Here is a 72089-nt window from a genome sequence, read left to right on the forward strand (position 1 = left end):
TATGCACTCATATTTAGCACAGTTAGCAGCTTCCTTTTAATTACCACCATTTTTCAAAATCTTGGCTTAGATCTTTTCCATCATTAACTTTTATGACTCTACCTATATCAAACACCAATAAATATCTCTCTAAATATTAAGAATATCTCTCTTTTAATTAAGTTCATAACGTCATGAGTTTTTCACTGTTGAAATTATGCCTGTGCTAGTGAAACACTATGTACACATTGTCCCCCCACATCACTTGGAAATCATTCCTTGGCTGACAAGTAGAATCATAGAATCATAGAATGGTTTGGGTTGGAAGGGACATTAAAGATCATCTGGTTCCAACCCCCCTGCCATGGGCAGGGACACCTTCCACTAGCCCAGGTTTCTCAAAGCCCCGTCCAACCTGGCTTTGAACACTTCCAGGGAGGGGACAGTAACAACCTCTCTGGGAAACCTGTTCCAGTGTCTCACCACCCACACAGTGAATAATTTCTTCCTCACATCTAATCTAAATCTACCCTCTTTCAGTTTAAAGCCATTACCCCCTGTCCTATCGCTACATGCCCTTGAAAAAATTCCTTCTCCGGCTATCTTGTAGGCCCCCTTTAGGTTATGGAAGGCTGCTATAAGCTCTCCTCAGAGCCTTCTCTTCTCCAGGCTGAACAACCCCAACTCTCTCAGCCTGTATTCATAGGAGAAGCGCTTCAGCACTCTGATCATCTTCATGGCCCTCCTCTGGACTCACTTCAACAGGTCCATGTCCTTCTTATGTTGGGGGCCCCAGAGCTGGACACAGCACTGCAGGTGGGGTCTTACAAGAGCGGAGTAGAGGGGGAGAATCATCTCCCTTGACCTGCTGGTCACGCTTCTTTTGATGCAGCCTGGGATACAGTTGGCTTTCTGGGCTGCAAGCGCACATTGTCAGCTCATGTCCATCTTTTCACCCACCAGTAAGCCCAAGTCCTCCTCCACAGGTCTGCTCTCAATCCACTCATCACCCAGCCTGTATTTGTGCTTGAGATTGCCTCGACCCATGTGCAGGACCTTGCACTTGGCCTTGTTGAACTTCATGAGGTTTGCATGGACCCACCTCTCCAGCCTGTCCAGGTCCCTCTGGATGACATCCCTTCCCTCCAGCGTGTTGGCCACAAGTGAACTTGCTGAGGGTGCACTCAATCCCACTGTCCATGTCACCAACAAAGATGTTAAACAGCACCGGTCCCAATACTGACCACTGAGGAACATCACTCATCACTGCTCTCCACATGGACATCAAGCTGTTGATCGCAATTCTTTGACCATCCAGCCAATTCCTTTTCCACTGAGTGGTCCATCCATCATATCCATGTCTCTCCAATTTAGAGTCAAGGATGTCATGTGGGACAGTGTCAAATGGTTTGCACAAATCCAGTAGATGATGTCAGTTGCTCTACCCTTACCCACCAAAGATATAACCCCATCTTAGAAGGTCATCAAATTTGTCAGGTACAATTTGCCCTTAGTGAAGCCATCTTGGCTGTCAACAGTCACCTCCTTATTTTCCATGTGCCCTAGCATAGTTCCCAGGAGGATCTGCTCCATAATCTTGCCGGGCACAGAGGTGAGACTGACTGGCCTGTAGTTCTCTGGATCTTGCTTTCTTCCCTTTTGGAAAATGGGGGTTATGTTTCCCCTTTTCCAGTCAGTGGGAACTTCATCGAACTGTCACAACTTCTCAAATATGATGCATAGTGGCTTAGCCACTTCATCTGCCAGTTCCCTCAAGACTCACAGTCGCATCTCATGAGGTCCCATGGACCTGTGCACCTTCATGTTCCTTAGATGGTCTTGAACCTGATCTTCTCCTACAGTGGGCAGATCTTCATTCTCCCAGTCCCTACCTTTGCCTTCTGCAACTTGGATGGTGTGGCTGGAGCACTTGCTGGTGAAGACTGAGGCAACTGTAGCCAGTAAATAACTGTAATCCAATGGAAAGAAATCTTTGAACTAGTCATAAGAATTATCATGGCTAATGACAGCATAATAGATTCATAGACTCACCCTGCAAATATGAGAATAGTTGCTACTTTCTACCAGTAAAGTGTCAACATTCATTTACAACATTATGTGTTTTATGAAGCTCTTTGCATGGCCATCACATTGCATGAATTATAACAGAAAGATAAATTAAAGTTCAAAGACATCTGATGAGTTCTGCCATTCAGCAGTTCATTGAAATGCATTCTATTTCTATTAATTCTTGCCACAGAATGGCACAGATTATCAAGCATATTCCCATAAATGGTGATTTTAAAGGTTGGTTTTCTTAATAAAAAGCCTCACTGTAGGAAAAAAGTTTTACAAGTGTTTTGGGAGAAAAGCCGGTGAAGGGCAAAATAGAACCTGGCAAGGTATGACTGTCAATAAAGATGTCTAACCCTCCTGCTAAAGAAAGTTGGGATGATCCATGGGTGACTTCTTAGTGTTGAAGTCTATATCCATGGGAATGACTCTCCTTAAATCCCGTCCACCACTTACTCCAGACTTTATTACATAGTTTAGAAGATATTATTTTAAATGTCATTCCTCTACCTTAATTAATACTATGGAGTGTTTAATAAAAACAATGTTTTATATAGGCAGACTTCTTGGGAGCAGGCTGACTAACTTGAGTTTATCGGATAGTTTAGAAGAATAACATTGTGACACTAAACTAGATGCCTGCTCAAAAATCTGATGTTTTCTACCAGTTCCAGTCATTGTGGAAAAACAGGTCTGTTTTAATATTCTTTTGCGTTATAAAAGCATGGATTTTTGTCTGAGGTGCAATGAGGCGAATTTCTTTAGTCAAGGCAAAATTTGACTAAAGATTTGGGGGAAAGAATCTCTCAGAGAAAGAACGTATCCAACTGTAGAGCAGTTCCTCTGGTAAAACTCACAGATTTATTACTATGATTGCATGTATTTTTGCATATAATGGTAGCACTGTGTACATCATTAATTGCAGAGATTATGGAATCTATATTCAGAGGGATAATACCCCTTAGGCACCTCATTTCCATTGATAAACTATTCTTGTTACCTTTGAAAATCTTGCTTTTTGTCTTCCTCTCTGTTTAGGCATTCCCTGACATAATCATTCATCTAATAAGAAAACATAAAAAGTGCAATACTGGGCCTGAGTATTTCAATGCCATAACAGTTAAATAATCTGTGTTTTGCTGCATAGTTGTCAGCCGTTGTCACTAGACACAGTTATTTTAGAAACAACATTCCTGAAATCTTTGATGTAGGTTTTTAGTGAGATTTTTTGTCTTTTTTTTTAAAAAAAAAAAAAAACATTAGTGTTTGAGGAAAAATACCATCTGATGTTGCAATGAGGGGCTTCACCTTTCAGGGTAATGTTTAACCTTAGGTGTAAATGTATGCAAACAGAAAAGTTTTTCTGTAAGAACTCTGTAGATTTAGTCTACTGATCTTGTCAAAGAAGTAACCACTGTGTAATTTCATTGTTCTTTTAATTCATCTCTGCTTAGAAAAGTTCTGCAGCATTTCTGAAGCATAAAACTGGAAAGGACTGTTGAAGGACCAGAGTCCTGCCTGCTGTCACAATTAACTGTGTTTTCTTATGCTAGTCATAAATGTATTAAAATTGGCTCTAAAAATGTTTAGGTTTGGCCCCTTAGATACTACCACTCCTCTGTAAAGGCTCGTAGATTGATGCATAATTTCTAGTCTTCAGCCTTGATAAACCTTTGTCCTTTATTTTAGGCCTGTAACGACATCATCCTTAAGCTTGTATGGCTCTTCTCTCTTCCTAAGGATTTATAGGGGTCAGTCATAGCCCTCTCAGACTTTTCTAAGACAGAAGTGTCAGGGTGCTTTGTCCACTTGAAAAAACACTTTTTCTTTCTGTATTGATTCAAATAGTCCTTCCATCTAATTTGAATTCATGTTTGCTGAATATGAGTAACAAGAAGGGCTTAGAACATTCTACATGAACCCCCACCAGTGCCAGGGAAAATAATCAGTAATTACTGTTATAGTCTAATGAATACATCCCTGTCACTAGTACAGATACTTTCACTGATAGAGCCTAAGATGGCAACTGCTCTCCGCTTATGTCACAGCTCATTATTCACAGTTATCCTGCCCATAAACAATATATATAAATCCTTTCCTTCCTCTCTTTTTTTTCCCAATATACAAGATTCTAGCTTAAAGCAAAAGTTCCTCCTATTTATTCTTAAATGAATAGGAGTGCTACTGAAATTCATGCTATTCCTAATGTTCTCATTCTTAAGATCATTTAGTTCCTTCCTGGGCGACCTTCTAATCTCTTCTGTGTTGACTGTAGGCTAGATACAATACACGGAAAGATATGGTAGGATTCAATCAAATTTTTAGGTTCACTCTTTTTGCCAAGTAGCCCACTATCTCTGATGACATTGTCATTGCTAAGTACCTCTCTGTATCACTAGAAAGTAATAGCAATTCTGTTCCTGCATGTGCCCCAAGCTTTGATAGTGAGAATTGAGGTTGATACCAATTTAATTTTCAGGCCAAGCTTTCCAGTATCTTTCTATCCTTCCTTTGCTTTCCTTTTTTTACAGCAGTTATACTTTCCCGCTGGAGTTTTGGCAGTTCTCCCTTAACCCTTCCAAGATTTACCTTTTTTTCTGATCTCTCCTTTTTCTTATTCATTGTTAATATTCTGCTTATTTTAATAGTATTTTCTGACATAGTTATTTATTCAGTTAGGCTTGGAGTTCTTCCTTTCAAGATTTTCCCTCTTGTTTAATATGGAAATTCCGAAGTGGTATTGCAGTAAAGAAGTTGCATTCTTTTTCCACATACTTAAGATCATGCTCTTCATTTGAATTTTTTCCCTGAGAGCAGTTCTCTTTTCATAAATGCTTGTTGGTGGCTGAACATTTCTCAGTTTCCTAGGAACACTAATCAATAATCTACATATTTTCCTTCCCTTGTCAAATCTTTATCCTCCTTCTTTGGAAGAAAAAATCTCTGAAATTCCACTAGAAGAATCACTGGAAATAACACCACTTTCTTGAATGTTTTCCTTAAACTGACAGAATCTAGACCTGTTCCAGTATGAAACCAGCAGGATCATTGCTTTCCAGTGTACTTAAAAATGAATAGAGAGTTTTTCAGGCTTCCTTAGCTTCATATCTCATATCCTTACTTTTGTCAAACATTGCATACTTTTGTTCACTGGATACACTTTGATGACAAAATATAATGGCTTTGATGGTTTATTAAATATTTCTTGGTAAGATGCTTCCCAGGTGTTTAGACCTGACCCCTCCTGGAGTTGAGAGGAATCCCAGCGTTTTAACTCCCTGATTTTCTTCGGTCCTCAGGTCATGGCATTCCATTTAAGCTTGGAGTTCCTTATATATTATCTCCGTGTCTCCTTGGACTCTACCCTCCCAGGCTACACCTACACTAGTAAACTAAATAGAACTATGACAATTGGGACTTACCTTTTCTCACAGCTAAATAGCACAGTCAACAACACATTTTTAGCCCAGCCCAACAAGCACTTTCCCAAATAATGCCCAGACACTGTTTCAGACATATCTAAAGTCAGGAACCATTCCCAATAAACATAGTGCATGTGAGCACCTTGTTTGGTGACATGAGAGAATTTAACTTGGTGGACATGGGCTGTACCATGACCCTTGGCCTCAGAGCCAGAAAGTGATCCTTGACCCATTTCATTTTTAGTACAAACAAAACTGATTGTCCTCAGCACCCTTTTCCCCTGGAACTAGTTTCATTTCTGTTCTTCTTTGCCAGACATCTTCTGTTTGTGTCTCATTCTTCACTACAGCAAATCTATCAAATCGGTCTTTCTGTGGTAAAGGGTGTCTTAAGTTTTCTTCATGAAAGATACAATGCAGTATCATCATTTCTGGGCATCGTTAAGTGTGTGAATGTTTGAGTGGCCCATTCACTCTCCTAACTTCTCTGTTCCATCCCTATTTGAATACCACCTTTCCATTCCTCAGACTTTTTTCCCCTTATATTCCATTTTTTAAAATACATGCTTCATTCAGGTCCCCATGCAAAGATAATATACATTCTAGCTTTCTGGACCTACTTTCTCCTAACCATGATCATCTTCTCCTGTGGACCCTAACTTTAAAGAAATAGGGAAAAAATCCCATTCAAAATAGCCTGTTTGTGGTCTATTTGACTGCTGACCATTTGGTGTTTCAGTCTGATCCTACTTCTCTGCTGTCACTGAGTTAGATGTCATCAGCAGTGATTAAAGGCAGAAAACTTCCAGCACAGACTCAGCTAAGAGCTGACATGGAAATGTTAAGCCCATGTGTAATTTCATTTGAGAATAATTTTTTACCAAAGTGTAAAGACATGGGAAAATTTCTAACACTTCCCAGCATAAATCTCAGATAACTGAAATTCAACATTAGGCTTGATATTAATGCAATGAAACTGAATAATAAAAATGCTAACATCTGAATTTCTAAGCACAACTGCCATTTCAAAGAATTGGAGAAATTTTACATTCTCAGCTTTACCCATTTCAAACTCTGCCAGCTATCACCAAGGAACCTGATTCCACACTCCACATTCTTCTTTAATCTATGTTCTACACTCTTACTTGGGTGCATCATGAATTATTTCACTTAAGATACAGGAAAACAAATGTCTATCAATGTAAGTCTGTTGAGAGCAAATTTTATGTGAGAACATAATTGAATCTTTAAAATTTGTTTTCTAGCCCCACTAGAATCATGCCTTCTTAAGTAGTCTTCAGACTAAAAGATTAATATTTATAGAATATGAAATAGACATACAGAAACAGCTACACTCTTTCCCCAGTAATGTCACGTGATTCATAGAGCAATGCTAGAAGCTATCAGGAGGAGTTCTAGAATTACCTTCCTCTGAAGGAAAATTCTTAGCTCACACGCTTAAGCATGAAAATGTAGATCATTTCAAAACTATGTTGTCTGTGATGTAGGTGTCTGCAGGTAATCTAAATGTCTAAGTTTCCATTACAGTCAGTGGAGATCTATATGTTCAACCAGATGCCTAATCATGAGTGTCTGATGCTATTTGAGTTTCCTTATGTTCCTGAATGGCAGTTATGATACAGCATCTACAGTGGGTTCTTACCCTTTTGAAGAGGCAGCTGAAACCCAGGCAAGATACACTAGTATATGAAATGACTTAAGATGTCAAAGTTTTGTTAAATACATAAATTACATCCTTCTGTATTCTTGTATTATTGCATCTGCCTGTTTCAGTTTCTTTTGTTTGTATTCAGATCACCAGCTTAGTCAAGGAAAGAAGTATTCTTCTTTGTCTTTGTAAAGTGATAAGGTCCCAGTCCAGCTGGAACAGCACATCCAGGAAATAATCTAAACCAAGAGGTACATAAATGAATAGACTTAAAACAGAGGTCTCCAAAGCTACCTGTGGATCATGTTTAATACTTGGTTTTGGTTAGTTTAGGTTTTACATTCAGATTTATTGCCAACTTTCAAATTCACTGAAAGCAAGATTAAATAGACATGGGCATCTAGTATCATTTTTTACTCAGTAGATTATATTCTCTGACCTTCAGTTGCCAACAGGGAAGGGTACAAATCTCCTGTAAGATCTGTGTCTTATCTCCAACCACCGTACAGATGTCCTTGATACCCAAATTGTTGAAAATAAAATTGGATGGCTATGTTTCAGAAAGTGATTCCACACACAAGCACCCCCCAAATGTCTTCTAGTACTGCAAGAAAAGGAGATTCTCAGTGCTTTTCATCTTTCTCTATATTTGTAATTGGTTTGTGTGCCTTTATCTTATCTCTTCTTATCTTCTCTTCAAAGCAAACAATTACAGTCTCTTCAGTCTCTCTCAGATAGGAATATTTTCCATGGCTCTGACCTGCCTATCTCTGATCCTTCTCAGTTTCCACTATATGTTCTTTGGACTGGAACCACAGGAACTAAATAATAGCTCTGTTTGCTTCTATTATTATTATTGTTACTGTTGAGAACATACCATTGTTTGCATTACTATAATACTGTTATAATATTTTAACACTGTTCCCCATTCTCTTCCTTGGTTATGTTACTACTTTGCTTTTTTTTCCCACCTCTACACATTGACCACAATTCTGAATTGCTCACAACTTTGTGTACATTCTCTTCCTGCCAAATTCTTAACATTACTTTGGAATACATCTTATCTAAATTTACCATATGAACATTGTAGTCTACACTAGACTAGGAAACAGTGCAGAAGCATCATGAGTTTAGGAAATGGACAGAGGATTATTTCAGGAATCTACATAGTAAAGGACTCTGAGGTTATGTGTGGTTTAATGCAACAGAAGTCACCATTTTAAGGAGCTGAATTTGTGTGTGATGAGAATCTCCTAGGTTGTCCTTGCAGAGGAATTCTGGATAGGAGAGTGGGTGACAAAGGCTTAGTGAACAGGAAGATGAGGAGAAGATTTCAGCAGCCTAACACCAAAGCAAGACAGCAAAATACTAACTATGAGGAAGAAGTAAAGGTAACCTTGGGATAGTGTGGAGTATAGGTGATGTGCTGAAACAGAGAAAATAGGAAGAAGTAATGAAGGAATAACAATAGAAAATAAAATTAAGTGCAATTGTGATGATGAAAAATCAAACAGATATCAGATACAAAGGGAAAAATGGTGAAGGGTCAAGGAATAGAAAGGCAAATGGTAGAGCAGTCAGCAGAGAAGTAGCTGCTGAGGGCATCAAATAGGAACAAAGAAGCAGCTTCAGAATTGAGACAAATCCTCATATCAGATAGAGTAACATAAGTCCAACATTTCAGACAATTCATTGCTGCAGATAAAGTGACTCTGAGTGTTACATTTCTCTGAGAAACCTGTCCGTTTGCATTAAACTATGTCATAATTGGCATGTTGATATGTTCGGGTTTTATACCAAAAAGTATAATTCAGAAATCTTCATTCTTGCCAACTAAATAAATATTTATATGTTTTATTTAACTTGATTAAGCATGTTTTCAAAGAACTTTTTTAAAAAAAATTAACTTCTGGAAGTTTTCTTCTGTTACTAAATAACATCTGAACTAAATAATATTTGAGCAACAAGATATTACATTTTCTTTTCTGAGCCCCAGCTGCTATTGAAAGGTGAACTTTAACCTATTTTTGCAGTTCATACCTTATCTTAGTGTTAAATGAGGTTTGGTTTCATTTGAATGATCAGCGTAATGAATCACTACATTGTTGATAGCAGAGACAATTGGACAGTCATACACAAACATAAACCAAAATGCTCCATCTTCACTGAACACTTTATGTAAAGGAGTCTTAGCTGACGTAGCAACTGTTTGCAACCCATTATTACCCAGAAAGACCCATTTTTCAAAGATGTCATGGGCTGATTTTCAAACCCTCAGACCACAAAACAGAAGCTGTATACAGAAAGAATTCAGTGCCCAGTGTGAGAATCAGACCACATAATTTGATACTTTAATTTGGAATCATGTTACGATGTCACTCTAGCCCCTGGGACATCATCAAATGCCAGTAAGGGGTAGCATGCTTATTTTCAACACCATTCTTTCTGACTGTGTGGTGGAGTTAACAAAAATAACATGATTTTATGAATAAAAATTGTACTAATGTTGGAAATAAGTTTTAACCAAAAGATTTGGAAACCCCTTGATTTTTGCAGAAGTCCATATTCACCAATGCATGGAAGTGTATATCTATAGACAAGTGAGGAAATAACCATTCCACGTGCAAGATGTTCACAGTAGAACTCCTATTTACTATGTGAAATAATAGTAATGGGTTAGTATTCTGAATAAATACACTTCTCTCATGCTGATTTATATTCCATCAAAACTGAATTTCAGTTGCAAAAATATAACTCTTACTAATGTGGATTTTAGGAGACACATTTCCTTCTTTAGCAACACAATAACAAAAAAAAAAAAAAAAAAAAAAAAAAGATTCATTCTAGTTAGAAGACTGCTGCTTTTTTCTTTTTTAATCCAAACTGATAACTTCCATATACCCAGTGCAAGCTGTTGAACTCATTCTGCTGAGAACAATGAATTAATTTTTGATTATGGCCACATGTAGGGGTGGATTAGGTATACATACTTCACCAACCACAGACCCACACCAGAAAGTATAGATGACAAAGATAGCCTTCCCCCTTTCCCCCCTTCCTGCCTCCTTCCTCTCCTCCTTCTCCTTCCTTCCTTTCTTCCTTGCTTTCTTACTTACTTCCTCCTTCCCTACCTTCTTTTTACTCTCCTTCCCTCCCTTTTGCTTATCAATACTGTATTTTTGCCATTATCTGTTATTGATTTATCAAGTACAGAGGTATCTAGTATTGAAAAGTTGCATTCTTACCTGAATGAAAGGAGTAAAAGAGCACTCAGAAAGAAATAAGAGCTCATATATAAGCTTGAATTATGTTACAGGGATATAAAAAGTCCTTAAAAAGATAATACAGTAGAACTGACAATAAAGTGTTTTCAAACAGGGGTTTCTGGAGTAAAAGCAATATATGAAGAAGATAATATTTGTCACTGTGATTTTGCTGGACAGAAAAGCAGTAATAAGAAATTAATGAAGAGCAGGAGAGAGAATACTTACCAGTAAACTGAAAAATTCATGAAGTACAGACAAATGCTTTACTTAAAAAAATACATTTATAATGTTTAAGATTTGACAGCACATTTTAGATGAGTTGTACCTGCAAAGAGGAAGTATGTAGTATTTTCCTGCAACACAACATTGCCTCAGATAAGTAAGGATTTGTGTATTTAATGTAATAATTTAAAATATGCCAGATATCTGTCTTTAAAATATGAATTTGATTCCTGTCAGTTGTATGTTAATCCAGGCTGCTATGTTGAGTTTAGAAAGGAACCCAGACAGAGGGTGAAAAGACCTTTCTTCTCAGAGGACTTTTCTTAAAATCAAGAATTTTGGTTATCATCAGTAGAATTGTGCTGTTTAATCAGCAAAATACTCAGGTATATGGGTAAACTGAAGATATTTCAATTATAAAATGCAAAGCCTCTTTAGGAGTAAAAGGCAGATTTTTTTTCTCAAATCTCTGTGACTCTTGGCCTGTTTTAGAATTTAAAATCACAACCACTATAATAAAGTTTCTAATTTTGAAAACATTTTTATCCTGAGAAGGAAACCGAACCCACTGCTCATTAAGGCTGTATTTACAAAGGTGACCAGAAAGTGAAAAGCCTTTGATGTCAGTACCAATAAGATGAATGACATTTCCCCTTCCTTTCTAACTTTTCAGAGCCTCAAGCCTAACAGGTGCAGTTCATCATCCAGTAATGAAATTTATAACCTGGTCCATATATAGATTAAAGTTCAATCCCTACCTGACAGCCATATCTACTATCACTATTGTGGCTTCAAACATTTTGTTATCATTTCTGGTAATGTCATGGAAAAAGTACTGACTCTTTTTTTTTTTTCTTCCTTGTATAGCATCAGCACCTTAGTAAAATGGAAAAAAAAAATAATCTCATTCTCCTCCTCAGATGAGACATTAGGTAAACCTAACTATTTCCTTAACTACCATGTGCGAGCTTAGTCCACAGAGCCTTCCTTGTGGCCTTCAAGTATCTAGTATGTCACAGGCAGCAACTTGTGCAGTATTAATTATCTAACATTAGGAGAAAGCTAGTAGTGAGGGCTTCCTGTGCTCTGTAAGGCAAGTTAGTCCATTTGTGGTCCTATTCTGTATTGCTAATGTGAAGACAGAATTTTTTTCCCTGAGGAGAACAGTGCCTTGAAAAGGCTCAGGAATGATCTCCTAAAATTCCAGGTAATATTGTGTAGAAATCTGTGTTGCACAATACCAGTCAGTTAAAACTATCAAACTGATGGATCAGCTCAGACACTGAGTGAAGGCAACCTGTCAGACTCTTTGACTTTGAGTGATTGTTGAACAGCTCTCAGAAGCAGAAAGAAAAATGAACTGCTCAGAGTGGTGGAAAAATGAGCTCCCAAAACAACTGGAAAAGATTTAAACGTTACTCCTCAGTGTATTTGTGATCAGCAGAAGCCAGCAAAAAGAAAAACAGCAAGGCAGTAGTTCTATAAATGATAATTCTTACATTGAAAGCTTCCATTTAATTGAAGTGCAGAAGGCTAAGTATTTAACTGTAGTGTGCCTATTTGAGGAAAATTATATTCTGCAGAAAATTAACATGTGACAAATATTTCAGAAGAATGAAAAAATGAAAGAAACTAATTCTGTGTTGATGAACAAAACTTGTAAGTCTGGAAAATAAATTGAGTCTCTGAGAAGTGTCCAGATGCAGAGATGAGGAAAAGCATCATAGAAGGCACAGTGGTGGTGTGAATTAATTTTGGGAAAGCAGTTGGAATTTTTCAGGCAGAGATGGCATCCTGTGTACATGAAAGCCTGTGGAGACAGCATGAGCTCTGGCAGTATGAAGATGATGGAGCATTGAAACCATGGGAGTGATGAAGCAAAAAGGTGCACAGATTTCGAAGTTGGAGTTCTCAAAAAACATGGTTCACTGAACCACTTATGTCATGACCACTGGAATATGATATTTTGGCAGGGATGGCAATACTGGAACATTAAAACCTGAACAAAAAGGATGAAAAAAACACCACTGGTTCAATGGAAGTCACTAGAACAGCAGCATGTAATTTTGCTACAGGAAATCCCTGGACTGTCATTGTGAAAGTAAATGGGTTATTTCTTAGTCTTACCTTTTTCACAGATGCACTGAACATCCATACCAGAAACAGTGTTACTAGTACTAAAAGAGACAGTAGAAGATCAGTCTTCCAGTGGTGAGCTTAGAAGGGAGCATTTGAATGGAAAGTATGGATAAATAAGAAATCAGAAGAAACAAATAAAACATGAAAAAATGCTGATTTAGAAATACATCGAGCACTTCACCATGTCACCTTGTTGGTGAGAGAGAATTAAGCAGAGGTTTGTAACATCTTTGTAAGAATCTCTCAGCATAATTCAAAACTGAATGTAGAGATCCCAACCTACCATGGTTCAAAAGTACATTTCTTTGCCTAGGAACAAAACAAAATAAAGGAACTAGGGAGGTTTAATATTTGAAAGGAGAATGTGAATAAAAGGTTCAACAGAATCAGTACATTTTCTTGTTAGCGCAAAAAGAAGACAGACCCTTTGCCCAGGAATATACTCAAAAGAACTAAATAAATATGTAAAAAGGAAACACTTTCCACTACCTACAAGGAGAGAAATTCTGGAGGAGATGGCTTATGCCAAATATTTTTCTACTCTTGATGCCTCAGCAGGCTTCTGGCAGTGGTTCTTAGACAAACAGAGTGTATGTTTATGCACCTCCAACACCTCCTTTGGGAGACAGAGTTTCCTTCGGTTGCCACTGGGCTATAGTTAGCACCATAGGTGTTTCGCCAGAAAATACAACCATTTTCCTCTGATGAGGGACACGCTAAGACCTAAACAGATGACACTGTGATCTGGGAAACACAGTAGAAGACTAAGACCAATGTTTCCAAGGAGGTCCCAAAGAACCAGAAGTGCTGGACCTTGACCTGAATGAGTAATAACAAAAAAAAAAAAAGGTGAACACCATGTAGCGGGTATATTTCTTAGAAAGGAAAAGAAGAAAGAAGGAAGAAAAAGGGGAGAAAGGAAGGCGAAGGAAGGGAAGAAGAAAGAAAAAGAGAAGTGAGAGTGGGATGGAAGAGAAGGTACACAAGGATTTTTTACAATATAAGCAACTTAGTACCAAGTGTAATTGCTTCCATAAACTAACTGTATTTTTGTCTTGCAAGTCAAAAAAGAGTGAAAATGAGATGCAAAACTTTAATAAAGAATCTGAGTGAGTTAGTTGAAGAGGGCCTTATCCTAAAACAATGCAACAACAAGCACAAGATAAAATTTCTGGTGGATGTGTCCAGTGAATGTGTTACCACATTCCTCTCTTAACAGTACTGTCAAAACATTTGACCAGTCTCCAGTGATAGAAAAAGGAAATTTCAGTTTCATCAAGCAGAATAAAATAACCATGGTCTACAATATATAATGTGACATGTAATATATAACATAACACAGTATATACATAATATAATATATGCATAATAATATAGATATTAACTATAGAATAGTTAATAATAGTTAATGTTTAATAGTTAATAATAGTTAATAATACTATAGATATTAACTACAGAATATACAATTAAAGGTTAATGGATTTTCTGTATCTATATTAATATTAGCAAAGCCATTGTTGGCATTCCCAAAACAGGCACAGCAAAACCAGTTCCTCACTAGAAAAAACAAGTGTAGGAAGGAAGGGATTCAGTTCCAGATGAGTAATTTGATGGAGCTTCCTCTGTGCAGCTGTAGAAAAAATTGTAGTGAAGTCTTAAGACAAAATTTGATAAAATAAATTGTTCGTTCTAGAATCATATCTAGACTCTGAATATCAAGAGAACTCTTACAACTAAGACTTTACAAAAAAATAAAGTATTAATGCACAGTATGGCTAAGAAACAAGTTTGAAGACCAATTCCTATCAGTTTAAGAGGCTCAGTTAAAGTTTGAATGTTAGATGGGTTTTCTGTTTAATGGTATTCATACAACAATCTCTAAATACAACAGAAAAAATGTTACAAAGATGCACACATTTATACCGAAAAGAAAGGGATCAGTGAATGTACCTCTACAGTACTGTGGAGGCCATCGAGACATGCCATATAAACACAGGACACCATAGCACATGTCATGGAATAGGAGCTAATAGAAATGCTTTCCCTTGCTGACTCCCAGATATATGCTGGCATTATTTTACTGTGCTCAGTTTCCTTAGCTGTTCTAGATTCTAGATTTTCTAGATGACCATCAAATCCATTTTCACTGTAAGTGACATACTCATGTGTATGATGTCCCATGGCTTACAAGTGAGAGCTTAAGCAGTTTGAAAGTATGCAATCCTGGTACTCAGTCCTGAGCCCTGGTCTCTGCTACATGTATTATGCTTGCATTTAATCCACATGTGCAATGCAGGCATAGCTGAAGCTAGGGCTTCGTACTCACAGGTACATGTCCCAGCATGCACAGGAGTTGTTTCATTAGTTATTTGTTCAATTTTCTGTCTCTACAAACTTCAAATCATGGCCACATAGTAGCCCACGTTCATCAGAAAGGCTGCTCCCAGCCAGAATTACATGTAACCTTATACACAGGACACTTATACATATGATCAAACCCTCTCTCATGATGGCAAAGCAGGAAAATTTGCCATCTGTTTCTCAAGCAAGTGCTGTAGTTCCAATGGAAATGCAACTGTTCCAGTCATTTAGAGTACAGTAATGCACCCAAATCCATAACTTCTTCATGTACATGTGAGGAGGAAGTATCCTGTTAATACTGCAGCTAGATTGAAGTCTGTGAAGGACAGAACACCAAATGATCATGCCCTCATCGTTTGATTGGACTCCACTGTACAAGGCCCAGAGCATCCTGATCTAGTAAGATCTGTTTTGAGTGTGGGGTTGGACGAGATGGTCCCTTCCAAACCAAGTTTGTTCTATGATTGCTAAGACTTCCACATCATGACAGAGATTTTCTATATCCATAAGAGCCATGCATAAATTACATCTCCTTACAAAATTAATTCAGCATATCAGAAGTATTGTCATACTTCCTACATTTCATAAGACCGTTGATTCAGTCTGTACACACTATGTCTGAGGAATGCATGAAGTAGTGGACTTTGTGAACACCCAGTCCATGCATGTATGTGTGACACCTTCAGTTTATCAGTCATTCTTTACATATATGAACAGCACTTACTCTATGTTCTACAAAGAATCTGTGTGTGTTCTGTGTTGTTCATTTTTAGGCAGTACCGACATATGAACATGAAGAACATCCTAAACCAATGGCAAGGTCTTTAGGAAAGAAAGAAGACATAATTGGCAAAATTAATGAAATGTATGACAGCTCCAGCTAGCTTATTTCATCAGCATTAATAAATGTCCTGTATTATCCTTAGTAACCCATGAAACTTCATTTCAGTAATGGTTAGTTACCAGATGCTGATGACACATTTATTAGGGAAGTTTCCTCTTACTAGGTTCTCCTAAGAAAAAAGGTGTGAAATGTTCAGAAATAATTACTTTATAAATATAATTTGATCATTGTTTTAATAATTTTTAATATTGGCATTTATGTTTTTTGAAGGGAAAGGTGAACAAACTTAATGGTCTCTTGCAGTAGTTGCTTCCACAATGCTACCTTACCATGGTGAGCACCAAGACCCAAATTGTCCCTATTTCTGAATAATGTGGACTAAAGGAAAAAAAAATTCTTAAGGAAAAAGAAACCTGGAACACAGCACTCACCTCAGATGTCTTGATCCAAAGACAGTTGGAGAACTTCTATTTAGGTATTTGGTTTTTAGATCAGGACCGAATCTGTGCAGATTATAGAGATAAACAGCATATACCAACGATTGATCTACTTATAGGACAGAACATCAGGGAGTAAAGTTTGAGCCTTCTATCATCCTTTCTCTTTTCAAATCTGCACCAATACCCTCTGCCTGTCTGTCATATAGTGCACAAAAAATGCAAAGATGTAAGACCTGCGATACAGTCACCGGGCTTCAGAATGGTTCCGTCTCCGAAGTCTTTATTTCACTTCCAAGAGATGCACTCAGAGGAGAGTGCCAAAAGTAATTGAGAAACACAAAGAATTAAATGAGACAGTATGATTTAAAACATAATGGTCTAGAGGATAAACTGTGTTTTGAGGTTAAAGCCCACAATTTCACAGAAAGAGCTGAAATAAGAACTTTATGTCATCTAACTCCATGTGAAAATTGACTTCTTACAATGAGCTGAAAGAATGGGGATTCCTTGATGATTGAATAGATGAAAGTAGTGTGTGGCATTTTGTGTCACTGGTTGTGAAAAAAATGCTGTCCCTTGACTAGGTAATACAGCAGTTTAAACCTGTCACAGTCGAGTGGTACACCCATGTTACCTGCATGCTTATGGGCTGAGTCATACCTTCTGTAATCGATTTATATCCATGAAACATCTTCATACAATCAGTCAGCCTCAGCTTCAGCCCAAATAAGCACCTGTAGGCAGTGAGGAGACACAGGCAAGATATGGAAATAGCTAACAAATCTCTGAATGCTGGGCACTCCAGAGCTCTATTCATCTGCAGTGCGAAAGTGAACAAATAGATTTTAAGTAATAGTCAAAATCTCTTGATGTTTGAATGCAGAAAGGGACCAAATGCTATGGGCAAAAATATGGTATTTTTGTACAGTCTCTTTGGTAGAATCATACTATGAACTATAATCACTGTAACATATCACAACACATATTGAGGCAGCTTTGTTTACGGAAGTAAACAAAACCTGTGTTGCTTTTTGGAAGTAAAAAATAATAATCTCCTATTGGTTGTTTTATTGTGTCTGTGATTGGTATAAGCCAAGGACAGAAACTGAAACCTAAGAAATGCTTTCTTCATGATTCCTCCGATACTGATGAATCCATGAAATAAATTTCTTCAAGAAATCTCTCTGAAATAGCCTGCTCTTGTTAATGTCATCAGATAAATTCCTAGTTATAAGGAAGATGTCTCCCTTACTGGAAGGTACGCCCCATGATACATCAATGCTTACCGTTTGGTTGAACTGATGTTAGGAGTCACATGATCATAGTGTATCCTGGGAAATGTAACCTAACTATGAAGTCTAAGAGAGAAAGGGTATGAAGAAATAAGAGACTTTAAAGATAATTGCCATGATGCATGGTAACATGGTAACATTTCCAGTGAAAAGAAATTACCGCTTAGCTAAGCCAGAATTTGATTTTTGATTCAACAAGCTAAGAGGGAATATTTTGATTGGGGAATGTCAAAACATTTCCATTTGATCAGATATATGAAAATTAAATTTACTGAACAAAATGTTCTTAACTATTCCCATAGTCAGGTTTTTTTACTGCTGTTAGCTTTGATAGATATGAGTAGAGAAAGAATTAAAACTACTAGAATTTCTCATGACATAAACTCAGTCTTTTTTACCAATATACATATTCATGAAAAGGTTTTTTATTTGTTTGTATTTTAATCAGGTTTATCTGTTCATAGGTTTATCTTCATTCAGATAAATTTTATCATCTTATTTTCATATTTTTGCTATTACTAGCAAACAAAAGAAATTTAATTTAAAAATAAGGAAACAAAGGAATTACACAGATCTTACTTTCAACATGAACATGACCTGATTTTCCAGAATATTGCAAGTAAATGTAAAATTATTTTTGGAAAGGTATATGACAAATTTTGGTACAATAAAGGAAAAAAATCTTAAACTTCTAGTCTCCTGCCTGTGAAGGGAAGATATCTAAATTACACAATACTCTCATTTTCTCAAGTACTCATACACTTAAGCCTCTTAACATCTATACTGAAAGCATGCTGCAGTGATCATTTCTTCCAGCTATAATTTATGCATTGTAATCATTCCTATGTAAACGTGGGAAATTTATTTGAATACATTTTTAGAGTCTGTAGCTGAGGGATTTTGCTTTTTAAACTGTTGAAGAAAAAAAACAATGAACTGGAAGAGTGACTTATCTCCAGTATACGCCATCTTCTGCCTTCAGGGACTCCCAGCAACCAAAGCAGAGCATTGTCTGGAGTGCAGTGAGGATCTGGGGCTCTCACCTTTGGACCTTTGGCAATTTGCTCTGAGCTTTCTAAACCGTTTGCCTCAGCTGCTTGCTACAGACTATATAAATGAAGGTCCAAGTCAGAAGGCTCATTCTCCCTCTGAGGCAGTAGGGAAGAGGTGAAGAGGGGAGGGAAGGAAAAATAGAGGAAAAGAAAGAGCAGCAAGAGGGTTCGGGGCTCATCATGGGCCCTGTGCAGCTCTTGCTGCTCTTGCTGCTGCTCAGCAGTGGTGTTCTCACACGTAAGTACTGCCATTTATATTAGTGCTTTTTGTTGCTTTATTTATTAACCCGTTAAAAAACAGTAATGCAAAAATCAACAAGACAATGGCTTATAGAATTAGAGGGTAACCATGGCAAAGATATTACCTCTTCCATTTGTAGGACTGGGCAATCATAGGAGGATCCCACTGTAGAAGAATTCACAAATGTCACCTGGTGTCTTTTGATCACTTTTGATGTATTTTGCAACTTGTAAGGAGTTCACATAATTTATTTTGGCCTAATTTTTTTTTTTTTCTGTAATGCTGTCCTTTTAAAACCCCATGGAGATACTGTAGCTGGGAGATACCATACAGACTTACCCCAGCTGTTGTTAACTTATTTTGTGGCAAATTGGAAGGTGGAGAGCAGTAAAGCAAAATGCATGCGGGAGGCAATACTGACAAGTTTTGTGTTAAAGGGACATAGTCATAAGTATTAGTAGTAAAAGAAGTAGGCCAGTAGAGGGTTTTTTCCTAAGATGAGAAAAGGCAGCCTAGATCAATATGGTGCTGTGGATTCTGAGCTGTCCTTGCTTTCCAGAAAGTGGCATTTTAGAATAGGACACTGTAGCGTTACCTAAGACTTCAGGAACCTTAAAGGAGGAAAGTGAGTCTGGGGCCAATTATGGAGGTCTGGTTTTATATGCAGATCAAATTCAACATAAATACAACTTTGATCAATTAATATTCTGTTGTTGACTGATGTTATACAATTTTAAAGGATGCAGTTGTTTCTAATGGTTATTAATAATGTTATTAGTGTTACTATTGTAACAGTAATACTAGTATTACTGTTGCTGATGCTGTTACTGTAACTAATATTACACTATACTGCTATAGTGGTCACCCTTAGAATTCCCAGAATGAAAACTTGGAAAATGTGCAGAGAATATTGTTAAAAGTGCTGGCATTCATGTGTGATCTCCCAAAGAATGACATAGCATCAAATGAATGCAGCAAATTTACTAGATTTTATTTTATTTTATTTTGTTTTAGTCTTATGGGACATACCTAAGACAGATTGGAGTAAATGATTCTTCTTAACTTGAATCAGTGTTATTTTCCTCCAAAGAAAGAACTCTCAACATGCAGAAAAGATTTAATAGCAGAGAATTGTAGTATTGTCAAAGTTGTCCTTTTTTAAATGTACAAAAAGAAAAATATAGCCATTCATCCATTATGCAGCATATTTTTGTGCTCAAATAGAGTAAAATTTTAAAGTAAACTGTGTTATATGGTACATTTCATCTGTCCACCTCTACATTTTGTGTCTATTATTTATAAACTTTCTATTTCACATAACATAGGGCTTTTAAAAACACTTGTTAACCTAGAAGCTGATCCTTCTCAGTTTAAATCAAAATAATTTAATTCAGTCACTTAAAGAACCTGTTCTGAGGTTTTAGTTCACAATTTCAACACACCTACTGTAATTCCCTTTAGATTGAACTCTGTACCGTCAATGTTAATAGTAGGGTTTTTATTTACATCAGTGTGCCAAACTACATCAAAACTTGTTATGAATTAAAAAGGTCATACAATGAAAACGTGGTATTTCCATTTATATTTCCATAGCACTTGTTTTATAGCTATAAACTGCTTTTCCAGCTTTTAATTCTTGTTTTTATTCTTTACAGAAGAAGAAACGCCTGAAAGTGGAAATCCAGGATGTTCAAGTAACTGATTTCTTGTATCTGCTTTTGTTATCTTATGTTGCTGTATTACCTGAACAGATCTTTGAAAGTTTGACTTTTCCTATTCCATAAACCTCTTTCTCTGAAATAAATGAAACAAAAATGATGGCAGTATTCTAAAGTTTTTATTGCCATTTATTTTAGGTATTTAATTTTCCATGAATTATCCATTAAATATCAAAGAATTTCAAAAGTTTCCTCAGACTGGAGAAGCTGAGATTGAGTTTCTAGACTTTTAAAAAGCTCCCATTAAGGAACTATTTTCCATTGTTTTGTTGATTTCTTAATTGTCAGGTGCAAATTCCTTAATCTGGAAATCCCTGTTTATCAGCTGTGAAGCTTTAGCAGTGAGCTAAACTCACTCTACCATGGGCTGAAGATCATTTCTCATTTACCCTTCACAGTGGCTGCTAAATCCACAGAATTGCACTGGATATCTAACTAAATACCTGTAGAATAAATCATCAACTCTGTAAACAAGGACAGCAATTTCTTTAAACAAGTCAAGACTCAGGAAATGCTGACTTTATGCTCTATCTTTATAGTGAACTCTGACTGGCCCTGACTGCTTGGTTAGATACATAATGTTCCACCACAGGGTCAAAGTACTAAATTAGTTGTTTTGTTCGTCTTTTTTTCCCTCCTTGTTGGATGCTTTAGCACCATCTCCAGGCAGCTGGGTTTATTTCAACTGCCTGAACCAACTCAAAGACTTAAGGCTTCATTGCCGATTTCTTGTGTATTTTTGATACGATAAATTATTTGGTATTTGCATTTCTAATCTTATAATTTCCTTATTCCTTTACCAAATATTTCTGTTTAAAGGCAGGAAATGAAGCAATAATTACCCTTTTGTCTTTAGCATAGTAGACACTGGTGTTGCAAAAATTTCTGAGAATGTACAGTTAAACAGTTAAGCAGTTTTATAGTCCAGGATAGTCAAAAGTGACAGCGATAGTGTTTAATTTTTTTTTATATCTGTTAATTTTAAGGTCAATTAGATAATTCCATTTTCAAATGTTTGTAAGATGCTGATTACTGTATGACAGCTAGTATTAATTATATTAATTCTGTTTAGCAATTACATGAAAGTAATCTCAATTGAAACAACACTATTAAAGTATGCAAAGCTTATAACAGTGATACCCCAAGGCAGAAATATGAGATTTATAGTACTATTCTGTTCTGCTAAGTATGCAATTCTGTGGCATAAAGGGCAAGATAACATTGCCATTGGCCTCTGTCATGACAAATATAAAAGAGAAAGATTAAACTACATTCATGGCAGGTATAGGCAGGCAGAATCATACAGATGGTGAGTGTGTGGGTTTACACTGAGATGACTACATTTTTTTCCCATAAAAGTAGATCAGGAGTCTAATATGTTCAGATAGTCACAAATAACCACAGAGGAGCAATTTAGGAAATAACTTTTCACTCAGCATCACAACAGCATCACAATCCCAGTGAGTTGCTCAGTCTAAACAGAGGGAACAGTAACTTCTCGTTCTAAACTGCTCTAACACAGTCCCTTAAAATGCCTGATCATCATATGTTTCATTTAAAATAATTCCTGCAGTTATAATGGGAGTGAATTGTAATTGAGGATATTGTTTGGCCTACATTATGCATTCCAGACACCAAAAGAAGATCTTATATCCCTTTTATCCTTGTATTTGTCACTGAGACAAAATATTTTTTTCTATATGTCCTATTACCATGTTCATTCCTGCTTGTATAGTTTAGAATTACAACTTAATTGCCTCTGAAAGCAACAGGGACAGATTAAACACAGGTGAAATTCATCCTTTTAAGGAAGTCCATACACCTCTGCAAATACTTCCTTCTGCCTTATTCTTAATAACTGAGTGTTTTCACCTTGTTCTGCATGCTTTACGTTTATCTCCGTTAAAAAGAGTCTACTCTAGTAAAATTTGCTGATCTAGTAAGTGAATTAGAGGAGATTATGTTTCAGCAGAGTCTGGGTGGAAAGATACTCTGTAGATTCAAGTGAAATGGTATTGAGGAATGCTAGTTTTGGTCTTCTGTCTCTGTGTTTCTTTGCTTTTAGTCTCAGTCATGTAACTTAGATAAATCAGCTCCTTGCATTTGAATTATGATAGAAAAATCTGAGCTGAAATGAATCATTTTATTACCAATTTGAAAACTACCATTGGATTGGTTTAATTTAGAAGCAATAGGGTCGTTTTTAAAACAGTTCCACATCTTAAGTTTTCTCCTGTTTTTGACATTAACTTTAATGGTGCATGATTTAAAGCCTTTGTGGGGTCATATTGTGATATCTCATCACACAGAGCAGTGGACCCCAAAACTTATGCTTCCCTCACAAGTTTTGTCTTATGCTTCAGAAAGTATCCAGCTGACATGAAGGCATTACTTCTTTGTCTGAAAGCTATCATGTAAAAGGAAATAGTGGGAGGGTCCTCATGCTTCCTTTATATGTGGCATTCATTTTCGTTACACAACATTAAGCATATATTGTAAGGATCTACATATGCATATCCACCCAAGTCATAAAAGCACTCTTGTTTTCCCAATTGCAGAAGATGCAACCAGATTTAAACACCTCAGAAAATATGTTTACTTATATGAAGCAGAAACGTCAAATGGGATCACGGGAACAGCAGATTCTAGAAGCGGTTCAAAGATCACTTGCAAGGTAGGGAAACAGAAGTAAATACTGTATACTGAATAACATGGGAGCTGGCAGCTGGGGAGCATCCTTCAACACTTTTCCAAACATGATCATTCTTTTGAAAGGCACATGTTGAGAGTTCTGAAGACTAAGCCCTCCCTGTCCTAGACAGAAGGCACTGAGGTTGGTAAAAGTCCTTCATACCACTGTGCCAGTGCATTTCAATCCTGATCTGCTTCTACTTTTACACGAGAGAGGGGGAAGACCTAGCAGTTCAGTTTTCCTTAGCTTCCAGGCTGATTCCACCAATGTCCATCAAACAATTCTAGAAGTTGAACTAAAAGAGCTCCTTGACACCATGAAGACCACTCGATAGCCTGTTGATGGTAACAGCCAAGCCAGGATCAGGGCTGTAGGAGGAAAGGTCCTGTAGGCCATTAAACTAACCACTATCCCTCCATCTTGCCCAGAACTTTCTCATTGTGGCTTTTTTTTCTGAAATGAAGTAACTGGGGAAAACAATTTTTATTTAGCACACACTGTTCTGACAGAGTTTAAACATTGATCAGTGTAATGACTCAAGTTTTCATACAGTTCTTCTAGTGCTATAAATTTTCAGAAGCTAAGTTGCTAGTTTACCATGTATATAGTATACTCCATGACATTAGCCAAGCAAATACCTCCTTTCATATCTTCTTCCTCAAGTTACCTTAAGCTATTTAGAGTACTTTGGAATTTTCCCAACAGCTGCTAGCAGGGTGATTCTGACACTTTACAAAACCCAAGCAGTACCATATTTTCAAAACTGTAACTGGATGATCCTAGAAATATGATAATACAAAAAGGATAATCACATCATATTTGTGTTTTCAGGTTGAACTGGAGGTGCCACAGCTGTGCCACTTCATCCTGAGGACAATGCATTGCTCCCTGAGGGAGACATTTGGTGTTGACACTGAGGGACGGACCATGCTGAAAAAGTCAAAGAACTCTGAGGACTTTGCGAATGCCATGTCTAAGTAAGCAGTATCGGTTATCATCAACCCTTGTAGCCTTAACATGGAACAGGCTGCAATGTTATAGTCCACCCTGACTATGTTTTTCCAAGCATAGAACCCATTTCATTATAACATGGTAGATTTATAAGCCAGTTCCACAGCAAAAGTCTCACTGATATAATTTAGGGCTAACTTGCCACAGTTCTCAATTGCTAGTAGGGAAGGGTTTTTTTCCATCGAGAATTTTCACCTGGAATGTTTTTGTCATTTATAGCATCTACATCAGGAAACTCTTGGGTAGTCCCCTAAAAGATTATTGCAAGTGGAATGTTCCTTCTTGTAAGCAAATTCCCAGATGGCTGTGTGCAGCCATTTTAAGATAATTTTCCTTTGCTGACATGGTGCAAAGACAGTGCAATAGAAAGGCATTTGAGACTGAAGTTCAGATTTCCTATCCTGATCTTTAATAACCTATTCAGCTTATCTTTCCTTTACTTATCTGCTTTTGTAACTTATTGCTACTAATCCCTCAACCCAAGTAGTCTCTAGTGCTTGTCAGTGTATGTTTTACTCGTGCACCTTCATGCTTGTATCAATGCCTCAGTATCCACTCCATCTTGTTTCAAAAGCCATAGATCTCAAAACAACATGGAGACAGCGTTAAAATGTTTCTCAGAAAACACCCAAGATCTTATTTAAAGACTGCAACTAGTGGAGAATACTTCTCATCATTTTTTAGTCTATTGCAGTAGTTAATAATTAACTCATTCTAAAAATTTACTTATCTCCTCTCTGAATTTATGCAATTCCAACTTCCAGCCATTACTCTTGATATTTACTTGTCCTTAGATGACGTAGTCTGGTGATAGCAGAATGTCCTTGGTTAGAATTTTGCTGCTTTAATAGTAATACCCTCTCATAGTAAAAACAGTGAATAGAATATAACGATAGACCAAGATAAACATTATGCCTTAGCTATAGCCCAGCCATTTATTGATAACATGTTCTTCACTGGGTGGCTTTAACATGATTTCATACTAACATTGGGGCTTTTTTGGGCAGGCATGAGCTAAAATTCAGCATTCAGGATGGAACAAATGTCAAGCTGTATCCAGAGAAGGACGAACCTCTGAATGTACTGAATCTCAAGAGAGGGATCATCTCAGCTCTAGTTGTGCCAACAGAAACAGTAGAAAATGTAAAAACTATTTCAATGGTAGGTGTTTTGAAAGCATTCACTTTATTTCCTTACAAACTGAAGAAACCTCACCTAGTAGAGTTACCGCTGAACATCATTTTCAAAAGACCTGGAAATTCAGATGAGAAAGGGTGCCTTTCAGCTAGATCAGAAAATGTCTGACAGCATGAACAAAGACACTGATTTCTTATTTTTTTCCAGGATACTGTATATGGAAAGTGTGACAGTGAAGTTGAGTTCAAATCTAGAAAAGGAAATGTTGCAGAAGAAATTTCAATTAACAGGGACCTGAAAGCCTGTGACAACTTCAGTCCCATCAGAGATTACGTCAGCCCTATTGCCATTGTAAAGGGACTAGTAAGTATAACATCAAACATTATATGGTATCACATTCTTCGCTACATCACTTAAAATTATAAACAACTACTACAACAACTAAATTTTGTATTTATCTTCTAAGAGCTTAAACAGATTTTCTGCACCCTTGCATTAGATCAGACTGTGGTTTTGTTGGCAGTCAATAAATAAAAACAGATGCAGAAAAAGAGTGTAATTACCTTCTTTCATGTTCTTATCACTATTTTTTAAGGAGAGCTTTTCATAGATGGAGTTAGTACCATTGATTACATGATAACCTATCATATCATATCCAGATTTTTAGTTTTGTGGCTCAGAATTTTCAGCATTCCAATTTCATGTAAAATATGTAGTCCGCCAAAACCCTGATGTGTATATGGTGTGCAGGAGGAGAGGGCTCTAAATGTCCTGAAGTAAATGGTTTGACATTCTGTTCAGACTGTTAATCCACAATGATCAAATGCAGTTGCTTGCATGAATATTGGCAGATATGTTCCTGGTATCACGGCATCTGTGCTTTTGAGCATTTTCCCTCAAAATAAAAAAGAATTAGGATTTCATATCGTGCTAAAAACACATTTTATAATTTCTGCCACTTCTACGGATTGTTGTAGAAAGCTTTAAAATTTGTATAAGAGTGAAATTAAAAAGAGCATCAGATGTTACGAGAGGCCTAAACTACTTTAAAAATTAGAAACTAGTTTCTATGAAGGAGTCATTTATTGTGGACAGCAGGGGATCAATCATGAAGTAACTACTAAGCCAAACACCTCAATAAGGCCTGAGGGAAAATTTGAGTGGGATTTTAGCCTGTCAAGAGACTTAAGACTAAAGATTGATACTGGCACAATTTTGTCTTTGTGTGAGAATGATTCCAGTTATGCAGCTTTGTTTCCAATACTCTGTAACTGTTAATATTACAGTAAAACTGTGGCTGCCTTTAAAACTGTTTGTTTCCTATACTATTCAGTAAAATGACTGCCAAACTATTTTACAGAACATCCCATTATCTACCCTTCTAAGGAGCACTCAATTCTGTCATTACAATATTGATGCAAAGAAAAGGCACATAAGAGATGTGGTCTGCAGTGAAAAACACCTGTTTCTGCCTTCCTCATACAAGTAGGTTGCTCACTATATGTCATTACCCTTTATTTATAAATATTCATTTTCAATGGTGATGTATCACATTCTGCCCTGACTTCATCCCCAAATATGCATTTTGTTCTCAAGAAGGCAGGAGGCATGGCAAGACCCCTCAAAGCTACCAAGATTCAACTAAAGCACCAAATTTTTCTTTGTTTGCTAGAAATCGCTATGGTGTGATGACGGAGATCAACCAGACACTGAAGCTTGAAGATACCCCAAAGATCAATAACAGAAATTTTGATGGAGGTATAGCTGCAATTGTCAATAATACAAATACAGCTTAAATACAAGGACAATTTTGTTTTAAACAGGGAATTAATTAAAGATGCAGCTGGGGGGACCAAAACAATTCATAATTTTCAATGAAATCTGATCAATTTAGTCAGGAAAAAGTTTGGGGTATAAAATGGGTAACCCGAAAAGTTTAAAAACACTGTAATTTTAAATAATCTTTTTCTTTTCATTTTACATTTGAAATTAATCTTTATAATTAAAAGTACATAATTTGCTTGGAAAGTAATTTTAATCTTATTGGAAATTAGTGTAATGAACCCTTTTTAGCTAACTGTAATTTCTTATGCAATTTTTAGATTCAGCTGCCAAATGTAAAGAGTCCATGATTACTGTATATTTGGTTCTGAAACACACCTTTGTAACATGCAGTTGTTATTCCTAGTCATAACATATTTCTCCTCAAATATATTAATTAAAAGTTGAAAAAGCAAACTATGCTAATATAAAAGGTGTTAAGGATCATCTTCAGGAAAATTTAAAAGAATTTATGCAAATAGGTATTATTCAACTTTTGGGAGAATTACATATAAGTTCCACTCCATTATTTTTAGAAACTCTTCAGCTGTTAAACTTCAACAGTTATCATATAGAATAATCTACATAGTTAATATTCATACTGAATGTATGACAAGATAAAAATTAACATATGTCCTTGATAAAGACATAAAGAATGCAATTTTTTTAATTGCTAGATGAACTGGAAGAGAAGGGACTTGCACTGGAAAGCACAGATGCCAAGCTTCCCAGGCAGGGTGATGCTGTTCTGAAAATCCTTCAGGAACTGCAGAAACTTACAGCCTCACAACAGAACCAGCAGAGAGCAAGGCTCTTTTACAAATTTGTTTCTGGACTTAGAAGTTTACATAACGCCACTCTTGGCTCTCTTGTACCAAAGATGATGGAAACTTCAAGGTATGTTACAACAGTTCATTGTGCAAGTACACCACATGTCAATGCCATAGCAAATCCATTCTGAAGTTGATGATTTACTGCAAGTGGTTTTAAATTAGAGGTTAATTAGATGTAAAGAGTGTCTTTCGGAAAGATAAGTATCATCAGAATTATCTAGAGAGAGAAATGAGGCAGAGAGAGTAAAAACTGCGTATTTCACATTTTTCCGTCAGAAATTGGAATTTGAACATTAAATATATGAGAACAGTATAAGAATTCAAATAGATCTGAAAGTTCTAGCCTTCTATGAAGAACTAATATTGTTTTGATCATTCCCTTATCAAATCTTCTGACCTTATTGGAGAAGCTGAACTATAAATTAGAGTATAACACAGCCCAGTACAGGATTTTTTTCCCCACCACCATCCCATGCGTGTATGTCAGACACAATCCTATGGATATGTTATTATAGCCAAATATCTTTCATGCAGTTTTGCTCAAGGACAATGACTGTAATTCCAAACTCCCAAGTCTGATTTATAGCAAACTCTGAAAGTAAGATTTTGTGTGACAAGTGAGACATGGAAGGGCACAATTCTTTGGTCTGACCCTGCCCTCTACTTCCCACCTTTACTTTTCTGTCCTTGCCGGACTTCAGTCAATTTACACATATATACTTTATGTCCTCAGTCTGTAGAGGGACTAGAGCCTCAGTCTGGGTCAATATATTATACTATAATACTTAAAATTGTGGGAAAGTCTGTTGTGGAGAAAAAAAAAGATATGTCTCTATAATTAAAGTATTGTTAATACTTTCTTGTTGTTCATAGCTAACCATGTTATTAGTATAACTTGTAAAACTAAGAAGCTTCTTTTTAATAAACAATTGTGTGATTTCTTCCACTCATGCATAAGTATACCTTATTCATATTAACACACCTTAATAAACCTGTCAAATGTTTATTTCAAACGTGCAACATGCAGTGATAACTACAAACAGGGAATTAATTAATCAAGGTCATCACTTTTCCTTTCAGTTCCATCACAGTTCAGGCCCTGACTCAGTGTGGGACTCCGCAGTGCTATGGTGCAGTCCTTCAAATACTGAGAACTGGAAACGTGAATCCACTTGTGGTAGACCTGGTCACATATACCCTGGGACTATTGCCTTCTCCAACTCCAGAAAGAATACGGGAAATTCTTAACATGGCCCAGTATCAGCCAAGCAGAGCTTCTTTTTATGGCTTGAGTCATTCTGTTGCTAAGTAAGTAATGATAGCATGTAATTGTACAAAATAACCTCAAGAATACATTACAATGCTTAGGGTAAACCCTAAGAGTAGTCACTTCTTGAGGATTTTTTGTTATTCTCATGAATTTGCTCTTTAGGAATAAAAGATAAATAGACATTTCCCATTTTCTCCTTTTGTTTCTAATATGTTTCTCTATTTCTTTAGGTTCTACAATGAGAAGGTGATTGTGACCGAGGAAATAACAGATGTTGCAGACTTCATGGTATCACTGCTTGGCACTGATTGTTCTGGGGAAGATGAACTCACATACCTCACACTTCGGGTATTTATATTTCCTTCTTTCCTTATGCAGGCTATTATTTTAAATTGTAGCACATATATTACTCTCCTTCTCTTGGTGAAGAAAAAATGTTTATCATCTTTATGTGTTTTCATCACTGGCAGGCTATTGGAAACATGGGTGCAGTAATGGAGAAAGCTAAACCCAACCTGAAATCTTTTCTTAAGACATGTATCAGAAATGAAGCTGCATCACTTTCAGTTCAGAAAGCAGCCATCCAGGCATTCAGGAAAATGACTGTTACTGAAGAGGTAAATTGGGTCTCAAGAACCAGCATAAACTGTCTTCAGTTCACCTTGACTGTTCACTGAACTTATTAAATGCGCAAAACCATTCACATTATTTCATAGTTTTGCTATCTCCCTTTCGCTGCCTCCAGCTTTTGTAGAACTCCTTTAGTTAGTTGTTTCCACACACATTATCTGAGAAGCTCTGCAGACTTTTGACTTAGTGGGGGTTGCTCCTTTGGGATGCAGTTGCTTTGTACAGGTAGTCTCAGTTTAAATGGGAAGTTTGGATCTGTTCCTGTTATAGTGTCTTCAGTGGTGTTCTACTTACTTAAAGGTGGTTTTAACTAACAAATCACTCCAGATTTAAATGGATTTAACTAAGAAAAAATTAGGTCCCTCTTTTTTACTGGCATTTTATTGTCACTGTTATAAATAGTACTGGTCAGATTTATGTTTACAGTACAGTGACATTAAAGCATCTCCTACAGAATGGGTGTCATTATACAGAGCACTTGAGCTTAGTATAGTAAAATATTTTCAATATCAACAGGATTCTACTCTAAGAGACATACATGCTTTTGTTTCCAACAAGGCTTAACAAGTCTGGGTCCTGGAAACACCTGGAGATCACATCCTCAGATTCAGTTTAATTCAAAGCATACAATTTTTTTACTATTATTTATTTTCAAACTATCTTTTAATTTTCCTGCAGCAGAAGATTTTGATCACCTTCTTTTCCTAAATTGAATGATCTTTTTTCTAAAATTTGAGAATTTGTCTGCAGACCAGAATACTTCTGATTCCCAATAATCAAAACTCAGTATTCTAAACAAAAAAGTAACCTACTAGATATAGGATAAGAAAAACAGTCTTAATAAAAGCATAATTTCTATGACATTTTCTATCAAAAGAAACTTTTTCAAAATAGCTTCAATGAAATATTTTTGGTCAGTTATAGAAATAAGGTATAGAAATAGTTATGCAGTCCTGAAGAAATTACATCCTGGAAATTATTTTACCCTATATATTCCCAAAAGAGTTTAGCGATATCATCTACTATTCAGCTCATCAGTGCAAACCTGTATCTATTTATATAGGACCGTTCAGTACTTCTGAAAGCATTCCAAGAAGGCGATGCACCTACAGACAAACGTCTAGCAGCCTATCTCATACTGATGAAAAATCCTTCCCCAAGTGATCTCACAAAGATTTTGAGAGTCCTTACAAAGGAGAAGAACGAGCAAGTGAAAAGCTTTATTGCCTCACACATTGCCAACATCCTAGACTCTGAAGAAGTAGGCATTGAAGGGTAAGAAAAATTTAGTTATATACTCTTCCCCTAGGAAGAACGAAGTGCATTTTTTTTTTGTTTCTTTTTTTGTTTGTTTTCTTTGTTTGAACAAGCACATCAGCTGAGTAAATCTATGGCTTTGTCAGAGCAGTGCCACTTTACAGTCTTTGCCTTAAGTCTTATTTTTACTGTTAATATGTGCAGAGAGCTAGCCATTTACAATCTCCTTAGTTGTATGAATGTCCTCAAGTGAGACAAGAAATTCCCCAACTAGGACTAAATGCATTTTCAGAATTTATAGTAATCAGATTTGCATTGCTATCCTCTTTCCTAGTCTGAAAAGCCGAGTTGAAGAAGCTCTGAAAGGAAACCAAGTTCCAACAGCCAAAGATTTCAGAAAATTCTCACAAAATTATCAGATTTCCAAAAGAGTTTCTATACCTGGAGTTGATCCTGTCTCTGCCAAAGTAGAGGGAAATGTGGTATTTGATCCAAACAGCTATGTTCCTAAAGAGACTATGCTAAGAACCACCCTGAATGTGTATGGATTGGGCCCAAGCGATATCTTTGAGGTACAACAATAATCAAAAACTTTTGCTAGTATTCAACTGTTTGCTTTCTCTTTTCTGTTTTCTTATAACAACTTTCTCTGAATAACGTATTGTTTTTACAAGCTTTGGAAGAAATCTAAAGATCACTATGCTTACAAGGGGACTTTCATTTGATCTTAATGGGCTTTAGAGCAAGCCATCCATTATGTGATGTCACTTGCCACTGACTGGATAGACGACCCTGTTGGAGTTATTAAAGGCCTCAGCTAGGGTAAAATGAACCCATCTGTAACAAATTGACTTCATGCTAATGAATCATTACTGGCACACTGAAGTACTCATAGTAGATTTTAAGTGAGATACAGCCTATGCATAGGTTTTCTGTTGGACCTCACCACAGAGATAAAATTAATTGTAAGACCTAGTATTTTGTATCTTCCCTTAATTATCATAGACTTGTAGTATACACTTTAAATGAATTGTTTGTTCCCCAGAAAGTCTGTTTGTTGTAAAGCTCCAAAGCATTGGGGAAACTGTCTCAGTTGTTGCATTGTCCTGTTCATTTCAGCTTGGCTTGGATGGAAAGGGATTTGAACCAACACTGGAAGCTTTGTTTGGAGAGAAGGGATTTTTCCCAGACACTGCAAGCAAGGCTTTGTACTGGGTTGACGGCAGAGTGCCAGAGAAGGTTTCCAAGGCACTTTTTGACTATTTTGGTTACTCCCAGGATGGCAAGCAGAATCAGGTACAGCTTGAAAACACTCTCTGCACAGCATGGCATTCCTATCTTAACACAATAATTAGAGCACTTCCCTCTTTATTGTATATGAACCTCCTCTTTTGGTAAGCTAAAATAGAAATCATAAATGCTCTTTAACAATGTTTTTGCTTAATTGTACGTGGGACAGGCCTTTGTCTGGAGATAAATTTGTAAGAAGTGCATGTGCATAATAACTGATATTAACTAACTGTTCTAGATATATGAGCTTACAGATTTCTCATAAGTCTGTTTTACTAGTTTCTGACTGAATTTTCAGGATGTCATGAAAGGAATAATGCTTAACCTTGAAAAATTGATAAAAGAATTGGGCAACAAGGAAGCTCCTGAAGGAAGAGCATATCTGAGAATCCTGGGTGAAGAACTTGGTTACATGAAACTCAACGATTTCAAATTGCTGGGAAGCATGATTTTAAAGAGTGCTAAAACTCTTCACACTATTCCTGAAATGGTATGTTTCTGATGCACCAATGTGTCTTATTAATTTGGGCTTTTTCTACAAGATTTTTTTAAGATTTAGATTGTGTTTATCGGTTATATAAAGAATGGATATTTGACCAGCATGAAGATAAAATTATTTAAAATAAAATATCCAGGTTTAGTCTGAAGGGCTCTGAGAAACCCATGAAGATTCTTCAATAACCAAGTAGAGTCCTCCTGGAAGATGGGTGAGAGGAAGGAGAAAGGGAAGGTTCAGATCTTACCGTATGATTGAGAAATCTACTGGAACAGTGCCCAAACTCTTAGTGTTGGCCTTATGTTATACTGCTAAATTTCTAATTATGAAAACATATATTAATATTAAGCAATAATTTATCATGTTAGTAAGAAAAGAGCATGTAGTTTAGGAATATTTGGTAAAACCCTTCTTTCACTGAAGTAAAAATCCACTTTGACATTGACTTTGGGGAAGCCAGCATGTTACAAGTTCTCTGAACCAATTCACCTTTGTATGTGTATGTCAAAGTAGATGATCTGTGTGTATCAAGGCAGGTGATAAAAACTAGTATTCATTTAAAGCTGAGATTTTGATAAAAAGTCTTTAGTGCATTTTTTGAAGGAATCTACAGGAGGAATGTGTAGAAATTAGATTCTGTACTCTATATGAAATAAATTTTTGCATTATACAGTTACAATCGTTCTGTGATCAATTTTTAAAGTATGAAAGGTACGTATTCCAAAGTGTAGATTTGTTAGTGTTCATTTCCTTGTTTGATTCACAGATTGCACAAGCCATCTCAAAAGGTGTTGACAGGGATTTATTTGTCCACTACATGTTCATGGACAATGAGTTTGAGCTCCCAACTGGAGCAGGTTTGCAACTGAAGTTTGCCTTGTCTGGAATAGCAACACCTGGGGCCAAAGTAGCTGTGAAGCTTCATCAAAAAAGCGTAAGTCTCAACAGCTGTTTATATTTTGTCTCCTCCTAATAATCTACAATCTCATTTAGGGATAAAACTGTAACACCAGAAAAATTTTAAATACTCTCAAAATTTAATAAACAACTTATTTGTTAGAGGTCTCCAGTTCATTTATGGTTGACATTTATATTAAAGTAAGAAGTAATACATATAATAAATTAAGTATGATACATAATGAATTTTATTAATTAAAAGTATTTTAATCACCCTTTCAAAAATAATCCTTTTAATCTCTGTTTATTTCTGTCTCCCTGCTCTCAAAATGCGAATAATACAAAAGCTACAGCATGTGAATTTGCTGTTCAAACTAAACAGTTAATAAAAAATTTTGATGTGGCCAATTTAAAGTGAAAATTTTGAATTTAAGTTAAAAGAAATATTGAAAATTGAGTTAAAAATGAATTTTTTTATCTGAAAGGAAACATTGTAAAATTGTAACAATTAAAGAACATGTGACACAAAATTAATTATCTGGTTAAAATTTATAAATAAATAAATATTGCTGTTTATTTTTATAGTTTTAATAACTATTTTCCTCTAATTTAGTCAATATTTTATATAAATTTCTCAATAGTTTCAGTTCACCGGAACTTTAAGTTTTCCACCATATACATGATTTAAGTAAAAATTAAAAAAAAGTTCTCAAATTTAATACTGGTTTCCTTTTAGTTACCTTTTGGAATCTTTTCCAGAATTTTGCATTCTGTCCCTTCTTTTTATAATGGCCAAACCAAAAGCTTGAAAATAAGCTGTTTTCTGTTTAGAGAAATTAAAATCTTGGATCCATTTCTTTTTTGTCAAACAGTTTGCTCATTGTTTTTGAAAACTGCTTTTTTTTTTTTTTTTACAATGGAAAATTGGCTCTTGTCTTCAGATTTAAAAATACATGCAAGTAGCTCCATGTACAAAATCCTTCTGAAGCATGAGTATTTTTACATTAAAGTAGGTAAGGTTCCTTGGTGTTATCATCTTGCTGTATTTGTTACATTACAGTTACCACCTATATGGTCCCCCCACTTATGTGACTCGGGAATCAAATTTTCTGAAGAGCAAAATCAATTGTATAAAACCTACTTCTAGATTATCAAGAGTACTATATTTGTTTTATAAAACCAGTAAGAACTGTATTAGACAAATAAATACACCATTTTGTTTTTATTAAATAGATGCAAGCAGAACTCATTGCTAAACCTTCAGTTGCAATTGAGTTTGTAACACACCTGGGAATAAACATGCCTGAATTTGCTAGAAGTGGTGTGGAGATGAATTCTAATATATTCCATGAGTCTGGAATTGAAGCACATGTTAGTATGAAAGCTGGACAGCTGAAATTCAGCATTCCTGCTCCGAAGGCTCCAACAAAGCTCCTCAGTATCAGGTAATGAAAACTGAATGAGAACTTTCAAAGCTGTGTTCTTCCCATCTCTTCTTGGTTTTTATTGTGATGAAATTGAGAGGCTAGGGCAGGCATGGAGACATTTTCTGTTCAGAAAAATCCCAGGGACTGTAAAACTGGGATAACTTCTTTTGTAAGATAAGTGACAACTGGGAGACATAGTTTACGGATTCTTTAATTTGTCACTATTTTCAGAAATTTTCAACAAGACTCTAACTATTTCCATTTTTTTTGTTTTCTTTCACATAAAATTATTATAATAGCAATACCTATTTTTAGATTTAATTTAAATGAAGTACATTAATTCTAGAGAGGGCTCAATACACATAATTATAAATAATAATGCTTATAATAATAAACAAATTGATCATTTAACCACCAAATGTTATTTCATTAAACCCTTACTTTAATAAGTGATTTTTATTCAGAAAATAACCTTGTTAATAGCACAATGTCTGAACACCTGCCCTGGGAAAAACAACTCTTTTTTCTGTTCCAGCAATACACTGCATTTGGTGTCTCCAGCCAAAACTGAAGAGATTCCACCTCTGATCGAGAACCAAGAAAGCTGGACTTCTTGCAAGCCTTTCATTGCTGGTTTAAATTTCTGCACCAAATTATTGTACTCTAATGCCAGTGCCACAGAGGCAGCTCCATATTATCCCTTGACTGGCGAATCCAGGTAAGTCATATCAGCTTTAACTGTGTTTATTTTGCGTTAAATAACCTTCTCTCCTAGGGCTTAGTATCTACAGTACCCTCTTACATAAAGCTTACATTCAGAAAAGCAGGAGCAGCTCAGAAGGAGACCTATTGAGAACTGTATGATTTCTTCTCTTTGTGGTCATGACAAAATAGTTATTTAGAAGATATTTGTTTTTCCTTTAGATTTGAAGTTGAAATAGTGTCCACAGGTGAAGTGAAGGAATACTCTGCAAGTGCAAACTATGACCTGCAGAGAGAGGGAAATGACCTGATAGACACCTTAAAGTTTGCTGTCCAGGCAGAAGGTAAGATTCTGAAAAAATAATATGGTTTAGCTCAGTTTTAAACTGTGTCATTTAATGGAAAAAAGATTTGTATGAGTAAAACATACTAGAATTCTTCACAGTATAAAACAGAATACCATTTTCACACCCAAACAGGCCAGCACTTTACTCCATTGCATTTCATGTGTGCAAACCCAGTGCAAGATTTTCATGATCAGAGGCTGATTTTGTATCCTAAAAATGCTTCCCCACGATTTAAATAAAAGTGTGATGTTAGTGAATGGAAGCAAGGAAGAGGAGAAGTTAGTGGGTTCTATATAAGCAAGAGAAAAATACCATTTCTGATGCAATATGGAAGTAAAGCATACAAATCAAGAAGGAACTGCATAAAGAGCAAATTTTTCAAAGAGACATCTATAGGATAGCAAGTTTAGGTAACAAAAACAGTGATGGGATTAGTGGATCAGCCCGTGATATGTTCAGAAGATGATGAGAAAAAAAATGACCCAGTTTCTGATTGAGACTCATCAAAGGTTGCATTAGATCTTCAGGGTGATGTAATTTCCAGTTGATCCTTTTTTAAGTCTCCTTTTAAGAAAAGTCCAAACAGGTTCCATAGTGGCAAATAACCAAAGTACATTTTATTTTCCAGGTGTAAAGCAGCATGAGGCCACATTGACCTTCAGGTACAACAGAGACAGAAAGATTTTGTCCAGTGATGTCCACATTCCAGATGTTGATGTTGACTTTGGTACAAACTTCAGAATTACTGATGAATCCATTCCTGGGAAGAAAGCATATACCTTTGTCTTAGACTTTAACAACAAGAAGATTTCTGAAGTTACTCTTACTGGCCAGATAAGGTAACTCAGAAAATGACTTTGACTTTTACAGATACCTTTGAATAAGATAGCTGAAGGTTTTATTGACGGCAGAAAATTTTGGGAAATATCCCATTTTGGAGAAATTGCTTACATGTAGAGACATATAAAAACCCTTGAAGTAGTTTATTTGCAATCCGTCATGTATACATCAAATAAATACATCTCATACACCAACTGATCTTTCCTACTATATGTATATACATCATTTGTATTACAAGTTCCTTGAGCTAGTTCTTCCATGTTTGCCCACACATGACTACAAGAATGACATTGTACTACTGTTATTGCAGGTGTGATAATACAAGGATATAAACAAGGCAAGGTTTGTTCAGAGAGGTATTCTCTTTTACTGGATATGTTTGGCTCTAAAAAAAGTTATTACATCTCCCCATGAAGAAGTCTAATGGCACTCAATAAGCAACCAAACCAAAAATAACTGAGAGCTTCCTGTAAAAATTCCCACGCTTCATGATGAGAATATTTCCGGGAACATCTACAGGGGAGCTAACAAAAATGTTCAGCCTGCCAGGGTTTCTAAAATTGTCTGCCTCACAAGTCCATAGTGAAATGAGCTGATCACATTCTTTAATAAACCTCAATCTTCCATGGAATTCTGTGATCTTGATGGTGCCCCAGGGAGTCTTTGTCTTTGCTGTTCATGCAGAATTGCCTCTGATATCAGTGGGAGCTTTGGACAGATGTCAGGGACCTCAATTCGCTTTCATTTGCACTAACATAATATTAGAAGTTTGCTCAAGTCAACAAAGTTACAGAGATATAAAATAAATGTGAATAAAGGAAAATGAAGCCCAGTGGCATAATATATTTTGTTAAGTGTTTTGTTTCTATGTGGTTTGTGGCCACAGCCTGTATCCTTAGTAGAGAATTCAGCTTGAGTAAGGAGTTCAGAATTTGGTTCAGGTACAACTTTACCAAGACAGGTACATATTTGCATCCATTTCAGTGTTATTAAATTAATACGGAATTATTATTGTGTGTATCTGCACAGTAGCATTATAATAATTTACCATAGATATCCCAAAGTAACTAGCAGAATCTGAAAACATTCATTGAGTTGGAACAGAGTTTACAAGTTTGATTCAATATGGTTCTTTTATAACACCTATTATGCCTTTACTACAGATTTAAATGCTGAAATAACTCCTGAAACATAAATGAAAAAGTAGGGTGAAATTTTTAATGTTCACATTTACTTTTTGCTTTCACAGATATGCTGGAATGGAAGAGACAATGTTAAGAGGCACCATTTCTATTCCTCGCCTGCAAACCGAACTTAGAACTGAAGCATTGGTTAATTATTCACCAACCAAAGGATATCTTCAGATAAGTTCAGCTGCAACAACTCATGGAAACTCAATTTCAGAAAGAGTTCTTCTCAGATACGGTAGGGGCAAAAACATGATCCACGTGTACAACCTATAAATGTAAACATCTTTTTACATTAGTTTATAGTATATCCTTAAATAGAATAACAATATTACTAATTTTACCCTTTTCTTTTAAATTAATGATTTTCAGATTCGGAGAAAGTTGAGCTAGAGTGGAATTCAGGTGCCAGTGCTGCTGTGAAAAAAATGTCTTCTGGCTTCCCAGTTGACTTTTCAGACTACCCAAAAACTTTAGAGAAGCATGCCAATGAACTGCTGGATCGGAAAGTGGCTCATACAGATATGACACTGCGACATATTGTGTCACAATTTATCGTGGTATGTTTCAACCCACAGTAGATATTAGAGCTTGACCACATAGCCCTGGTGAATTCTCGACTTCCCCATGGAAGCCAAAATGGGAACTATTTGTAAAAGCACTCATCAGATTGAATAAAATGGATATTTCCGACTTTGATCGAACCAGTCACTTTATCAGATGCCTAGGGCTCAGTATGTGAATAGTTACAATGACTTTCAGATAACTTACTGGGAAGTCCTAAAACTTGTTATTTACATTGAAAAACTTGTCTCCTCATTGCAGGCAACCAACAACTGGCTGCAAAAGGCATCAAAAGATGTCCCCTATGCCCAGACTCTGCAAGACAAACTAAGTGGACTGCAGGAACTGAACATTCAGAAGATTAACCTGCCTGTTATCACCATTCCTGAAGAACTTTTCCTGAAAAGGTAGGGAGAGAAACTAGGATAGTCACGTAGGAAACTGAAAATAGATATTTGTTCATATTTTTGTGTTATTTTACTTTGTTTTATGAAACAATGCAGAATTGCTGTAAACATTAGCATAAAATTAGAATCATAACAGAGAATTTTAAGACCAGAGAGATGAAATTATATGGAGGAAATGATGCATGTCTTTAACACAGATTAGACTTTACAGCAGTCACTCCTGCAGGATATAAGTATATCCTGAAGTATTGTGTTATATAGTGATGAGAACTGAACAAAAATCATAGAATGGTTTGGGTTGAAAGGGACCTTAAAGATCACCTAGTTCCAATCCCCCTGACATGGGCAGGGACACCTTCTGCTAGATCAGGTTTCTCAAAGCCCCGTCCAACCTGGCCTTGAACACTTCCAGGGAGGAGGCAACCACAACCTCTCTGGGCAACCGCTTCCAGTGTCTCACCACCCTCACAGTGAAGAATTTCTTCCTTTTATCTAATCTAAATGTATCATCTACCCTCTTTCAGTTTAAAGCATTCAGTAAAATACAATACAATAAAATACAGCACTCAATAATCTTTATTCTAAGCTACAGAACTAATGAAGCCAGGTTTCTTATAGATTTGTGTCCTGCATCCCTACAGATCCTTTGTCTTTGGCCATAACCCTCGTATCTTTACTTTTTCCTGTGCAGTCCTATTGAGCCGTTCTTCCCATTCCCCTACACATACTGGTTGACCTCCACCAATATGGTACCCTGACCTCTTCCCAGGTCTGACTCCATCTGTCACTTGCTCACAGGCAACACATGCCATGGTTGTACACATAGGGACTGGACGCTTGCACTAGTTTGGGCCCACCTCCTCCACCTAATAGAGAGTTTCACAAGACTTGGATGAATGTAATTACCCTTGAGGCTTTTACCCTTCTGTCAAATTTGACAGAAATCACCCAACATGTTAAAAATTTATAAAAAGTAGGGTTTGACAAACAAAAAGAGAGACTGGAAGGCAGATAAATAGTACATTTCTTCTGTTTCTAGGAAATTAGACTGTAAATCAGCCAGAGTGGATCTAGACTTTAAAATGCTCATGCACCTGCCAGGATCTGCTCTCATTACAGTTCCTAGCACATACTGTTCTTGTCATTTACTGTTCATATCACATTGCTGCTCTGCCTGTGCATAAGAATTCAAGGAACAATGTTACTTGGTAGTATCTTCAGAGTACACCCACAGCTACCACTGTGATAAATAGAAACATGTCTATATTTTCCCATGAGCTAGGGAAATATTTATGGCTGAAATGAATGTAAAGAACAACAGAAGCTAGTATAGGATTGGATTACAAAAACAGATGGAGAACAGTCTTGCATTTTACCTTTCAGCGCTGTTTTTGCATGTATTATCTTTCACTGTAGTAATATGAAACTGTATGTTAACGACACACATCTCTATTGTTTCCATTGTGTTCCTAAGCTAAGTATAAGCAAGGAAAAAACTGTTTTTTCTATGTTCTTATTAGCAGTGTACATTATTGTAATAGTAATAGTAATTTTTACTGCTCTGTGATGTTGCTTTTTTAACCATTTGATGTAAAGGAACAAATTTCAAAAATGTTTTCTTAATTTTCATTTTAGGATGTAGCTCTAAGTGTAAAAAAGAAGATTTTGTAATATAAAAGACCAGTTAGACAAACAAGAAAAGCATCTTTGCCAGCTTATTGTTCATGCACAAATTAAGGACGGGTTTCCTCCTGTTTTGCCTTTTCATAATTACACTTTTTCCCCACAAGCTTTCCAGCTGACAATCCATTTTTGCTAGTCCTAGCTCCTGGTCAAATGGTTAGATTTGTATTTATATTTATATTTATTCAGAATAAAATAAATGCTGAATATTGGGATGAAACTTTCGAAATGCTTATGGTCAGAAAGATAAATTCTTTATAATTTAGGTTCTTACAACTTCTAATGCTAGTAAGACTTTTCATGCATTTCTATAAGAATACATGACTTTTTTTAAGAAGAATATAATCGCCTTTTTCTGGTACTCAGCATGCCACATTGCACAAGTGTAGCAGTTTTGGAAGCATTTTTTTCCTATATGTCAGCTATTTTCATTCAAATTCCTTCATTTTGAAGATCATTTTCATGCCAATACATCTTTTCATCAACGTTCATAAAGCAGATTTGGATTCTCAGAGTAGAAAATCAAATGCAAGATTCATAACAGTTGTGTATTTAGCCCCTTGAATGACAATCTCCACCTGTGAACTGTTATTTAATTCTGAACAAAGAATCAGGAACCGTTGAATTCTAATGCATGGTCTTACAGAAAGAATGTATTTCTGGACTACTTGACCTATGAGTCTCCCTGATTGTGAAATAAGGGGAAAAACATTGACAGAATTCACTGACGCCAGTAGTGCTTTCAGTAAATTCTGATAGATAAGTGCTTAAAAAATACTCATAATAATAGATCATCATTACATTTCTCTCTAAACCTAAAGTCATTGACATTGATATAAACATGTAAGTTCAGTATCATGGGAATAGTATGAATCACGGAGATTTATGTATATGCTTCATGGAGTTACAATTTCTAATAGAGTCACTTTTTTTTTCTAGTGAAGGCCGGATCAGATACAGCTTGAATAAGAACAGTTTTCTAATTAATATCCCATTGCCATTTGGTGGAAGATCATCCCATGACATAAGGGTGCCACAGAGTGTTAAAATACCTCCTCTAGTAATGGAGTCAATGGGAATAAGTGTGCCTTCTCAGGAATACAGAATCCCAACGTTTACTGTTCCAGAATCCTATCCTCTTCGTGTGCCTTTACTTGGCACTTTAGAGATCTCTGCTAATGTGTACAGCAACTATTACAACTGGACAGCAGCGTACACTTTGGCTAATAGCACCACAGAGAAAGCATCCAGCATAAGAACTACTTATACCACGAATGCTGATTCAGTTTTTGAGCTACTTTCCTACAGTGTGAAAGGTAAGAATGTGTGCTAAATACTGCAATGTTGGCAAAACTATTTTAATTACTTTATTTTCCATGTATCAGGTACAGCATATTCATTTTCCTGCTGCTTATTTAAAGAAAAATGTTGTATAATCTCAAATCACCTTCTCTTTGTTTTTAGAGATATTATGTGAGTCTGTCTATTCAGGCACTAAATGTGAAGTCAGTTTAATTCAATAAAGACATTTTAGGTCCGTATTTTCCTATATATTCCCCACTAAAGAAAGAGTCCTTCAAACCTGAAGGCATTATTCTGCAAACACTTGTGCATCTGACAAGTCAAGTGTTTTCAAAATCAGGTGTGCAGGTGTATGTGTAGGTATGCCCACAGTTCATTTCTCACTCTATTTTTATAGATATATAATTTTAAAATCATTTATATATGTCCATATACTGCCATAATTACATAGCAGTTATCCCAGACTCAGACTGGATAGGTTTTAAGACTGCTATTTTTAAATTAGTTCCTCTAAAATTGCAGTTTGAGTTCTCAAGTTGCAAAAGAACAAACTAACTTTAGTCTTTTCTAAACTCCCCACCATAAATGAAGCATGATAAAGAAAAAATTAAAAGCCAGGAATGTTAGATACGGGTTATTCTTGAGAGTCCATCTTCATAAAGTTTAAATAATGACATAACTTTATGTCATTTCACATAATTATATTTAGTAATGTAGAGATTTAATTTATTCATAGTTCAAAATTTTAGCCCCAAATATCAAAACAATAACAATTTTTACAGAAATAATCAAGATTTACCAAAACATTTTGGCATTTAAAACAAAATGATGTAATAACAGTAATTGTAATTCAAGCAGTAACATAAAAACTTAGTGGCATCAAAGTCTTAAAGGTAAAAATGTATAAATTACATTGTTAGCTTTTGTCTCCTTTTTCCTATTTCAGGTTCTGGAGAAGCATCATATAATAGAAATGGACTCACCTGTGCATATGAAAATCACCTAAAGCACAGACTCTTAACATCAGTTTTTAAGTTGTCCAGGACAAAGAGTTATGAACCTAGTCCAGTTGCAAACTACACCATATCACTTACGGCATCTAGTACTCTGGGTCCTCAGTTTTCATTTTCTGGTGACATTGTTTCTGAAAAGACAAATAATGTGAATATCAATAATGTCAGGATGGAAGGGCAGCTGGAAGTGGCTTCTGTCTTTGCAAGAAGCATTTACACTCTGTCAAGCTCATACAATGAAAAGAGACGGGTTCTAGAAGGAAAATCAAATCTGAAGTTGGATTCTTCTTACCTTCAGGCTACCAATCAGATATCTGGCAGATACAATGATGACTTATTTTCCATTACTTCCATTTCTGATGTACAAAGCGGACTATTAAAGAACACAGCTTCACTGAAATATGAAAACAGCCAGCTGAAAATGACATCTGAAACCAATGGGAGGTATCGACATATTGCAGGTGTCAATAAGCTTGAATTAATTCTGTCAAAGAAGATGGCAGCACTTCGATCTGAGTACCAAGCCACTTACAAGCAAACCCAGTATTATGCCTTGTTTGCAGGTTCTCTCAATTCCCAGGATCTTGTTTTCAACACTGATATCTCTATGACTGATCAAAAAAATCGAGCTGCACATAAGTCATCACTCAATGTAAATCAGTATGGTCTAGCCAGCAGCGCAACCACAAATGTGCAGTTTAGTCCATTGACAATGCAGAGTGAAATGAATGCCAAACTTGATACTGCTGGAGGCTCCATGTCACTGTCCTCTTCTGGGCGCTATGGTAAAAGCAATGCAAAATTCAATCTAGGTGGAAGAGTGAGCCTAACGGAAATAACACTGGGAAGTGAATATCAGAGTACGGTTCTAAGTATGGACAGCAAACATGTTTTAAACTTCAGAATTAATAGAGAAGGACTCAAGTTTTCAAATAATTTGCAAGGATCATTCAAAGAGATTAAGTTGGAGTACACCAATGACTTGAATATTCCTGGTTTGTCCTTAACATTTGCTTCGAAGTTAGACAACAGCTTCAGCTTTGACAAGTTCCACAAGCATGTTTTTGACCTACAACTGCAGCCTAGCTCACTTACAGCTAAACTGAGCAATAATATTAAATACACCAAAACAGAAGTTATCAACAAAGCAGAACTGCTTCTCGAGCCTCTGAAGCTGAACTTGGGTGGCAATGTCAGAGGAGCCTATGGAGCAGATGAAATAAGGCATACCTACACCATTACGTATGCTGATCTAGCTGCAAACTTTAAAACAGATACAGTTGCTAATGTTCAAGGCGCAGCAGTGAGTCACAGAGTTAATCTGAATGTGGCAGGACTTGCTTCCTCAGTTACTATGAACACAAACTGTGATTCCAAATCTCTCCGTTTCAGCAATGTTGTGCGTTCCACTATGGCCCCATTTGCTCTCACTGCTGACATACATACCAATGGTAACGGAAAGCTGGTTGCTATGGGTGAACACACAGGAGACCTTTACAGCAAATTCCTGTTTAAAGCAGAGCCTCTTGCTTTCACTTTCTCCCATGATTACAGAGGATCTACCAGTCACAGCTTGAAGTCTAGAGGACGATACACTACCCTGCTTGATAACAAAGTTCATATGCTTTTTACTCCATCAGAGCAGTCAAGTGCTTGGAAGTTGAAAAGTCAGATAAACAATAATGTATATTCACAAGATCTCAGTGCTTACAATGATGCAGAAAAGACCGGTGTGGAACTTAGTGGAAGAGCTCTAGCAGATCTCTCTGTAATGGATACATCAGTCATACTACCATTCATATCTGAAGAAGTTAATTTAATTGATGTATTTGGCCTCAGGGACAGTGTGTCAGAGCCTCAAGAATTCAGCATCTCTGGGTCTGTGAAGTATGACAAAAATAAAGATATGCATGTTATTAACCTACCATTCTTGGAACATTTGCCAGTTTACTTTGAACAAATCAGAAGCACCATTCTATCCACACTGCAGGCCATACAAAGTTACCTGAAGAACATTAACATAGAACAACATATGAGAAAATACAAGGCAACTTTGGATAAACTCCCACAGCACATTAATGATTACATGAACAAATTAGATATGAAAGGCAGAGTTAGCAGCATAAAAAATAATTTGGTTGCTTTCACAAAGGACTACAAAATAACATCTGATGATCTCCAAATTATGCTGGAAAAAGCCATGGACAATCTTCAAGAAATACTGTCTCAGCTGAAGGTCTATCTGATACAAATTGAGCAATACATCAAAGATCATTATGAGCAGTATGACATTAAAACACTCATTGCACAGCTTCTAGACCAAATAGTTGAAACAATGACAGCTCTAGATAACAAATATAAGATAAGATTGACTGCAGTTGACACTATTCAAAAATTGCAATTTTTTTTTCAGCAGTATTATCCTAGCAAAATCGGAAGCAGCACTTTGGCTTGGATTAAAAATGTAGATGATGAGTACAGGATTACAGCTAGGATACAGGAAAACCTAGAACAGCTCAAGATTCAGGTTCAGAATATTGATGTCAGACGCATTGCAGAAAATTTGAAACAGCAGATTAAAATATTTGATGCTAAAGAAGTTTTAGAAAAATTGAAGCATTCGTTGCCAATTGAAAAAATTAATGAAGTTCTTGAACAAATCAAAGACTTTATTCTAAACTGGATAGAGGAGTATGAAGTGTCTGAGAAGATCAATGCTTTCCAACGTCATATGCACCAACTGATTGTAAAATATGAAATTGATAAGCAGGTATATTTTTTAATGGACAGAATGATAGAACTGCTTAACCAGTACAGAATAAAAGAAACTGTCCAGAAACTGACCACCTACCTGAAAAATATTGATGTGAAGTCATGCTTTGATAAAGTTGTTGCTTTTATTGATGATGCTGTCAAGAAAGTGCAAACCTTTGATTATGAAATGATGACAAAGGAAGTCAACAAGTTCCTTGACATGGTTATTAAAAAGCTCAAGTCTTTTGACTATAACCAGTTTGTTGATGACACAAATAACAAAATTCGAGAAGTGACCCAGAAAATAAATGAGGAACTCAGAAATCTAGAACTTCCACAGAAAGCAGAAGCACTGAAACAGTATATGAGAGATTTTAGAGCTGTGATTTCAAAATACATGGAACAACTAGGGGACACCAAGCTTGCTGCAATAATTAACTGGTTCAAGGAGCTCATAAACTCAACAACATTTGCTAATCTGAAAGCCAAGGTGAATGAACATCTGGAAGACCTGCGAGAGAGGATTTCTGAAATGGATATTTCCCAGGAATTCCAGTGGTATCTTCAGAAGATAAGCCAATTCTACAGTTCTGTTGTCATATACATTTCTGACCAGTGGAACATAACTTTTAAGAAAATCATTGCTTTGGCTGAAGAGTATGATCTAAAAAATTGGGCTGAAAATTTAGACCAGTTTGTTGAAACAGGATTTAAAGTCCCTAAAATCACAACTGCTATATTCGTTATACCTGCCTTTGAGGTTAGTCTCCGAAGTCTTCGGGAAGCAACATTTCGAACACCAGACTTCATTGTTCCACTGACTGATCTGTATATCTCCTCCTATGAGATAAATATTAAGAGACTAAAGGACATAAAAATCCCAGTTAAATTTACTACGCCAGAATTTACAGTTCTAAATACCTTTAAAGTTCCTTCCTATACAATTGACTTGAATGAGATTAAACTGCAGATTGTGAGAACAATAGACAAACTCATGTCTGGTGAATTTCAGTTGCCAGCAATTGATTTGTATTTTAAAGATCTGAAGATGAGAGAGATGCCTTTTTCCGACATTTCTTTCCCAGAAATACAAATGCCTCAGTTTCAAATACCAGAATTAGTGGTTCCAAAACTAAATCTAAATGAGCTCCAGATTCCTAACATGAAGATACCAGAGTTCCAGCTTCCACGTATCCCACATACTGTGACTGTCCCTACATTTGGCAAATTGTCTGGTGCTTTCAGAGTCACCTCTCCATTCTTTACACTGTCTGCACGTGCTGAGGTCCATAATACTACAACATCTGCAAACAGTCCAGAATTTGTGACTTCCCTTTCAGCTCGAACAACGTCCAAATTAGACTTCCTAGTTCTTAGTGTTATTGCAGATTCACGTCTCTTGGCCCCCGAGATGAAGCAGTTGAACCTTAAAAATTCCCTGAAGGTCAACCACAGGTTCCTTAAAGTTGATCACACCAATGAAGTGGTATTTTTAGGCACTTCAGTAGAAGGTGAAGCTGAAACTAGAGCAAACTTATATACAACAAAAAATTCAGTAGAACTACAGAATAATTTAATGGTCAAGCTGCAAAGAAAAATTTGGATGCAGAGTGGAACAGCATATTCCCACAAACTGAATATTCCACAAGCTGATTTCTCCAGCCAGGCTGATCTGGTCAATAATATGACAACAGAGGTAGAAGCAGGACACATATCATTTACCTCCACTGGTAAAGGAAACTGGAAATGGGCTTCTCCTAATTTGTCCGATGAAGGCAGTCTGGATTCACATGCCACTTTCAGGGTTGAGGGCCCCATTATTACATTTTCTGCCAACAACAGAATAAATGATAAGTACCTGAAAGTCAACCAAGCTATGAGATATGAATGTGGTTTCCTAAATTATGCAACGCTTCAGATTCAGTCTGAAATTGAGTCACAGCGTGTGGGACGTAGCGTTCTGAATGTAAAAGGCACAGGACAGCTTGGAGGAATGAAAGTAGAATTTACAGGCTCTCACAATGCTCGGCTCAATGGACGGATTACTGGAACTGTAAATAATGAGGTTTCCTTCTTGGCACAGCCTTTTGAAATTCGTCTATTAACAAACAATGATGGAAATGTGAAAATCAGCTTCCCAATGAAACTGACTGGCAAAATTGACTTCCTGAATAACTATGGTTTTGCACTCAGTTCCTCTGTTCAGCAGGTCAGCTGGCAAGCCACTGGCAGGTTTAATCAGTACAGATATTCCCATAATATATCTGCTGGCAACAGTGATGACAGAATTGAAGCTCATGTCGAAATGAATGGAGATGCCAACCTGGACTTCTTAAATATTCCTCTAACTGTTCCTCAGCTTCAGGTTCCCTACACTGGAATCAAAACTCCGCAGCTAAAAGATTATTCACTGTGGGAACAGGTAGGCCTGAAAGATTTATTGAAGACAACAAGACAATCCTTTGATTTAAATTTGAATGCTCAGTATGAGAAAAACAAAGACATGCATGTAATCCCACTTCCTTTAGCAACAGTGCATGAAGCACTTAATAAATACATCACTTTCTTCAACAAGCATTTTGAGAGAGGAAGAAACACTGCTTTAGATTTTCTCACAAAGTCATATAATGAAGCCAAAACAAAATTTGACAAATATAAAATACAGACATCACTGAACAAATTACCACGGACCTTCAGGATTCCAGGATACACTATTCCAGTTGTGAATATTGAGGTTTCTCCTTTTACTGCTGAGATGCCAGCCTTTGGTTTCATGCTCCCAAAAGAAATAAGCACAACAGGATTCACAGTCCCATTTGTTGGCTTTTCAGTACCATCTTACACACTAGTCTTACCTTCTCTGGAGCTTCCAGTCCTTCATGTCCCACAGGATCTACGCACTCTAAAGCTTCCTAGATTCAAAATCAACAGCCCATCAAACCACATCTTAATTCCTGCCATGGGAAACATTACTTACGACTTCTCATTTAAATCCAGTGTGATCACTTTAACTGCAAATGCCGGGCTGTTCAATCAGTCAGATATTGCTGGGCAACTCAGTGTCTCGTCCTCTTCTGTCATTGATGCACTGCAATTTAAGCTGGATGGTTCAACAAGTTTGACAAGAAAAAGAGGGTTGAAGCTGGCCACAGCATTGTCCCTGAGTAATAATAAATTTCTAGGAGGAAATCATGACAGCACTATTAGTCTTACAAAGAGGAACATGGAAGCTTCTGTAGCAACAAATGCAGAAATCAACACACCGGTTTTAAAAATGAATTTCAGCCAAGAACTTTCCGGAAATACTAAGTCTAAACCCACTCTTTCCTCAGGGCTAAAATTAATCTATGATTTTAATACTCCTAAATATGGCACCAGTGCTAAGGGAGGAATTGCTCACAAACTTGCTTTAGAGAGCCTTACATCTTACATATCAGTAGAAACTTCTACAAATGGGGATATTGATGGAGTATTTTACACTGGAAATGCATTTTCTGGAAGTCTAGACCATGAGGCAAACACCTATCTGAATGCTAATGGAGCTCGGTCATCTCTCAAGCTTGAGGCCCACTCCAAAGCAGATGGCCTCTGGAACAGTGAAATGAAAGAAGTACTTGCAGTTGAAGCATCTACCCATCGTGTTTATGCAGTCTGGGAGCACAACGGGAAGAACTATGCACGATATACACCTCTTTTCACAACAACTGGGGCTCAGAGATGCAAAGCAACCTTAGAGCTGGCCCCTTGGGCTATATCAGCTGATCTTCAGATTCAAGCCACTCAGCCAAATTCCTTCCTGGACACAGCCTCAGTTAATCAAGTTGTCATAGTGAAAATCAGTACTGCAAACCAGAAAGTTGGCTGGAAGGGTGAAGGCCAAATTCAGTCATTATCTCTCAGTCATGATATGCAGTTATCAAATGAAAAATCAAAGGCAAAGTTTGATATTTCTGGATCTTTGGAAGGATACGTGGACTTCCTCAAAAACATAAAGTGTCCCATTTCTGAGAAGAGCTTATGGGATATCTTGAAGTTGGATGTCACTACCAGTGCCGACAGAAAACAGTACTTAAATGGTTCAGCATCCCTTGTATACACAAAGAGTGATGATGGTTACTTTTTCCCCATACCTGTGAATAAGCTGACCGATGGTTTCACTTTCAGTATTCCTGAGTTACACCTAAAAGCTCCAAGCCCTGTTCTCAGCACTCCAGAGTTCAGAGTTCCTTTCACCACTCTCCAGGTCCCAGCATACACTATTGACTTGCGCAACATAAAAATTCCACAGACACTAAACACAATACCATTTGATGTCAATTTACCCACACTGCCAAAATTAAGATTCCCCAAAGTGGATGTAGGAGCCAATTATATTACGCTGGAAGAATATAAAGTACCATATTTTGAGGTGACAATACCTGAATACCAAATAACTGTGTCTCAATTCACTCTTCCAAAGAGTATCTCTCTTGGCAGTTTCCACCTAGATCTGGATGAAGTAGCTAATAAGATTGCAGATTTTGATCTGCCTACAATTACAATTCCTGAACAGAAAATTGAGATTGCACCTCTCAAAATATCCTTGCCTGCTGGAATTTACATCCCATCATTTGGTGCCCTGACTGGATCTTTCAAAGTTGCTTCCCCTTTGTACAATGTCACCTGGAGAACGGACTTAACAAACAAAAAGGACTCTTTTGAACAGTCCATTGACTCTACCTGCAGCTCAACATTGCAGTTCCTGGAATATGACTTGAGTGGTAAGACATTGAAATTCTGTACACCACAATTTTGGGGGAAATACTGTATGCTGGTTTTTTTTCAGATTTTTTTTCCCCAGGACTTTGCATATGTCTATTTAGCAGTGACATTAAATTAAATTATCTTTTATCATCAGCAGCATTTTTTCATAAATTATTATCAGAGTCTCAGCTGATCACCCTGATGGCTAATGACTAGCTGTATGTATAAGTAATGGCATATTGTGAAAAAAATGGAAAAGCTCTCTTTTCTGTGTAGCCGTTTCTTACTTTAAATTGTGAACAACATAACATTCCCCTGTTACTTATGATAATACATGTAAAGGAGAGAAGGCAGGCTGACTTTTTATCTGATTCAATTCAGATAAATACCTATCTTTTTCCTTAGGAACTAAGCATATGTTATTTCAAAAATTATTTCAACTTAGGAAACTCTGGTGTCCCATATAGCATTGAGTTCTAGACTTTATAATAATACTAAAAATATACATCAGAATAAAACTCTAAACTCTCAAGAAATTAGAATCCCCATTTATGATCTGCATGAATGTAAAATGTTGTATCCGTGTTGTTCTAAATATAGAGAAAAATTGAATTTTAAAATACTCTGGTTCCACAAATATTTTCGTATCTTTTTATTTGGGACATTATTGGCATCCAGTTTCTTGATGCATAATTTTACATACTAAAACACCCGCAACTGGCCATCTGACATATAACTGGATATGCATTTTGTATTGTTTGGTGGTAAATTCTGGAAATACATACATTTGAAATCTTTTTTGCAGTTGTTTCAAACTACAAATACGAAGAAGGCATGTTTGTTATGAAGACAATTGGCAGCTTTTCACATCGTGACATGAGCGCAAACTACAAGGACGATCTTACTCTTTCGGGAATTAGGTAAAGATTTGCTCTACTAATATATTTTATAATAGACAAAATTGCCAGTGATGTATTGTTGCTTTGGTCTCTAATGCCTCAGAGTGCTTTGCTGTAATTAATAAGAACCTATGTAGCTACCCTGTCATTATCAGCTGTGCCTTTCTCCCTCTCAAGATAGCTGGAAAGCTCTTCCCTCTCAGCATTTCTAGAATAGCTTTTCTCAGCAGCCCCATTTCAGAAAACTGCTGAGATATAAACACAGTATTTTGTAGTCAAAGCAGTTCTAGATCTGACCATCAACATAGTGGGGTTTTTTTCACTGGATCCCTCTGTCACCACAAGCCATTAAATAGTAATTTTTATTCACAAGTACCGGTACTAGGGATTACAGAGTTGGCCTCCTGACTGCCTGTTTTGACCTGCAAGTGTTGTGTTGGTATATCCAAGGCACAGAGTCTGTGAAGGCAAGTACAAATGCAGATAAAAAAATACTGCTATATTTGTGTTGGTGGAAAAAATTGCAGTCAGCTTCGAGAAGTCTGTAGAAAGCTGACAGTGGTACAGCTAAAGGTTATGTTTTGCTGCACTCAACAGAGCTCAATATAGTTTTAACTGAAACAGGAAAATTGGAGCGATGTGAAGTTTTGTATGTGTTAGGCTAAACCCTAAGAAATGTGGATATTAAAACCCTACATTTTCTTTTGATGACAAAGGTGTTGTTTACATACATATATATGTAAAACAATAGGTGGTATTGTATTTAGACTTACTGCATTGGGCTTGTGCTTTGTGCATTGCTTCATAGCTGTGTATTCACTGTTGTAGGGTCATGGACAACACTGCATCACTAGACATCATCAGCCCAACTTTTACAGACATTCATATGCGTTTTCAAGAGACTGACAGGAGCTTATCGGGCTCAGTATCTTCACCCTCTGCTGGGACCTTGGGCTATGTCATTGAAATGGACACTGACATTCTCACAGCAAAAGTTTACTACCAAACTCGGGTAAGATTGATATGAGCAATAAAAAGCAAAAAAGTTTGGGTGTGGTCAGAGGAAAAGTTCCCTTTTAAAGTTTGTGTATGTTTATGTTAAGACAAATGAATGACCGTTTGTCCAAAGAAAAATTATCAGTAATTAAAGGTTTTGTTTCCTACACTGGCCTTTCCAATACTAAAAGTAGCATCTGTGTGAAGAGGCTGTCTCAGCTCCTCCACACAGTTAATTTTGCCCTCTCCTATGATCAAGAAGGCACACCCACTGAAAGTGAAGAAAGTACAAAGCCAGCTTTAGATAAGCCACCCATCAAGTTTAATATATACCCATCAGGCTACTTATAATTAGTACAGAAATGACTGTCATAGGAATCAGGCCATTGGAAGAGGTCAGACCATCTGTAGAGTGTCTTTTTCAATCCATTAATATCTCACAGTATATTATGAGAATTAAAAACCATAATGGATTTGCTAATAAAATATATTATTATTGGCATACTAAAACAATTTCAAACTTAAAATCTTGCATTCCAAAATGGTGTACTAATTTAGGAATCACAAGCAACTCATAATTCACTATTCACTACTGAAAACTGAAAAATTTGTTCATGTAAATAGATTCTTATTTGAGAATCTTTAATTACTGAATAACTCTAAATTGTCTCATTGATTTAAATGATTGCAAAATGAAATCCTCTAATATTTTCATATGAAGAAAATGCTTTTTGAATTCACTTTAAATTATTCCAAGAATGAGTAGAAGGCTCATTTTCCCAAGTAATTTGCATGCCTTATGAAACATGATAGGCATTTAATACAAAGGAAGGAAAAATCTTATTTGCAGTCAAATTTTTAAAAAGACCAGACTAAGTTATGTTCTGATCTTGCTGTTTGAAGAGGCACAAAGTAGCTTGATACAATATCATTTCTTCCAGAATAAACTTTCAAGATGAGAGCAAACATACAGTAGACAAAAAATTGTAGTGTATTTGTCCTAATATATAATAAAATTAAAGATGCAAAATGAGAATGTTGAAATACACTCATATTGGATTTGTTTTATATACAAGCAACCTTTTTTTTATCCTGTTCTATATTTTCAGTCTGCTCCTCAGAAGGACATTGACATATTAAAAAGTGAGATATCCTTCAAGAAAACTGACCTGATTCAAATGAAATTCAACTGGAAAGAGGATGCCGCCAAAGACTTGCTGTTGGGTCTAAAAGAAAAAGTACCTAAAATTACAAATGCAGTCTACCGGTATGTCAATCGCTATCATAAGGAACATATGGGACTGGAAATTAATGCTGCCACCTTAAAGATGAAGAATATCATGCAGAATAATGCTGACAAAGCATACGTATTTGCTGTAAAACAAATAGATCAAATAGATGCTCAGCTTCGCGAAGCTGCCAACGAGGCCTCTGGCAAATATCAGGAGGTGAAGGTCAAAGCTAAACAGCTATATCAAAAAGCAGCAGATCAAGCTGAACAGTTTGACTATCAAAGAATAAAAGCAAAACTTTTGGATGCTACAGTTAGCATTATAGAAGAGTACCACAAGAGAATAAAACACCTAATTGACTCAGCCATTGAATTCCTGAAGACCACAAAATTCCAGGTCCCTGGGCTGTCTGAAAAGTACACTGGTGAAGAAATATACCTTATAACTACAGAGAAGGTAGCAAAAAGTGCTGATTTATGCCTTTCAAAACTTCAGGAGTACTTTGATGCCTTGATCGCAGCTATCAATGAGCTGGAAGTCAGAGTTCCTGCTTCTGAAACAATTCTTAGAGGTCATAATGTACTTGATCAAATTAAAGAAATGTTGAAACATTTGCAGGAAAAAATCAGGCAGACATTTGCTACTCTCCGGGAAGCTGACTTCGCAGGAAGGCTTAAGCAACTGAAACAAATTGTGCAGCAAGTTTTTCAGAAGGTAGAAGAAATGGTTAGAAGTTTGCAATCCAAAAATTTTGAAGACATCAAAGTCCAAACGCAACAGCTGTACAAAGATGCAATGGCTTCAGACTATGCACAGAAACTGAGATCTTTGGCAAAAGATGTTAAAAAATACATATCTCAGTTTAAAGATTTTAGCCAGAAGACATTCCAGGACCTTTCAGAAAAGCTGCGCCAACTGCTTCTCTATGTAAAGGCATTGCGGGAGGAATATTTTGATCCAACAACACTTGGATGGTCAGTGAAATACTATGAGGTGGAAGAGAAGGTACTAGGATGGCTGAAGAATCTAATAGATACACTAGTGGACTGGCAAAACAAGTATGTTGGAGACCTTGCTGACTCAGTTACACGCCTAACAGACCAAGTAAGAGAATTGGTAGAAAACTACAGCCAGGAATATTATGACCTTATAACTGATGTTGAAGGAAAAGGAAAACAGAAGGTTTTGGAGCTCTCATCTGCTGCTCAGGAAAAAATCCGATATTGGTCTGCAGCTGCTAAGAGGAAAATCAATGAACATAACAAGCAAGTCAAAGAAAAACTCCAAGAGATCTACGGACAGCTTAGTCATTCCCAAGAAAAGCTAATTAATGAGGCCAAAAGGTTAATTGATCTAACTATAGAAAATTACTCTGCATTCCTGCAATATATCTCAGAGCTTCTTCGTTGGTTTGAGCAAATAACAGCTGAGAGCATAAAACCATATATAGCTGTTCGTCAAGGAGAGCTTAGAATAGATATTCCCAAGCCATTTGACTGGCAGTCCATTTACCAAATGCCCCAGAAAAGCAGAGAAGCACTCAGAAAAAAAGTGGAACTAACACGCACATTGATTCAGCAAGGCATTGAGCAAGGCTCCAGGAAATGGGAAGAAATGCAAAGATTCATTGATGAACAACTTGCCACTGAGCAACTGAATCTTCAGCAGATTATGGAAAATATACAGCAGCGCATGAAGACCTGAATGGACATGCAGAAGAGGAGAAGTAATACGTTTGTACCACAATGTATTTAAAAATAACAGCAATCAGCGTACTGGAGCTTCAGGTACATACTGTTTGAATCTGAATTTGTAAATGAAAACTGAATAATCTACACTAGGTTATTTTAATAAGCTTAATAAGCCAATAAATGAGTTCTTTATTACATTTTTGTGTCATTCATTACAGCTACTTTTACTTGGACTATAGGGCTTATTCCAACAATTGTCAAGGTCAATGGGAAGTCTTTGCTTTGATTTCACTGTATGTTGGATCAAGCCAGTAATGTGCAATACATATTGTAAATAGTCACAAAAGCTATGCAATACATAGAATAAACAGGTTCTAAGATAAAGGTCACATTCATTAGCCAGTTGAAGAACAGCTTGGAAACACATCTATTTCACAGCACAGAAATATCTTCATAGATAAGTTTGGGTCAAAAAGAAGAGGAAAAGAGCATGTACAAAAATATGAAGAAAAAAAATAATGAATTCTGGAAATAACATCAAAAACTGAAAAAGAACATAGAAATATAAACATATATAGAAATCTGACTCCTGAAAAACTGCAGATAATAATACCAATGTGCTTCTAAGAAAAATAAATTTATGTATGTATCACTTTTCAGAAAACTATGCCAAGAATTTTAGATACTTTTTCTTTATACTGGCTAATTTATGATTCAGAAATACAGGGTTTTGTTACCTGTTTCCCCATGATATTTCTGGTTTCACACCAAATGGTCTAACTTTTACTTACCATGAGTTTAGTTAACTCAAAGTTTCACTGACATCACTGTATATGATGGGAGTCAAAAAGTTGTCCTCTCAGTCTCCTAGACTGAAGCCTAGACATCATTGAAATGAATTCTCGATTTAAAGATGAATTTAAATAATGTTGAAGAATTCACTCACAAAATAGGACTACTTTTGAGTAGAAAATGTGTGGACCTGGTATGGTTTATTTTCAGCTGTTGGAATACTGTATACATAGTCCTTGAGAAAGGCATGCTCAGGCTGAAGTAATGTTGCCTCTTTGAGAATAAACTCTTTAACAAACAACACTAGAATTTCGTGTATATGTCTGTTTTGATAAAATCAGTTCACTCTGTAATATGGTTGTTGCTTGTTCATTAATGGGAAAACAGAGAATCTGGATTCATCCCATGGTATGATTGGTTACATACATGAAGCAATGGAGCACCAGTTTGCAAATACCCAAATATGTTTTGTGGCAGGAGATACATATTTGCAGCACAGAGCAGCACCACACAAAGATGCACGCTCAGGCCCTGGAAAAGGGAGAGTCCAGTGCCTTTGTTGAGTTTATGCAGCAGTAATGCTCCCACCTCTACAGCTGGTCCACACCAGTCTACCCAGATCTCAGAGCCAGTTGGGCTATATGACTTTGATATCCCTATTGCCAGATAATATTATTACCCGAGTAAATCTACTAGTAATGATTTTTATCAGATGAGCGACATTAACCCCAAAATCAGAATCTGACAAGCACAGTAGTATAGACACACCTATCTACCTGTCAGCAGAGTGGGCATCTCTTAGAAACTAAGCTAAAACTGTTTTCTCTTTAGAGCTTTAAGCCATCACAGATATAGTAGTGATTCTCAGTTAAAGACATGGAATAGTCCCCTGTGAACTGTAAAATAAGGAGTTTTCATTCTGTATAGAAAATATAGAACTAATCTGCACATGTCACCCTGCCCAGGGGAACCAGAGGTATAAAAGTCCCTGTTTACATGTCCTACTGAGTACCCCTGTAAATAAAGATGTTGGCTGCAGAGCCCTTTCACCTTCATTCACAAGCAAACTGAAGCCTATGGGTCATCTGATCTTTGTTTGATGTCAGATTGCACAACTCGTTTGCCTGAATTTCACAAATGTTCAAGCACAACCAGATTTCTCAGACACTGTCTGATTCTTGCTTCCCTTCATCATGACAAATAGCCCTGTGAAACAAAGGACAATAGAAGAAATCATTAAAGTTATGGGAGAAGAGAGATTTAAAGTTTTGTTTTCTTTTGTTTTCCCCCTCATGGCTATTTATTTCTGTCCATCATCCATAGTTCTTGGGAGGGTTATAAATTCTAAAAAAGGATTTACTTATAAGGAATGGGTTAACTGAATAATAAATATGCCAAATAGCATAAATACTGGCTCTCTTTGGCAAGAGTGAAGCTTCCCAAGAGCAAACACAATAGTTTGCTCACTAAACTGTGGTTAGAGGTTAGAGGAGATTTCCAAGTCTCATAGCAGCGTTGCCGCCAATTGGATTAAAGCTCTCAATCCTGTCCTCGTGTGACAGCCATCTTGCACTCATCTCACAGTTGGTTTTGGGAGGGCCTGGAAGCAGAACATTGCGCTCAAAAAAGAGATCTTGCTGGAACTTAGCTGTTGCTAAATCCCCACACCAGAGAGGACATCTCAAGCACCCCTTTGAAACTCTGGCAATGTTTTGACACAGGAAGGGGTTGTGTGTGTTTGCATGTGTGCATAGGTACATCACACAAGCAGATACAACCAGGTGTAACATTAATTTCCATTACTTTTCTTGGTGTTTGTTTGTTGGGAGTTTTTCTTTCAGGTTTTAGCAAATTTTAGCCTTATTTTCCATGTAATATGTTACAGAAATGTAGACAAAACCACAATTATTCAAATTATGCTGCAATTCACTCTACTTATGAAATGTTTGCAATATAATCATTTGAAATATTATTAGTTCTACTTTGGCCTCTTTTTCAGTCTAGTTTATATAATAAGAAATATTATATTTCATTGAAATGTGTGGGAGATAACAGGGAATCAGCAACTATCTGGGGCTCAGTGACACTGTTTCTTTTCTCTATTTTTTTTTTTCCTATAGTCTTCATCATCTGAATTCTCATAAATGCCAGAGGGGTTTTTCTTTATAATTTACAGCAAGTATCAGACATAGAGCAGAACTGGTTGTAAAAGTTTAATTAAGTGAAACATTTTAACAAGAAATTCAGAGAACAATATGCCCTGCTCTAGCTAAGTGATTGTAGAAATAACATTGACAAAAAACGTGTGTGTTCCTAAGTGAAAAACTTTTGCAGACGTAGAACAGCAAAAACGTTCCAGAATTTTAGATTATGCAACTAACTAGAGCTGATCTTTTATTAAGTGATTTAAAAATACATGTATAATTTGCTGTGTATACGGAGATTCTACACATGCATCCACACACGTCACACAGTGCATCATTCACCTCTGGCTCTAAATTATGTTATTGATACTTTTAGAGCAACTGTCATTATGGCCTACTGATACCTTACAAAGTTTATATTGAAACATTTAGCTGTTCAGTAAGCAACACCAAATTTTGTACTACTCTTCTGCTGGCAGATTTATTGTTCAGGTGGGAGACCAGAATTTATTAAAGGCCATACGGACATACAAAATTGCTTGTATTCTGTTTCTACACGGCCAAATCCTGGCCCAAATGAAACCGATGGCAAAATGTCTATTAGCCTCAGCAGGAGTAGACTTTGGCCAGTTAGGTGTATAACTTGAGAAGCACTTTGGGATCCTGTAGGACAAAGGCTATATTATTATCTATAAAAATCTACACAAAAATATCTTTGAAAAAACATGCAGACAGGAAAATTAATCACTAACAAATTCAAGACAGGCCAGAATGGCTGCATATGCAACACTAACCAGAGCTTCTTTATATATTTTTACCCAGTTTTACCTAGTATCACAGAGAAAGTCTGCCAGGGCCAAGAATCCTGTGTTCTGGTCCCATGCCTTAAACATGGAAATATCCATATACCTCTCATCACCCTTTCCCTCATTTCATTATCCATCTGAGGCATTAAGGGAAACTGGGACCGTGTAGAACAAAATTGTATGTTGGAGGTTTGCAAGACGCGACTGGGCAAAGTCTGGAGCAACCCAGTCTGAGTTGAAGGTTGCCCCTGCTTTGAGCAGGAGGTTGCACTAGAGACCTCCCAAGGTCCCTTCCAACCCAAGTTGCTCTGTAATTGTGACTAAACTGATATGGTTTTACGTTACCATACTTAACACTGTACTTACCCTTTGGTAAATGGTTTATGAGTAATTGGCTTCATCATCATTTTAATACATCATTATACAAAGACAGAGAATTTTTATGGTATGCCTGCATGTAAATGCATTATCATTCTGATTGCAACCATGAGGCATAGGCCCCAGTACCAAACTCAGATGCAACCACCAATCTGAATACTTTCTGTCACTAGCCCTCCACTGTTCTGGCATCATCAAACACCACGCATATGTACCAATGTATTTCTGATAAAACTTTTATATCCACCATTCAACATGTCAGTTAGAGGACAGCCAGAAATTTTGAATGCTATTGAACTGACATGATGAAGGCACATTTCAATAGCATGAAATTCAAATAGAGTGGTTAACGCAAACTAGATCATGCCCATCCATCTTCTATCTGGTTCAAGCAGCCTGATAACCAGTCATGGCTGAACTAAGGGGAAGTAGGTGTCAGGGCAAGTTTGCTAGGAGGCTTGAACTTCTGTCCTTAGATTGACAGTAAGATATTACAACAGCTCTTCCACCACGTTTCTATGCCAGCTGTCTTCTCTCCAGGAAATAGCTTCATAAAACGCACAAAACTTCTAGCAAACTGCACCGCTTCCAGGGTATTATCTGCCAGCTATCTGATTTGGTATAATACATAATTTCCTTTGACTCTCAATGGCAGTGATACTCACTTGTATCAACCTGGACCATCTTCTGCAAAAATCTTCCTTAATTTCTCTTTAATATTTCTGGGTTCAGGCCTACCAGAATTTGTGAGTCCACGGGATTTCAAACCTGCTTTAACCTATGGTGTTGGAAACCTTTTCTTTCACAAGAAACAACATTTCACTCTCTCTTACTGATGAGAATGTCTCTGCCAAGGACTGCCCTTGCCTTTACTTTCCTTAAAGTATTTTTTCTCTGTAAGCTTGCCATACATTTGGATATGTAATTGTTTTTGCAACCAGCCAGTCAGTCCTATAATTCTGGTTATGTACCTACATCAGTATAAGTTTGCAAAATCAAGTGGGTAGTATAGGTAACAATGTAGGACAAGTTCTTCATAGCTAATGCTATCGTTCCCTACAACTATATCTTGTACCCTTTATCTGGTCGATAGTCACTTTGCAAGCACCCTAAATTCCCCTGTTAGGAGAATAAACATCAACATTAGATCTTCTCAGATTGGCAGGAGAAGGGTCATCTGCTAGTCTGGGCATTGGCAGAGTAATAGGATCAAAGCACACTGAGCAGCAGTACCACCCCCAATTTATGGAAATAACAAAGATCATGCCAGATGCTTACACCACACCTCTGTTGTGAAGATTTTGCCAGGTGTTTGCTGTAAGCAGAGACCTACCACAAATTATAGCCTCATTTTCATTTCCCAGCAAAGGATTTCAAGAGGACATACTAGAAACAATCTTGAATTTGTGGATAAATCTATACTGCTTTAGGGACTCTAGGAGCAAGTTCTGGTCTCTGAACAAGTGATATGAACTAGCTCAAACGTTATATAGCCTGTAGGAAACAGGACTTGGAACAACTCTCTATTCAGTGTCCAAGTTTCCTTAAAGAAGGAGCCAAAAGCCATATGCTGTATAGATGTCTGGGGGACCTGAGACTTTGTCTGACGCAAGGAGTGAACGAAATGGACAGCAGAAAGAGCATACAGAATGAAAGTGCTCACTACATGTACCCTACAAATGACATGGCCAGATACTTAGAGGAAGACACAGGGGTGAGTAAAGATGGTCTTAATCAAGGAGATGCATGGGGAAAAGTAACAGACCTGCAACTCTTTCAGTACTGCCTGTCACTTCTATAATTACTCTATGGAAGTTATGCTGAAAGAGGCTGGGGACTCCTGGGTTTCTGGGCAACCTGGTTATTCTTACAAAGGTGATATTCTACTCTGGTTTGTGTACAGCTTTGGCTGAGAATGGAAAGCAAATAGTTAGCCTCCATAACATACTTTTCTTTCCCCACACACTTCCCCTACTAACACTATCTCTGCCCCAGTTAAAATGTATTCCAATACTGTTGCAAAGTAGAGGAAAAAAGTGAACATACACCTACTCTTTAGTTTTCATAGTACTTTTTCTGGTGTTTACTATGATTACAGGACTTTATCTCTAAAAAGCTTGATAGTGTTTTTTTTCAGAACTGTTTTCTGTAGAAAGTGTTTTATGGATGCCCTTGCATTCAACTCTCCCGCTGTTCTGAAAGCACTGGTAATTATAGCTCTATCGGTAGGTTTCATGTATGGAAGGTTTTTGTGCTGAAACCCCCAGAGATCACTCCATCTACTAATACACTGTTTTGTCACCAGTCTCTTAAACACCCCCACATGGCACCCACCAGGGACTCTGAAATGCCATTTATTTCTAAAGTCTTTAATATTCTTAAGTTTTAAATCAGTGGCTAGCCTGAGAGACAACTAAGATCCAAAGCCAGTAACAAGACACTATTAGACCTCTATCCTAAGGCAATAGAATCAAGCTTCTGCGTTTAGCCAGAACATCCTCTCATTGAGTCTGCATCACATTATGCTGCAAAAAAGGAAAAGTGAAGAGGTCATGTCACTGTCTCTGAAGTTCAGCAGTTCAGGTGTTAATTTAATTTATTTCAAGATTACTACTTATCAATGTTCTTAAAGACACACTAAAAAAAAAGGTCTCACAAACAAACAGGTCTACCTTTGTGTTGTGGGACACTTTAGACAGACATTTCAAATTGTTAGCAGGCTGTTTGTCTCTCCATAATGCTCCTTCTTGGTTCTTATTATATTTGCTTCTTTAATAAGCTTTTGTTTTTCTCTATGGTAATGACCCGCTTACGACTACTTACAAACAATACAGAAAGTTATGCAAAAGCATTTAATTTTAAAGTTGCAGAATGGAAAACCAGCCAGATTTGAAGGAACACACATCCCTCACACATAGCCCATATACACAAAGCTATGAAGTCAAATGCATTGCAGCAGTACAAACCCCACCTCATCTCTCTCTCAGACACGTCTGTCTATATGTGCACACATCCATGCAAACACACACACACGTACAATGTACATTACTGTCAAGTTAAAAGCCTAAAGCTAATCCTTAATCCTTAGGTCATCCCCTTCATTTCAGCACATCGAGCCAGCCAAGACTTTCCAACATGCCTGTCAGCAGTTAGCTGACAACTCTTCCCACTCAGGTCCCATTAATTCAGCAGTTTCAACAATGGTGTTCCACCAAGTTCATCATCTAAAGCTTCAATTTTTGTTTAAACACAAAATCAGAAAGTTATATTTTTAAAATGTTGCAGTGAGGCAATTTGACTTAATTTTGTTCTCCTTTTAGCTGAAATGGGCTGATGAACTTGATGTACAATTTTGCGAAGTGATACAGTTGATCTTACTTAACATTGGCCAGTTCCTCCTCCAAAGATTTGAAACAAAATTTTCCAGTCCTTTTAGAAACACACTTTGCTTCAAAAAGATTTGTTGATATTTTGCTATCTCAGTAATGACCTGGTGATTTCTTTGTGGCCATGTGTATGTGTGTGCCATCTGGACTTCTATGTCTTTCTTCTTAAGGTTTCCACTGGATGTTACTATCTTTCTCCTTTTTAGAAATCTTCTTAATATATATCCCATGTCTGATTACCCTTACAACATATTAACCATTACAAAGAGAGAGGATCTAGAATTTTTCTGGATTGGGGTTCAGTTCCTAGGCCAGTTTTCAATCCACTGCATGATTCGGTCACCTCATTTTCTCATATATTAGTTTCCCAGCAGTAAAATGGGAATTACATTTCTCTACTTTTTAATGGAGTTGTTAGAATAAAACTAATTCATGATTTGGCGATAATCTAATAACTTGAATGGTGCTGAAGACCATGAATCATCAAATCATAGAATGGCTTGGGTTGGAAAGGACCTTAAAGATCATCTAATTCCAACTAGATGGTGTCCATGGTGCCCAGGTGTCCATGGGCAGGGACACCTTCCACTAGCCCAGGTTGCTCAAAGCCCCGTCCAACCTGGCCTTGAACACCTCCAGGGAGGGGACAGCCACAGCTTCTCTGGGCATGTGCCAGTGTCTCACCAGCCTCACAGTAAAGAAATTCTTCCTTACATCTAATCTAAATCTACCATCTTTCAGTTTAAAACCATTACCCCTCGTCCTATCACTGCACTCCCTGATAAAGAGTCCCTCCCCATCTTTCCTGTAGGCCCCCTTTAAGAACTGGAAGGCCACTATAAGATGCCCCAGAGCCTTCTCTTCTCCAGGCTGAACAACCCCAAGTCTCTCAGCCTGTCCTTATAAGGGAGGTGCTCCAGCCCTCTGATCATCTTTGTGGCCTCCTCTAGACCCACTCCAACAGGTCTATCTCCTTCTTATGTTGGGGGCCCCAGAGCTGGACACAGCACTGCAGGTGGGGGTGTCATGAGAGTGGAGTAAAGGGGGAGAATCCCTTCCCTTGACCTGCTGGCCACACTTCTCTTGATGCAGCCCAGGATACAGTTGGCTTTCTGGGTCCCAAGCGCACATTGGTGGCTCATAGTCAGTTTTCCATCCACTAATACCCTGAAGTTCTTCTCCTCAGGGCTGCTCTCAATCCACTCCTCACCCAGCCTGTATTTGTGCTTGGGATTGCCTCAACCCATGTGCAGGACCTTGCACTTGGCCTTGTTGAACTTCATGAGGTTTGCACGGACCCACCTCTCCAGCCTGTCCAGGTCCCTCTGGATGACATCCCTTCCCTCCAGTGTGTCACCCACACCACAGCTTGGTGTCCTTGGCAAAGTTGCTGAGGGTGCACTCAATCCCACTGTCCATGTCACCAACAAACATGTTAAATAGCGCTGGTCCCAGTACCAACCCCCAAGGAATACCACTCATCACCATTCTCCACTTGAACATCGAGCTGTTGACTGCAACTCTTTGAGTGTGAAGTAGATAAACACACTGTAATGGCAAAAAGGAATCAAGATACATGTATTGACTTCTCTCTCCCATCGTCGTGTTTATTGTTTTAGAAACTTGGAGTTGATTTCATGTGCTAAATCACTCAGAAACACTCTAGTCCACCCCAAAACCATCATACATACCAGGCGTCAAACATATAACACTCTCATACAGATAAATGATCCGAGGAATGGACTCAACGGCTGCTAGCAGTTAATTTATATCGTGGTTTCACCATAAACTTTTAACTTTGGAAATAATCTGCCACCCGTTTCATTTTTTGGCTCCCACATAATGCACCTTTGTGAAGTCACTTTTCTGTCTAATAGAGATGTTTCTTTTTACGGGTGAACATTTGTTTAAAAATAACAAACAGTTATCTCATTTACTGTTCACAAAAAGCATGCCACTTAACCGTATGTAACCAAGCCCCATTTCATCTGGTTTAATGTTTAGCGAGGCATACAGACTAGTCGATATTACAGGAAGAAGATGATTTATTTAATAAAATTACATTACTTTTTTTTTCCATTAAAAACCAAATAATTTCAACAAAAAAGTGTTTAAAGTAGAAAAGCATAGCCTGCAAAGATTGATACTGAAAAGTCAGCACATACTGGAAAGTCTGATGCTAAGCTCAGCTGCTTCTTCACCCCGTGTCCACTTCTGCTCTGTATCTGGTGTGCAGCCAGTCTCTGTTTCTGAAGTCGAGTACTCCCATAGTGATTACTGATATCCACCATAATGTAGTTAGCAGATAGGCCATTTGTTCCACTGTGGATAAGGTTGCAACAGAACTTTTTTAAGCACACTTTTTTCCATTGGGGAGGATAAAGTTTAGGATATATATAGATATAATATGTAATATGAAATGTATAGTATGTACATTTACATGCTATATCTACCTATCTGTATTCTCCTTGTGGCTGAGAAGTTGAACAGGAGTCAGCAGTATGGTCTTTTGCCCAAGAAGGCCAACTGCGTACTGGGCAGTTGTAGCTAGCAGGTCAGGGAGGAGATCCTTCTTCTCTCTTTGGCATTTGTGAGACCACATCTGGATTACTGTGTCTGGTTTGGGGTTCCCCAGTGAAAGAGAGCCACGGACATACCAGAGTGAGTTCAGCAATGGCCAGCAACCTAGTCAGGGAGCTGGAGCACACAGTGTGCGAACAGGAGGGAGATAGATGGGTTTGTTGAGTCCTAAGAGGAAAAGGCTAAGTGAAGACATTATTTCTCTCTTCCATGACCTGTTGCATAGAGAAGACAGAGTCAAGCTCTTTTCAGAGCAGAAAGACAAAAAGCAATAGATAAAAGCCGTATGAAGGCAAAGAAAAAGTCACCCTGTGAGTGATCAAAGACCAGCACAGATCCCAGAGAGGTTGTGAATTCTCCTTCTTTGGAGATGTTCAGAACTCAGATAGGCACAGTCCCAGGCAACTTCATCTGACTTCAAAGTTCAATATAACTTCAAAGTTAGCCCTACTTTGTGTAGGGTGTTGGATCAGAAGATCTCCAGAGGTATCTTCCACCCTGAATTACTCAATTTCGTGATAAGACCTAAACCCTGTAAGCACCCCAAAAAACTGAAAGGCTGTGAGTTCACACCTATTTAATGGCAGAGATTCCTCAAAGGAAAGCTTAGTTATAAATGCCCCAGCCACAGGAAAATCTTCCAGTGGAACTCACAATCACCCATGCAGCACAAATGTGTATTAAACCTAGCTTCGGCACTTCTTATGCTCCCAAAACTATTTAGTGTAAAGTAAATGGAGGAAGTTCATGTTTCCCACTTCACATTGGAAGTCACAGAAAATTGCCCTTGATGACATTTTGTGGTCATAGACTCCCTGCTTTGCTGCTGTTGTTTATCTTCAACACATGTAGAAACTGTTTTTGGGAAAAGATGGGCCAATAAATGTGATTTTTTGTTTTGACGTAATGCATTCCTCTTACTTATTAGATGTCTTTTTGAGATTAATCTAAGAATGTTGCTCTTGCAGTCAACCAGATAAGGCTTCTTTATTCTTTTGGGGAAAGGAGGGGTGGGATGTCTACAATTTTTCTGGCTAGAGCAACACTGAGACTTTATGCAATTGGGCTTTTGTTCTTAAAATAAACATGTAAACTTGGCTTAAAATAAGAAGTAGTAGAATTTGTTTGTTATTAAAATGCACTTGTGATTACCAGAACCATTAACCAGCAGTTGTCCTTTTGCACTGTGTGAGATGACCACACTTTCCCCACATATTTTGGAGGACAAGAATGGCATGTGCTATGATGCTAAGGATGTCAGAAATGTTGAGGATGCCGTCTAAATTACATTTACTGCTCTGTGTTTCTCCAACCGAAGAGGCACCGTAAGAAAGCAAGGAAACTCTGAGCAAGACAAGCAGCGTATACCAAATTGATTTTATCTCTGAGCTTGTCTTCTAATATCAGGTTGTGAAGCATAGTTTGTTTGGGATAGTGCCCTCTGGGAGAAAATCACACAAAAAAGAGCATTCATGCATGCATGCACATCTTTCTAGGAGTGCCTGTAGCACTGCAATATGTACACTAACTGTAATATGCACACTAGAGTTTAGGAACCTTTTTCAGAGGGCTGTAATTGCTTCAGGCCCTTGTAGTCAAAGTTTTTTATGCCCTTTTCACATCCCTTCAGCTACTGCCCTAGAAATGTCTGGTAGAAAGCCATGCGGGATTTCTCCATATTCTACCCTTTGTTTAAGCCATTGGTCTGGCTGCCAAAAGACACAGTGAGTGACTGTCAGACCATGCCCCTGTTTGTTAAATACTTTCACAGAATCAGAATCACAGAATGGTTGAGGTTGGAAGGGACCTCTGGAGGTCATCTCGTCCAAGCCCCCTGCTCAAGCAGGGCCAGCGAGAGACAGTTGCCCAGCACCATGTCTAAATGGCTTTTGAATATCTCCAAGGAGGGAGACTCCACAACCTCCCTGGGCAATCTGTGCCAGTACTCAGTCATCCCCACAATAAAAAAGTGTTTCCTGATGTTCAGAAGGAACCACCTGTGTTTTAGTTGTGCCCCTTGCCTCTGGTCCTGTCAGTTAAAGAAGATGCATTTTTGGAGTGAACCAAGGATATGGAAGCTAACTTATGTATCTTTTTCCAGTGTCTAACTGAAGTGCATAGCACGAGACAGTCCCTGACAAAGTCTCTGGTTCATGTCAGGGAGAGAAAGATGCAAGCCTCAAAGTTCACACTGAAACATCCTTAGTGTCATCAGTAAATCGTGGATACAAGGTTTGGAAGTGGACATGTCTTTAATTCCAAAGGTGTGAAATATCACCTTCACTCAACTTGACAAACATTTTTCTTCCAGACTTTAACCTTCAAACTCACAAATCTCAACAGCAAGCAGCAGCACAAGTGATCTCCTGGCACCATCACTGGTGATGAAATGGCCTTGTCACTGTGGGCAGAACACTGGGGGTGGCCCATGTCACAGTGGGGTGAGTGACATGGATGGTCCAGGAGGGGTGTCTCCTGATTATCAGGGAGACATAGGATGGAGAGCCTTGGCATGAGGCTGGGAGACCACCAGGCAAGGAGGTAAAGACTCTCCATAGAGATGGAGGGTGGCTGCTCTGGTTGCTGATTCTCCTGTCTGACAGCAGCAGCCCTAGATGTGGAAGTGAGGAGACCACAGCCTCTGCCACTCAGCCGAAGAGTGTTGCAACTTTCTAAAAAGAAAATTACCTAAGATATAAAGAAACACACAAAGCCCCAGTCAGTACCACATCTTAGACCTACTGGCAGCTGGAGGTTCGTCATGGCCATGGAAAAGGGACCACCGCACTACCTACCATCTCTGTTCCCCACCATAGTCCTACAGGCATCTGGAAGCTCTATTCACAATAAATCTGCCTGGCACAACTGGACAGACATCCAACTGCTGAAAGCTAATTTGCCTCTGAAAGCAAGTGTGATTACAGTTAGAGAAAATATCATTGTTATATAGATTTTAAGGTGCAAAATACTTGTACAATACCAGTCAGAAAAACACCAACTCAGGAAAAGCAGTGCAGCCTATGGAAGCAAGATAGCAGTTTTAAGAAAGTGGCATTACCCAAAAGGTCACTCATGCATCCTGTGCTGAAGACCAAGACAGCGACGGCTACAGCGAGAGCTCTGGCCTTAGCTAAGGCCTTATAAATACACAGATGCAAGGGAAGGAAGAAGAATCTTAAACCATTTTTTTCCCCCCATATTCAGTACATGCACAGACCTCACATCGTGGCTTGACCTTCACTGGTTGAAAACACATGAAATACATTACTTTTGGCAGCTCTACAGAGGGGTCAGCAACCTCCAGAAAGAGCCAGTAACAAAGAGCTCAGGTGTAATAACATTTTAAATCACCACAGCTGCTTATTTGGTGTATGTGAGTCACAGGTCTAAGTGGATGAGTATAAAAACCTAAAGGTTACATCTATATTAGCAAACTAAACAGTGTCAGGACCATCAAGCCATCTGGAACAATCTGATCGCATCCATAATATTAAACTCTCTTAACCTCTAGAACAGGACAGCCGCCTGCATGTTGCCTACTGGCAATGGTCCCTGACCTCTACTAACTCACAAACCATACCTAGGAATTGTTTGGGAGATTGTTAGTTGATCTGAGCCAAAACCACACCAAGGCCTGTTCTAACAATTGAATAGCATGGATGAATAAGTTCCAGTGCCTGTGCCCATGCCTTGACACTGTTCAATTTACCAGAATACAGGTACCCATAGTTTTCTAAATATGTCACTAAGCCATCTGCTGTCCCTACATATTTTGGTGTCTGAATTCAGATATTTAGAACATATGCAGCCTGACAATACCTCTTTACTCTATACACTCATAATTGGTGTGTTGGTATGCTGTGCCCAAACTTTCCTCCATAAATATACATTTTCTGATGACCGCAAATGAATACATCTCTACTTGGAATAACCCCCTCCCCCCCATGTTTGGTCAAGGCAAGCATACTTTCAGAACTGGAGCAGTCTGGAATGCACATCTGGAATGTGCAATGGCATTAAGGTATCCTGAATAGCAGAAGAGCAACAAGTTAGGCTTCTGAAGCACAGCACTTAATTTATTGCACAGGCATTGATTTTCTTTGGTTGTCAGGTCTCTAGGGTCACTGCTGTGCTGTGAAGTGCCTTGGTGCTTTTTAACCCATCAAGTTTTGGTAGAATTTAGCAAGGTCTCTGGTTCTGGTCCTACAAACATATGTCAAAGGTAGGCTTCTTGTACAACACCTCCTGGAAATATGAGGTCTTTTCTGAAACCATCCTAAATGCAAAACCATTCTTAGAAACCTCTGAAAATGTGCACCTAAGCAGGTCGCATGTGTGCAGACCTATTCAGACACCAGACATTTCAGCCTCCTACCATAGCTGTTTAAAAGTACACAAGGTCGTATACACCACAGTCCCTCCTGTAACTGCAGCTGTTGTCCAAGCAAAACAAAAGTCAAGGGGTCTCTACATTGTCTCCACCCCCAGCATGTTTCTCATGCTCCCTGCCTCAGCCTGGAGAGGGGCAAGAGTTTGGTCTGCAGGCCAGGGAGGGTACTGAGCACAGATAATGTTGTGATTATCAAAATTCCTCCTTCCCCACCTCAACACCAGAAGTACTGAGGGAGGGTATACCATCAGGATATACCTTTTCAGGATTTAAGGGTATCCCTGAAAATCATATATGATCACAGAAAAAGAAAATTCTTTCTCAGGCACCCTCAAAGTTTTCCAGATAATCAGAATAACACGAGTGTTTTGCCCAAAGATTTTTGCATTTACGACCTGAAATACCACTAGTTTGAGCACTGTCTGTTCTACCCCTCACTGCTTCTACCTCTCCTGTGGAGAAGAGCACACGGGATTATAATTTAGGGGCAGTAAATGCAGAAATCTGATAATCTGCAAAACAAGTCCAAAAGGTAAGTTTCCCTCTTTAATTTGTTGGCTTCTTCTTTGCTTTAGCCTGCTTTTCTTCCAAATACAACATGGGTTTTTTTGAACATTAACATGCAACATGCTTTGTTATCATTTAGTTAGTTCATTCTATTACAGATCCCTAAGCACATCTCAGTTCTTTATATATGAAAAAAATCACATTTCACAGAAACGCCATGAGCCACAGATTGCTCCCCATCTCCCTGTGAGTTTCAGGAGCAGGAATATTCTACTGTTTTAAAAAGTTTTTTTCCCAGTTGTTTTGCCAATGATTATTTTTAATACGCTGTCAATAAATCCATTCAGATTTGGAGCAATGCTGGCTTCAATAAACAAGAAAAATTTCAAAAATAACCTTTTTCCTGTATATATTCCAATAAATGGGGTCATGTTATACTCAATAGTAATTATGAGGTGACCTTATAAATTATTGTCCAGTGATTCATGTTATTCTATAGACTTTAGGTCATACACTTCATTTCAAGCTGAAAGTGCTGCAAAAGATATATTAGGCTCTGGAGGAAACAGGGAAAGAATATAGTGTACACTTCATATTGGTATCATGGGAGACCTGGCTGTGAGAAAGCACTTTCCAGCAAAATATACAGAAATTACTGCAATGATCCTGAGCTGAAGAAGCAACTGGAGTGCATATTTCCCTACTGACTTGAGAGAGAGAGGTCCTCAGCTTGTCAGCAGAAACAATGACTAGAATTAAATCTCCGTAAGTTCTCTCTCTGTTCAGCACTAGACAGAAGATTAAGGATAATAACATTAACATGGTTTTGCTTCACAACACAATTTATGACGATGTGACACTGTATAAGAATAATAGACATACTTCATTCTCTCATAAAATTTTCTTCAGTCTACCTGAAAACATTTTCTGTAGAAGACCTTAATTTTAGGGTTGGGAAACAGGCATGTGAAACTAAAAGTGAACTAAGTATCCCACAACCACTTAGAAGTCCAAGAACCCAACGGGCAGTATGTGGGCCAAGGCACATCCTATATCCTTTTGATTTCCTGAGCCATTTTTTTCTGTACCCAGCCTGTACCTCTTAGAGAAATCAGTGCATACCTGTCAGCTCCTGAAGAAGCTGACAACCTCTCTCTGCTCAGTTGACTCTGACAAAAAAACCAAACTTACCTCTTTGAGAATCAATCAAAGCTGGCAGAGGAGGAAGGAAAGCCTTCACTAAACTGGAAAATCTAGTTTGCCTATC

The 72089-nt window shown here is 37.4% G+C and overlaps 1 protein-coding gene across 1 annotated transcript; it reads left to right on the forward strand.

Annotated features, from left to right (window-relative positions):
* The first annotated feature begins 18880 nt into the window (after positions 1 to 18880).
* Positions 18881 to 56940, forward strand: APOB (apolipoprotein B). Its single transcript, XM_074861487.1, has 29 exons — positions 18881 to 18997; positions 20656 to 20694; positions 23277 to 23392; positions 24242 to 24387; positions 25429 to 25582; positions 25766 to 25921; positions 26919 to 27043; positions 27231 to 27316; positions 28057 to 28276; positions 29293 to 29520; positions 29713 to 29830; positions 29953 to 30099; positions 31176 to 31387; positions 31704 to 31941; positions 32489 to 32665; positions 32958 to 33149; positions 33922 to 34089; positions 35286 to 35497; positions 36015 to 36197; positions 36404 to 36525; positions 37157 to 37367; positions 38618 to 38793; positions 38928 to 39115; positions 39381 to 39526; positions 42149 to 42525; positions 43458 to 51038; positions 51827 to 51941; positions 52749 to 52932; positions 54026 to 56940. Exons 1-29 carry the CDS (start codon positions 18940 to 18942, stop codon positions 55850 to 55852), a joined length of 13902 nt encoding a protein of 4633 aa, XP_074717588.1. The 5' UTR covers positions 18881 to 18939; the 3' UTR covers positions 55853 to 56940.
* Positions 56941 to 72089: the final 15149 nt, after the last annotated feature.

The sequence above is a fragment of the Strix uralensis genome, chromosome 3, assembly GCF_047716275.1.
Source record: "Strix uralensis isolate ZFMK-TIS-50842 chromosome 3, bStrUra1, whole genome shotgun sequence".
NCBI classification, from domain to species: domain Eukaryota; kingdom Metazoa; phylum Chordata; class Aves; order Strigiformes; family Strigidae; genus Strix; species Strix uralensis.

What these genes read in the sequence shown, in the direction of transcription:
- APOB (XM_074861487.1), top strand. Translation starts at nt 18,940, where the DNA reads ATGGGCCCTGTGCAGCTCTTGCTGCTCTTGCTGCTGCTCAGCAGTGGT. An exon ending in TAACAGAAATTTTGATGGAG is followed by an intron (nt 27,317 to 28,056) that starts GTATAGCTGCAA and finishes TTTAATTGCTAG; the next exon opens with ATGAACTGGAAGAGAAGGGA. An exon ending in ACAAAGCTCCTCAGTATCAG is followed by an intron (nt 35,498 to 36,014) that starts GTAATGAAAACT and finishes TTTCTGTTCCAG; the next exon opens with CAATACACTGCATTTGGTGT.